At 41.5% G+C, this 60,948-nt stretch overlaps 1 protein-coding gene, 1 non-coding gene and 1 pseudogene across 5 annotated transcripts; 1 reads left to right on the top strand and 2 right to left on the bottom strand.

Annotated features, from left to right (window-relative positions):
- Window positions 1-1,396: 1,396 nt before the first annotated feature.
- On the bottom strand, window positions 1,397-30,765 carry dazap1 (DAZ associated protein 1). Of its 4 annotated transcripts, XM_068016178.1 has the most exons (13): window positions 30,483-30,765; window positions 22,847-22,887; window positions 22,102-22,268; window positions 19,983-20,057; window positions 19,141-19,251; window positions 16,834-16,882; window positions 11,364-11,446; window positions 7,447-7,603; window positions 5,490-5,519; window positions 5,235-5,384; window positions 3,746-3,919; window positions 2,352-2,444; window positions 1,397-2,086 (listed from the first exon to the last, which is right to left on the bottom strand). In XM_068016178.1, exons 1-13 carry the CDS (start codon window positions 30,509-30,511, stop codon window positions 1,905-1,907), a joined length of 1,341 nt encoding a protein of 446 aa, XP_067872279.1. In that variant the 5' UTR covers window positions 30,512-30,765; the 3' UTR covers window positions 1,397-1,904. The 4 variants fall into 4 exon arrangements, with proteins under 4 accessions (XP_067872279.1, XP_067872280.1, XP_067872281.1 ...); XM_068016179.1 differs by lacking the exon at window positions 2,352-2,444 and having other exon boundaries at window positions 30,483-30,764; XM_068016180.1 differs by lacking the exon at window positions 3,746-3,919 and having other exon boundaries at window positions 30,483-30,763.
- LOC137351847 (small nucleolar RNA SNORA13) lies at window positions 5,700-5,833 on the bottom strand. The gene has a single exon (XR_010969588.1). It is a non-coding gene; the product is annotated as a small nucleolar RNA SNORA13 (small nucleolar RNA).
- Window positions 30,766-50,284: 19,519 nt separating the features above from the next.
- LOC137351595 (guanidinoacetate N-methyltransferase-like) overlaps window positions 50,285-60,948 on the top strand; it is a 17,229-nt pseudogene continuing 6,565 nt past the window's right edge.

Genomic DNA, 60,948 nt, shown 5'->3' with positions numbered 1-60,948 from the left:
ACAAACAGGCATCAGACTTACGGGTGCAAGTGGCCACCTTCCATGCTGTGAATAGATCCAGCTGAACTGAAGGCAGCAGTGCATTTAAAACAGTTTCATCCAAAAACCATCTCCACTCTATATCTTGACTTGTGCTGGAGTAAAATTCCAGCAGCCCTCCTACACCTCTTTCATTTAACTATCACCGTTCACAACCTCAAGTCATCTCAAAGCATTTTGCAGCCATTGAAGCGCTTGTTTCTTTTGGAAGAATTGTTGTAATGTAGGAGACATAGCAGCCATTTGCACACAGCTAACTCCCATAAACATGATAACGACCAGATAATGTTTTAGTCATGCTGATTGAAGGACACCAGGGAGAACACTAAACCTGGCGTCTTCAAATGATGTTAGCGTGTAAAATGAGATAGGAAGAGGCCACGGAAAAGTCCTTGGAAACTCCAGCAGTAACAGTGGAACCAGGTGAGGCCAATCCCATTCAGCGAGGCAAGGGAGATCTAACACCATTCTCTTTTGAAATCCACAGATATGTTTTCCAGCAGCTGCCATCCTGTCCAAATTTTCCCCCGTCTTAGCCCTGGGGCATGAAGCATTCAAGTTGTGGCAGTGTTTAATGGGAACAAAGCACAATGATATTACAGTGCATAGGGTCTGCTGTGAATAAGAACTTCAACTGCCTGTTCAGATGGATAAAAGAGATCAAGAAGCTAGAGAGCTCCATGTCCAGCTATTTATCCCTCAAACACCACCACCTAAAAACAGATAATCTGGTTCTCATTCTTATTCATAGGACCTTGCTGCATTGGCTGGCATGCTTACCTGCATAGCAGTGGTTACGCTTGCAAAAGCAATGAATTGACTGTGAAGCATTTTGGGCAGTCGAGGACATGAAAAGTGTTCCATCAGTGCAAGTCTTCATTTTCTTCATTCAGCAGATGTTTATTTTATCGTATGGCACTAAAGGTTCCATGTGGTACCCGTGCACATCAGAGAAATTCCAGTGATACTACAATTGGCAGCATTTGGATTATGCAACAATCCCTGCTGGAGAAGCACACACAAGGACAGGAAAGAACCGAAATGCCTGCCAACAAACTCAGCCAATGTCAATACAGAAATGGCCACTTTGAGGAAGTACCAAGAGCCAAGGAGCTATGCCCAATCTGAAGTCAATGCCTTCAGGTGACAAAGCCATTGGCTCAGAGCAGCTTCAGCAAAGCTTTAATTCTCAGGCTTGGGTGCTCTGTTCAGAATCATATCCTTATTTTTGTAGTGCTTAGATGCTGCAATTTAAATAATGTAAAATCAACCATGTCTGCTGAACTATTGGCAAATGCATATCATATATGTAGAATCATTTTTGCAACAAATACAAATCAGGAATGAGGCCAGATCATTTAAACGAAATGTGCTCTCTTTATTTAAACCAGGGGTTATCTGTCTTTAATTTGCAGTTTATTCTACAGCCATTCTTAAGGGAAATCTACATCTTAAATTAAAAAATAAGTCAGATGTAAATAGTACAAAATTTCTCCTAAAAATTGCAACGTGTGTTCAAATGTTTCATTTTTAAACATAAAAGTATACTAGGGTAAAACAAAGGCTCAGAGTAAGGAACAAAACAAAAAAAGAAATCAAGAGATATATGGTACAGCAGAATATTTCTCCTAAACCCTGCATCACTGAGCGCAAAGAGGTCATTTGTGCTGTTGGGAAGAGAGGAGAATAAATCCAAAAAAATGCAGTCCAAAGCCCACAGCGTATCCTTCAAACTCCTTTTAAATTTTTTTTGTTGTTTTTGTTATTTAATCAAGTGATTGTCACAAAAGAGTCACAAAATTAAGGAATTTCTGGCCAGGTTTACACCAGAAAATACTCCTTTATTTTTTTTCCCTGCCATGGTTTTAACGCCTGTAAGGATGGAACCCCTGAGCATTGTGGTTCTGACCGCGGGCAAATCCACCTGGTGCAGATGGTGGAGCCCCTGGAGGTGCTGGTGCTGAGGGTCCTCCATATGAGGGAGCTGGCTGATTTGGATCCGAGAAACCTGGGGCCTGGCCAAAACCACTCATATCTTGCCCATAACCTATTAAACAAATAGAGCAGAAAAGTTATGACTGTTTAGAGGAAAACTGCAAACAAATGTCAACATTAACTCAACAGAAAACAATGAGAAAAATCAAACTTAATTTTGCATAATTAGATCATCCTTGTACCAGCACAACAAATGCTCAACTGCTTTAGCACTCTTCTCCCATTTAAAAAAAAAACTAAGTGAGCAAGGACTACATCCTACTTAAGCTACTCATCTTTGTTGAAGCAAGGCAGTTCAAAGTCTATGCAACACCTACCTGCTGCACTATATCCCTGCTCAGCCTGACCGTAAGTCTGAGAAGGACGCGTGGGTCCGTAGCCTGAAGGATCCTGAGGATAGTTACCCATGCCTATTAGGGAGATGAGGAAACCAGGATGACTACCCCAGTAAGCCTGTGACTGCTTCAATCCATGGCATAGATGCATCAGGTCACCAGTGGTATATGGATGCACAGAAATGCCAGTGAAATAGAAATACATTTTTTAAAGCAGATGTTTGGTCAATTTGTTATTCTATATAGGTAAATTGTGGCAACAATCTATCAATATATAAAATTAAAACAAACTGTCTAAAGTTATCAATAGGCATTGAGCCTCTTGGGCAAGTACCTTTAGTGAATGTAGTACAGCCTGTAGAAAAAGGTACTGAGCTGCACAGTGTATTTGGGTATAGGGAGATAACAAATACATGCACCCCATAACATTGATTAAATTAGCAGAGAATATTTTAGTGAATTACATGCTTTGGTTCAGCTACTTCCAAATGAGTAAACTAAAAATAATCTGAACGCATCGCCAGATAAAGCAAATATCTCAGCATTCCTTCTTCAAGGACTCCATTAGATTATAATTTGTTTTAAAATCCAAGTTCTTAACTAAAAATCATGATCAGAAATAAATCAGAAGTTGATAATTTAGAATTATGAATGTAATTTTTAATTGCCAATTTAACACGATGACTTTTTCACAGATTGAAGTCCTTGATAAATCACCATTTTCTTTTTAAAATGGCCTAGTTCCAATTTATTCATATGTGGAAAATCTTAGAGTAATTTTCCACCTCAAAATGAAATCTGTCTGAAGCAGTCTTCCTGCTTACTCAGACACGGAGTCAGACTTTACATCTGAAACAAAAAGCAAAAAGCTGCATTTAGCGAGGTAACAAGAGGAAGCAGATGAACCCAGGTTAAGATTCAGATTAAGAACAGTAGAGAGACCAACAGCTGGGTTAGAAACTCCGACATTCAAAGCTACAACATTTTTGAGGGGGTGGTAAAGGGAGGAACAGATAAAAGTAGAAATAAGGAGACATGTCATTGAAAACTATGACACTGCACTGATGTTAAAAAAAGCGATGACTACTTATTATGCAAGCTTGTATTTGCTAATAATTTGCACATTGTAAACTATGTCTCCTGCTCTGTCCCTAATGGCAGATTTTACATCCATGAACAGTTATAAAATGCTAGAAAGGATGATCTAATTCAACCCACCATTCTTTACCTCCTTGTCTTCTGGTGTTCACTTACTCCTGTTGGGAATACAAGCAGGTAGAGGGGCCTTTGACTTCGGGAAGTCATAATGCACTGAATGGGGTTGTGTTCTTTTCTAATCCTACAGCACCTCAAAATCCTACACTACTTGTACCTACCATACTGGTTGTACCCAGGGAATTCGGGCTGTCCAGCAGGTGGCTTGCTCATGTCCTGAGGTGTCTGTGTTGCTGGTGGGTAGCCCATCTGTCCTGCTCCTGGTGTGGCAGGGGGTGCTGGCATTCCAGGTGGGCCAAACTGGTCAGCTGGAGGTGCGCCAAATCCTCCATAGCCTGAATAGCAACAAGAATGAGCTCAGGTCAGACAGGTGATAGATGGTTTTTTTAAAATAGGGGTTGGTGGGGTGGTCACATGGCTTAAATATGTCACAATGGGACAATAGCGTCAACGATTATGAACAAAAATAAAGACACCAGGCATGGCGAGGAACAAAACCTTTTTTTGGGCAACTGCCATACTGAGGTATACAAATGTGTTCTGTATAATGCACGGATCCCACTGTGCTACACTGGACCCAGCTGTTTTACCCTTGACTGCTTGTAAATTGACTAGCAGGAAAGTAGTCAGCCACAAACAAATTCAGCACTGTGCTGACCATTCTGCTTAAAAGAAAAGGGCATGTTCAGAGCCACATGGAATCAGGATAGCTGTTACTTTGATAAAATAGACTGCAAAATTAATATGGTCAAATAAAATAGGCCATCAGTTAAAGTCAACTGGGGACTACTTTTGGTTCAACCTCAGCACAGAACAGATCAGCTGGTATACTGCAAGAACAAAGTGCAATCCAGCTTGGTTCTCAATGGCCCCTTTTAAAGTCAGCAAGAGCAGCAATGCAGAAACCACGCAAGACATTTTGACAGAAGATATAATTTTTTTCTTTTTTACAAAGGAGATTTTTTAAAAATATATATTTTGAAGACATGAAAGCAAGGCTTCTACAGGCTGCACTGTCAGGGCACAAAAAGCCATGACTAAAAAGCAATTAGGTAACAAATTGAGAACTGAAACAATTTCAGGTCTAAACATAACAGACAAGGTGCAAGTATTTTTCAAAAAAAAAGGCCACAATACCTACCTGAAAATCTCAATAGTTTACCGCAGATGAAAAAGGAAGTTGGCAGAGCTGTTCATTTCTTAAACAGTTATTCTGAACATGGTGTGTCACTTGCCTAATTTAACATAATTTCCCACTTCGCACCATTACAAAACACTTCCTGGACTCATTGCTTTATCATGGGAAAAACTGATCACTTCATTGCTGTGTCAACACAGTATAACCATTATCTTTCATACTAAAAAACATTGCACACCCAATTACCTTAAAGCTACAGTTGTAACATGCACTCCCATCTCAATTTATTTTATGCTGCAAAGTAAATACATGTATAATGCACTGTCTAAATTTAATCAAAAACACTGCTTTGACCAGACATCCTAATGTTTTTATTTTTGCAGTGTGACAGGCAACTCCGCCATACTTCCAATTCAAAATCCTACAACAAACAAAGTGCAAAACTTACGGTTATAAAAAATTTAATTGCTTATTTTTCCTTGTTCTGTAGAAATGCAAGGTTAAAAACATACCATATTGTGGAGGTGCGCCAAAACCTTGTCCAAATCCCTGAGGTGGTGCAAATCCTCCTGGAGGCGGCTGTGGAACTACATATGGATTAAAGTGGGGAGGTTGCGGAGGGGCACCCCGCCCTCCTGGAGGAGGCGGCGGCCCATACCCACCTGAAAAAACCCAAAAAGAAACCAATGGTGTAAGTCTGTAGTTTGTTTTTTTCCTCTAGAGGGTGCTATACCAAGCATTATTTATTAGTTTTAAAAAAATCTTACCCATTGGCTGACCAGGTGTCATCCACATACCTGAAAAATATACAACAGTTAAACCAAACCTGCATTCATTTACAATTATCGCTCAAAGGCCTGAAGCAACATCTTTATAAACAGCACAGAACGTAAACTAGATTGAATGTAGATTTTGATAGTTTGTGCGGATTCCTGAACGACTATTCAGACAAAGCACTCATTTATATTCTTAAGCAACTGTGTTTCAGCTGAATCGCAATATCCTGAAGCACAACAGCAACAAAATGCTTGGAACAGCTGAAGTTATTTTATGCCTTTTTTGACACCACACTCATCTATACAAAAGAATTAAGTGGGTAACACAAAAGGCAATGCTCTTCTCAACTCCAATCCTATGAAACAGTGCTTTAACAAATTATGTCCTTTAGCATCTAATATTGAAAAGTACCACAAAGTCAGCCAACTTCCACTGACTGAACAAGTGCAACATCTTTTCTATATTGGGTAGCATACAGACACTGAACGTCTTGGGAGACAGATAAGAAAACATCTCATTTCCAAAAGGAATTGCTCCATAATTATTTAACATCCCAAGCCCTCCAATGTTGTTTACCAAGGCAATCGGCCTCTTTCAGTTAAAATTCAAACTCCACATACAAAAAGGAATTTCTTACATTCATTGGCAAATGTCACCCAGACTAGTCTCCAAGAAATCCGAGCATCATTCAAGCGATAGTTCATTACTTGATGCACATAAGGCCTCATTGTGAGCAAACCTGCAATTCTTTGCCGCAAGGCACTGTTAAGACCCTTAACAAGGGCAGTGTAGCATGCAGGGAAAGAGCATATGAGCCAAAAGTCAGAGTGGAGTAGGAAGGACTATGGCGATGCACTGGATTATACCTAGGTGCATTTTCCAACAGGGTCACAAGATCAGCAATCGAGAGCGATAAACCTAGCTCATTTCAACCTACCCTCCAACCCCAGAAGCAGAGGGGCCAATTATGTCCTCTCCCTAAACTAACTCAGCATATATAAGGGAATCCTCACTGGTCTGTAAGAAGGTAGTTCCATGAACAGCATCTGAAGCATCAAGGTACTAATTGCATCTCAGCTGACTTATAAACCAAGACATTTTTAACAAAGGAGACCTGCTTTAATAAGAATGATCTCGACTCTGCATACAAGCTTTTAAGTCAGAAAATATAACCTGGCAACCACAGTAGAGGCTGCATTGTGCCAGCTAAGAACAAAATATACATTTATGCAACACCTTTCATGTCCTGACAACCAATTAATTCTGAGTCAGTCACATTTTATCGGCAACCACACCAGCCACTAAGCATAGTCCCACTAAAGGACTAGTTTTTATATATTAGGTTGCTGGCTCCTACTTTGTGTACTGCACCAAAGAGTAAATCTAGATTACGTGCTTGAGGTTTTAGTCTAGCACACACAAACTTTCTAACTCGGGTAAAAACACTAAGAAGCAGTTCGTTGCAAGATTGTATACAAAGTGGTTAGTTGGAAAACATGCAAGACTATCAGAGGCAGCTCCAAAAATATCTCTGGGTGGGGGTGGGGGGAAATCTTCCTTATAGGTTTAAAGCTGAATGACTATGAAATAGAAACAGATAAGCAGCAGCATGTAACGTGCATGCACCTGAATGGTCGTTGCCTCGAAAAAGACCCTCCCTCCAGGTGAGCCCCCCACTGAAATTTTTGTCTGTGGCGGTTAAATCAATTGAAAATCCCGAGTTGCTAAAATGTATACTACTGTTAAAAAATGCTAAAGGCAAATATTTCAGTGATGCTTTTGTTTAAAGCTTTCCAAAATTTAAAGTCAACAAACAGTTACTACATATTTTAAATTTAATAATTCTAGAACTTAACAGTACCATTTGAGAAAAGTTTACATCACACATTAAATGAGATTACCTCAATCACATTCTTGGTTATTGCTTTGAATGCTTAACCCATTTACCTTGTGGACTACCATAACTCTGTTGCTGCCAGCCTTGTGAGGGCTGACCTCCCCAGCCATTAGCTGCATTTGGCAAGCTTCTGCCCCACTGTGGCGCTCCTGGCTGGCCAGGACCTGGACCTTTACTGTCACGAGGCTCTGCACGTTTCACTTCAACCTAATTAGGAGAACAGAGGAAAGCATATAAAAGCCACTCCGCCAACTCTTCCACACCCCTCTCCCTTGACACACCCATATCTATTAAACTTAACATTACACTTACATCTTATAACTTACAACTACATTAAATAGCTTAAATAGGCCAATATATAAATAAATATATATGTTTCTCAAGTATAAATTATTGCTTTACACTAGTGTTCATTATAGGACAGGTTAGGTGTACTTCAAATTAAAAAATATCTAATTTTTGTAATTAATTTGAAATTAACAAGATCAAAGTCTAGTGTAACAGAAATCAATCTAACCATCACCATTTTTACAGAACCACATTACCTGAGAAACATAGTCTTTAGATTGCTGTGGCCTTACTTAAAAAATGTTATTTAAACATCTAATGGAAGATAATGACTTACCTTCCCCAGGCTATGCATAAAGAATCTCAATTAATTACTTGAAACAAAATGTCAGAAGGGAATGGATGAGCTAATCGAGTCTTAAATTACATCTTTAACAGAAAAAGGAAATACATGCAGATAAAAATGGACAGTTGAGTAAATTAGAAGCAAATCTTCATACTGTATTTGAATAAATTACGCATCCGCACCACTTAGCAAATAGCACTTGAAGTCAGTCAAAAGTAGGGTGTCACGGAATATACAAACCAACATCATGTGCATGTGTCAAAAACAATTATTTGCTATTTTGTTAACTGTCTCAAAGTTTATTGGTGATATGTTTTAATAATTCCCATTTCTCAGTACAGTACCATCAACTACTTAACCATATTTTTTGGCTGCTTACTTTATTCAGGAAGTTGCATACCTTTAGTTTAAAATTTACTGGAAAAGGAATAAAATATTTTGGATACTACCTTGAACCAGCTAAGTCATTACACTAATGTCAAGCTAAAGGCTCTTTTTATAGACAGAAGAACCAATGACAGCAAATGGACGATATTTTTAAGTCATTAAAAACTAATTTCAGACTTCCATTCAATAGTTTGATAAAAATGGATTAATAGTCTGAATTCCATAAAGTGATGCAAAAGATGCTGAACTGAATGATTGCTATTCATTCTAGCAAGCTAAAGGTCTTGACTGATGTTTAACCCTTTCACTGAATGGGAATTGCATCTGGTTAATGCGACAAATTCTATATACTTTGAAGTATTAGTACAGAAACTTCATTTCACTTAAAAAAAATTATACTTTGTTTCCAAATTTAGCTTCCAAATTTGGAGTAGGTTAATAAAAATGTTCTTTTACATGATGCAGATGTTTGCAGCAGGATTTAACCACCAAAAATAATTCCCATCTGAAATTGACATGGTTATGGTAGACGGTATATACTTTACTCAAATTTTCTGGCCTTGACCTTATTTTTTTTTTAAATGGCTAAAATAGTGCAGTTTTGTTTATTGCAGTACATTGGCATATCACAATAGTTTTGATATTCCTACACTTTATATTTCCAATGCTCCATTATGCAAATAAGATTTGCACTTGTCAGTTTGTACACTAAGCACAATTTTTTTTTTTAGATACAAAGGTTAGTTCTACTGCAAATCTAAAAATAACCTACTCTACTGTCAGTTTAAAAAAAAAATTCTCTTTAAAATAATGCTATAAGCACCATAACCAAAAGGTATATTATTGGACAGTTCTGCGAGTGGGTTGGTAGAAAGGGAGTGAGAGGGAAAGACTCAATAAGGTTTTAAAAATTACAGTATCTTAGCTTTACACACCACAGATGTACTCAAATTTTATACAGCACTCTGGGCAAAAATTGAAACTACAATTAGCTATCTTGATAAAGCGGCATGCAAAGCAACCCTTTAAAAATTGTCACTCCAAAGTTAAAAAGTCTATTCCAAATTCAATTTCCATTTTTACACAAGAATGAACCAAAGAGAATACACTTGTATTATCAAGGCACATCAACGCTAAAGGTTGGGACATAAATTTAACAAACCATTCCCTTCATATCCGAAGCAACTAAAGGCACAGCGGACATGAACTGTTGTGGATTAATCCAGAAATTAAGTTGAACTGACTTGAAGTGTTGTGCTCATTAAGTGGAGGGAAAGAAGCCCTTCCCAAGTGCAAAGTATAGCTTCTTCTACTCTGCGAACATGCCTCAGGCTCAACATTTAACAGCAATCCTTTCTGCAATAATGCAACATTTTTCTATTTCAGACAACCGTACTACAGCCTCAGACTGCAAATTAGTACCAAAATTAGGGACACTTCGGTGTCCACTGGGAACTGGATTGAGTGCCCGAACTCCTAGCAAGGGACTCTTACAGCCAGCAGAATTTCATCCTATGGTCTGGGCTGGCTTCAAACCCAGATCAGAGATAACGAAAGGCTAATATCTAAGCCACTGCATTACACAATCCATAATAAAGTGAATCTCTAACAATGTGTTACTCAGTTATACTGGTGGCCTTACTAATTTATTCAAAGTGGAAATATATAATTTATCAAGTAATTGCTTTCAAAATTGGAAAGTTATACTCAAAATTCAAGCTGTATCGCTTACCAAAACCTAGAACTGCATCCACTTTCTGACAAGTCTTGCAGTGCTATTTATCAAGTTGGGATTTAGGGACTGGCAAGCTAATTTTAAACATGCCAGGAAATGCCTCTGAGGAATACAACAGCAATGAAGAATCAGCAACTGGGTCACTACAGCATTGTTATATGCCACAAGCAGACTCAACACTATGGCACAGCTTCAGCTTCATGGAACAATGAGGGCTAAACAATGGTCAAGCGCCAACAACTTGTTTGGCAGTAGAATCTGCAGTAGAAGTTTTCAACGCTCATTAGTGACTCCCAAGTTAAACATGAAGCAATTTTTATAAACTCTCTTTTGCCCAAAGTACTGAAAGTATGAAAGGATCAATCTCCTTTGGAATTGATTTACAAGAAGCATTTAACCCCACATTTTAAACTCAATTATTTTACATGATCTGCACTACACAGCCCATGTAAAACAAGAGCCAGATATACTAGTTCACAACCCACCGACCTCCCCCCACCCCCATTTCCAGGTTAAACAGCTTAATTTGCTGCTTCCCTAAACATAAAATTAAAACACTAACACATGGTATATTACAACACAGTATGAAGATCAAGCAAATGAGGCCACTTAACTGGGTTTTTACATTAAAGCATGTTATTATCGACTAAAGTATACAGCAAGTGACCTCTCACAAAACAAAATAAAATTGACCACCAGTCCTTCAGCATGCCAACACAGATATGACACTTAATATGAACACTACCAGTTTTCTTACAACTCAAAACTTACTAGTCACAAATTCTGTCCTTAAAAACATATCTGAAGGAGTGGTTTCTTAAACGGAGACTTAAATGATTAATACAGATTTCACCGGTCTTCTGATGAATAGCTAATACAGGTAATTAATACTAACGTGCAAGCAGCTAATAAATTCTGCTTAAAAGCATGCACACTAATTTCTTACATATGGGCATAATTAATTTAACTTAAGTTCCACTCTTTTGAAAAGTGCTTTTGTATTTCTAATTATTAAAAGCATGAAATACAACTGATTTACTGCTTCTTCCACAGTAAATAGGATTAAAAACTAGATCCTTCTAAGAGTTATTAAATTACCTCTTAACAGGATTCTCTTCAATGTAGAGACCACACACTATAACCCCAGTGAAATCTCCAGTCACCTAAGCCTCGGTTCAGTCTAAGGGTAAAATAAAACTACAACTACACACTTTTTTGCCCATGATGTCGTGATAATGCATGTTGACAGCCTGGTCCACTGATTGCTCGTCCTCGAAAGTAATAAATCCAAAACCTATCCAACGACGAAGAGTGAATCAAGGTAGCAGGGTGTAGTGACACAAAACAGGATGATGCACAGTATTAGGGCGGGGTAATTTAAAGGATATCCCAGGGTTTCAGATAATTGGAAGCCCCTTCTTTTCAATCACTGACAGGAGGACAAGTTTCAGCCAGTCAGGATTTCAGCTATATTGAAATACACTAATTTACCACAATGATAACTACTTATGGACCACAAAATTCCATAAACCATTTTACGGTGATCCATAACAGAAGCTGTGTTTCAAAACTCGGAGCTTTATGGTAGGATAGGTCAACACCAAGTTATGAGCACCAGCTGGTTCCATGAACTCCAAAATGATGGGGTTTAAAAAAAAGCTGCATTATGGTCTGACCAGCCATCAAGACTGAAAGAAACTGACAAGGCATTTGAAGATCTGCTCTTGCTTCTAATCGCAATGAAAAATTTAAATGTAAATTATTTGCATATATAGCGTGACATCAAGTGAAAATGATAAATACTGGGAAGAGTTTAAATTAACATTGAAGCCTCAGTCAAGGCAACACATGCATTTATAGGGTATTAACAGGAGCAGGGAAGAAGAATTCATATTAGGACTACTTATGAAAAGCAATAAATGTTGGGCAGTTAGATTCATCTCACTATTATATTCCTAATTTCAGCCTAATTGCTGTGGGGAGGTTCTAAACAAGGCGGCCAGTGCTTCTTCCAGCAGGGAGGGGGAGAAACATCAAAGGGAGAGCTCTCCATGGGCAACTCCTGTGTACCTCCTACCAACATATTAAGGAATAGCCGTAGCAGAAGTCTCAGAGCTGGTCAACCAACCTCAGCTTCAGAACTGTAATGAATTTTATTTTATTTTTTTAAATCAAAATGTGTCAATTTTTGTAGCAAGCTGGATTTATGAAACTCAACTGCTTTAGCTACAGAGCTTCCCTAGGTACATTTGGTTATTACAATGTCCTTAAGAATGCAAGCAGTTGGCCCTCAAATATAAGAAAATGATAAAGGGGTTCCTATGTTTTAAAGGGACTAATTACAGAAGCTGACATTTTAGAACTATACACTGCAATGCAAGTCAGCCAATATACGCAGTTTACCTTTATTAAATAATTGTGGTAATACCAAGCTACTCAATAGTGGAACAAGACTATAAAAACAGTACCTCCAAAAGATGGACCTCGTTTGGCAGAAATGCATGCAGAACTTATTGAAAACACTATACAATTAGCCAACGTTCATCATAAACGCCAAACCTCTATTATTCCGCTTTCTTCACAACAAATGTTAACAGTGTAACTAAGCTGGGAATACCCAAAGGCGGACTACACATTAGGTGGCAGCACAAATTAGCAAGGGAATGGAGGGAAGCACTTGGCTTGAGCAACATGGCTAAAATGTAGTGCCGGACTCATGGTCTGATACACTACCACTTTCTATTTGCCTGTGGATCTCAAATATCTAACCATCTGGACACCATTACAGTTCAGCTGGGCATTGCCAAAAGCTAAAACAAAACAAGGAGGCCAGGGATAACAGTAATAAAGTTTAAAACAAACTAAAATAGTGAGGTTAAAATATGAAAAATTGATTTGCAGTTTTCAATTGATTTCTAGAAAACCACTGGTGAAAGAGCAATGTAATTTTGGGGCCAACCAGTCTTATCTGAAACCCTGCGTTTTTCCTCTTGGTAGGCACATTGCTTTGCAGCTAGTGCTGACAGCAGCAACATAGTGCTATAGCTTTATAAACCAAACTAAAATATATATATTATATATATATATATATATATATACACACTACTGGCAGCACCCTCAAAGCTTATCCAACAGTGTTGGTCAGCCTGAGAAGTTCTATTTAAAAACATCTGATACACAAAGATACAGGCCAAATGGTTTTGCAGCAGGAAATTCTGCTGTCAGCAACAAGAGCAAATGACAAAGGTCTTGCAGTTCCCAGACAGACATATCCCATCCCTCCTGTGTGTGTAGAACTGGCCTGTACCTGTGTGATACAACTTATCACAAACCTAAAGAAAATCTAAAGAGATAAGTTAATTACAACAAAACAAGGCACATACATGTTTCTTAACATTACTGCACTTAGATTTAACTAAATAAACACTTGCATATATAAATTATGATACTTAAATAACAAAGCAAAGAATCTAAGACTGAAGACTAATTAACTTACGTATATATTAGACACAAAAATCTTGAAAATGAGTATCCAAAGTAAATGAATGGATTCAGATGACAAACTAATTACAATAGGTAAATTATCAGTTAAGGCCATGATAACGTCTTCTTGTTGGATTAGATTTTAAAAGTTGACAGTCAGCAAAAAGGTTTCAGATATAATAGCTGACAAAATAGGATTCTATAATAGGTCAATTGACATATCTATATGTGACAAAAATAAACCTGGAAAACCTGAATCTTATTTAGGAAAATACAGCAACTTTGATGAAAAAGTGCATTCAATTTTGTTAGGACATCAACTGACTCAAAAATGGAGCATGATGCTCAAAAACTTGAAACTATTTTAATAAGCATTCTGACTAGTATAGAAAGGTTTTCACATACAGATTCTTCATAAAAGGTTCTCAGAAATGGCAAATGGACTCCATTAGCAATTTACAGTTCAATAAAACTGTGAAAGCGAGTTCACTCTACATAACATTTCAAAGAATTTACAGCTTAAGAGCTTTAAGTTGGCTGCAATTTACCAATCTGATCACACCACATTCAGCCTCTATAGACCTTGGGTGTTTCTACTCAAATTCATATAAAAGTTTTATTTCAGCTGATTGTCCAGTGTACAGGATACACTTACCACATGCTTGGATACAATTTCCTCCCAGTGAGATAAGTTTGGATTTAAATGGTCATGGTCTTGCATTGTAATATATAAAAATATTTACCATAGGAATATACTGGGCAGTCTATCTGACAAGTTCCTGCATCTAGAAAATAGCATATCCCATGACTCAAATTATAATCGCTCCAAATACTTATCTAACTCTTGAATTTACTGATGCAATCAACCTTCATTGCCCATCTCAAAAGCTCATTTCATCCATTTACCACCTCAACAGAACGTACTTAAATATATTGTAGTTAACATTTATTTAATTTCTCTCTTCAGGGTACCATTTATATTTCAGTTCAGGTGTAATTTCTCCCTTCAGTGTCCAAATTTTGATATTGTCAAGGTGGCACTGTATCTGCTATATTTGCATATTTAGACCAATGATACAACATTGGGTTAAAATTCCCAATTTACCACAAGCAAGTTCAGTGCTCAGTCTAGTCACTGGCCACAACACTGAAGTGGAGAGATGGTGCCAGGGTCAAAAGGGAAGGACATCACCAACATTATTATGGCGCCTCAATATTAGGCTGATAGAACTTGGCCAGCAAGGATCACACAACTGTGGAAAAATGACTTGCAGCTTCAGCTCTGTGGTCTTTTGAACACTAGTTATTTTCTTTAGCAGAAACACAACTACTTGGACTGTAGACTTGACAATACAGTTCCTTGGGCTTGCAAACTGCAGGTTAGGACAAAAGCATGTATTTCCTCTTTCGTAACACACATGCACTGCCTCAAAGTATTCTATCCAACAGCATGGCTGAAAACTGGTAATACTTGCATAATGAGATCACATCAAGTGGTGAGTCAGACTTATTTATTTTTCTCTTCATGGGATAAGAGCATCGCCAGTAAGGCCAGCATTTGTTGCCCATCCCTAATTGCCTTGGACAACTGAGTTGTTTGCTAGGCCATTTCAGTAGGCAGCGGAGTCAACCAATTTGCTATAGGTCTGGAGTCACATGCAGGTCAGACCAGGTAAGGACAGCAGATTTTCTTCCCCAAAGGACATTAGTGAATCAGATGGGTTTTTACGACAATCGATGATACTAATGGTGCCATGAAACAGAGACTAGCTTTCAATTTCAGATTTTAATTAAATGAATTAATTAAATTCTACCAGCTGCCATGCTGGGATTTGAACCTGTTTCCCTGGATTACAAGTTCGTAACATTATCACTACGCCACTATCTCCCCTTCAAGCTGAGGCATTCTAAATACCTGCAAACCAGACCACTACCCACCTTTTGTACGATAATGAAATTGCTGTGAACTACCAAAAGACCCTCATTAAACCTACAAAGTCATGTAGTGGAATCTTCTGTGAATGTGATGTGACAGTGCACTGAAAACAGTGGAATAGTCCTGACTGCAAACAACAAACTCAAAAAGGGGCAAAATGTTCGACTGTAAAGTTTCATATACAAGAACTTACATTTATGTAGCAAATTTCACTACTTCAGCAAATAAAGCACTTTTGAAGTGTGGTCACTTGTAAGGAAACATGGCAATCAATTTGCACACAGCAAGGCCTCACAAACAATGAGATAAATAATGAGTTAATTTCTTTTAGTGATATTGGTGGAGGGTAAATATTGGTCCCGACACTGGGGAAACTCCCTTGCTCTTCAAATAAGGCAATGGGAGCTTCTACATCCACCTGAGGGGGCAGATGAGACCTCAGTTTAACACCTTATCTGAAAGATGGCACCTCCCACTGTGACTTCGGTTAAAGATCTCATCTAAAACTGCACTGAAGTGTCAGCCTGAATTGTTTTTAGGTCTCTGGAATGAGGCATGACCCCATTACATGCATAAGAACAAACCAGGGAAAGCTCATATCTGTGGCCCAACATACAAGCACTTTCATACAACTTCAGCATTACTCATTTAGGCATCACCCAAAATAATTGTTTAAAACCTTACAACTATTCACTATGTTTATACTGATCACTTGTCCAAAGTTAAATTGCGTTCTGTTACAGCAATAATTTTACCAAATAAATTTTAATGCTAGTCTCATACAAAAGAGCAGCATTCCACTAAAATAATGCTTTTCATAGAAAGTTTAACAGGGTCCAGGAGTCTTCCAGAGGCACATTAAGTCTTTGATGTGAAGTTTACGTAATTCAGAATTTTACTGCCTCGCAACAAACAGCTACAGGGAATGACAAACTGGTAGCCTACCAGAGAAGTTACTCTAATAGTCATACATTGATATTTCTAATAGTGCTGTATAAAATGCTTGATTTTCCCAAGTAAGCAACCTAGTATGTATAGCCTTCCTCCATTGGTATCAAGTTAAATATTTCTAATTTGTGATTGTCAAAGTTTAGATTAACATTACTTCTCAATGTCTTTTTAAGAAAAAAAAATTGGAAAATTGAGTCACATACACATTCTTTGAGAACCCATAGTGAAAAGTACTGTATGGCTTAAAAGAGACAGTTTGTCATCTGAATATAAGATGGATTAAATCAGCAACAAAGTGGATCAGCCTTTACCTCGGGGCCTCTGCTTCTCGGCATCATAGATCATTACCACTTCAGAGACCTAAAAGAAAGAATCAAAATATCAAAAGCAGCAAGACCAAAGGGAGCATGGGACATGGGGAGAAAGCGGGAACAGGGTATTGAATTAGACGATCGACCATGATCTTTTTTGAATGGCGGAGCAGGCCCGAAGGGCCTACTCCTGCTCCTGCTTTCTATGTTAAGACAAACAAATAAAGCAAACACATGGGCATGGAGGACTGAAAGTCAAGAGAATTCCATTTGGACAAAGCCAGTTTATTCAGTTCTATGCCCCTATATCCCTCTAATCAACATGCATTGAATAGGAACAACTTATCGATTTCCCCCTCAAATCTACAATGGAATCCATTACTGCTTCAATCTGTGGCTCAGAAGAAGTAACTCCAACATATGACAGAAGCATATTGAAAACTAAAAGTACTGGACAGGGAAGAGTTCCTTTTACTTGGCAAGAAACTGTCATTTGGGAGTACCTCCATAGCAGTTAAAACTCATCGTGATTCAGCCCACTTTTGGATAATGAAGTAGAAATTTCAGTGGCCTTTAGGAAATTGCCCTTAACAAGCAGCAGAAACACCTGATGTTTTAACTATCGTGGGGGGACAATTCATACAATGTGCTCACAATACTGTGCAGTTGAAGTAAAGCAAAGTTGCATTATAGATGCATGTTATTCTGCAGTGTAATTGCTAGAAATCAAGACATTTTGCAACTCATAATTCAAGCACAGATCAACAAAATGATGTCTCCCAGCATCAAGAAAATGTTTGTACTATATAGCGCAAGCTTTCAGAGCAGCTTCATTTGGAAGATCTGTTTATTGCTGTTTCAAAGTTTGGCATAGACACCTAACCTAAAGTATGGTTCTACAAGTGCAGGCTGTCCTTCAGCATCTCTGGGGCCATACTTACCATGTGCAAGGATGGATAGTATCCATCAGCAAGCTATCAAACCACACAGAGCATCACACAGTTGAGTGTGGCCCTGTTGTCAGTCCTCATTATATTCCACGGATTGAGGAATAAAGAAGAAATTTTTGGGGTTGGGAGGCTGTAACTAGCAGGGAACTGCAAGGAACAGTATCTGTGCATCAGCTGTTTATAATATATAATTAATGACTTAGATGAGGGGACTGAGTGTAATGTATCCAAGTTTGCTGACGATATAAAGTTAGATTGGAAGTAAGCAGTGAGGAAGACGCTCAGTGAGTGTGCAAGAACATGGCAGATAAAATACAATGTGGCAAATTGAGAAGTTATCCACTTTGGCAGGAAAAAGTGAAAGCAGGATAATTTTTGAATGGCAAGGGACTGGAAAATGTGTGCTGACAGATCTGGGCGTCTTTACACATCACAGAAAGTCAACATACAAATACCGCAAGCAACTAGGAAGGCAAATATTATGTTAGCGTTTGCTGCAAAGGGATTGGCATTTAAGAGTAAAGAAGCCTTACTACAATTGTACAGGGCACTGGTGAGGCCATAAGTGGAGGACCATGTCCAGTTCTGATCTCCTCACCTACGAAAGAACACACTTGTCCTGGAGGGAGTGCAACAAAGATTCATTCGACTGGTTCCTGCAGCGAGGGAAGATTGTCTACTCCAGAGATCTGTGGTGCTCAAGTCATTTGAGTACATTCAAGACAGATGTTGACAGGTTTTTGGGCACTAAGGGAATTAGAGGATATGGAGATAGTGTGGGAAGGTGGAGTTGAGGTAGATCAGCAACAATCTTGCTGAATGGCGGAGCAGGCTTGAAGGACAAAATGGCCTACTCCAGCTCCTATTTCTTATCTTCATCTACATTTTAGCTGGTGTAGATGCAACCAGGTACACTTATCTCCTGCACTTAAACAGTGAACCAACAGATTTCATTTAGCAAAGGAAATGCAATACTACAGATTTTTAAAAATTCTACTGGGAGATATAGAAAAAGCGACAACAGGACAGATCTGCACACATCCAAGCTATTTTCAGAAAGCGAGTTTTTGGATTAATGGGTTGTTCTCACATCACACAATGACTCCCTTCTATACTGTGCACTTTATTAATATGCAGAATATCCATCACATGAAGATGAAGAATTTCACCTGGGCAGATAAAAAAATTCCACATAACAAACACCAAGTGGCCACTTTGTGAAACGCGTTTTTAAAATCTCCACAGTATAGAACTCAAATGACAAATAAGGAAAAAAGGTTCGACACTGGATATAAAGAAACATTCTGAATATTCTGCAAATAATTAAGGACAAGTGCTAACATGACAAATTACTCACCACTCCAAACCTTTTGAAGTAATCCCTGAGCTCTGTCTCACTGCAGTTGTGAGGAATTCCACCAACAAATACCTTCTTTGATTTATTGCTGCTCTGGTTTTGTGAACCCTTCTGCAAAGTCAAAAAAAAAGTATTTACAAAACGACAATAAAACCGTGCATACTGTGATCCAAAAATGACTGACTCAAATACATATTTAAAACATAGAAAATGATATGCCTTACTAGCAATTTGGAAATCAGTAGTGCTCGGGTCATTACTATAGCTGATATTTCATCTTGACGCCATGAATGAGGCTGAAAGTTTTCACTAATTAGACTACTAGGAAAAAAACTATTAAAAGTAAAACTTTCCAATGCAACTTTGTTGAGAACAAAAACTAAATCGAGTTTCTTCCTTTTCCTCAAAGCTAGAGGTCTTCCCTAACCTAATCCCAGGCCTCTGCCAGCACTCCAAGGCCATTTGGCAGTAAAAGCAAATACTCCAGTTATCTTATTCCCAAGTTAAGGATCACTTATCTTCCAAATGACACTTAGCCACGATGGCTAGAGCCGAGGAACTCAGCAGCACACAATAATGTCTCCACTCTGTGGCACAATGCACTGGGACTCAACCAGTAAAAAAAAATTTTTAAACCAGGTTTACACATGAACAAACAAACTGACACCTCTTCTTTCCTTCCCACTCCCCAAATATTAGGGATTATAAATATGAGACAATTTACTGAAAACTGCCCTCTACCACAGAAAAACAACATTTATAAGAAACCATAGGTTTGAATACACTAAGAAAAGGGAGTTTCAGTGTAGTCCACAGCATAGCACTTTCTGCCCAATACTTACTCCCCATCCACCACCTTCTTTTGGTTTTGGCTTTTCTTGCTGCATGGAACGAGGTGTACATGGCTTTGGATCAATCTACAAAAAAAAAAATCTTAAATTAAAATGTAAGTGAAAAAATGTACAGAAAAGGCCACTTAATTCCTTCCCTAAACCTCTTTCCTCCTTGAAACCTATCTCTTTGAGCAAGCCTTTGGCCATCTGTGACTCGGCATCAAATTTTGCTTTATACCTCTCCCGTGAAGCACCTTGGGACTTTCTGTTAAAGGCGCTATATAAATGCAAGTTGCTGTCAGGTTATTTGACCAGATCTTACCAATGTATCTCAACCCATAAACTATTCATCTACTTCATGCTATATTATATCTATTTTAAAAAAATTATTTCATGGGATGTGGATGTCACCAGCAAGGCCAGCATTTGTTGCCCACGCCTAACTGCCATTCAATTGTCAAGGGCAATTAAGAGTCAACCAGATTGGGAAGGGAGCCGGTGGCGTAGTGGTAATGTCACTAGACTAGTAACCCAGAGCCCCGGGCTCTGGGGGACAAGGGTTTGAATCCCACCATGGCAGATGGTGGAATTTGAATACAATTAATAAAAAAAGTTTGGAATTGAAAGCTAGTCTAATGGTGACCATGAAACTCGTGTTGATTGTCGTAAAAACCCATCTGGTCCACTAATGTCCTTTAGGGAAAGAAATCTGCCATCCTTATTTGGTCTGGTCTACATGTGACTCCAGACCCACAGCAATGTGGTTGACTCTTAACTGCCCTCTGAAATGGCCTAGCAAGCCACACAGTTGTTTCAAACCACTACAAAGTGTAATAAAAGGAATGAAACCGGACAGAGCACCTGGCATTGACCTAGGCACCGGAAATGACGATGGCAAACCCAAACCTAGCCCCGTCGACCCTGCAAAGTCCTCCTCACTAACATCTGGGGACTTGTGCCAAAATTGAGAGAGCTGTCCCACAGACACCACTATCCATGGCGATGGCCTGTCCCAACAGATGGACAGATCCACCAGAGGTGGCAGCACAGTGGTCTAAAAATCAGGAGGCAGTTACCCTGGCAGTCCTCAACATTGACTCTGCACCCCATGAAGTCTCATGGCATCAGGTCAAACACGGGCAAGGAAAACGGATTACTACCTACCACCCTCCGACCCCATAGCCAATGGATCAGTGTTTCTCCATGTTGAACACCAATTGGAAGAACACAAAATGTACTCTGGGTGGGGGACTTCAATGTCCATCACCAAGAATGGCACCACTGCTGACCGAGCTGGCCAAGTCCTAAAGGACATAGCTGCTAGACTGGGGCTCCGGCAGGTGGTGAGGGAACCAAGAGGGAAATACTTACTTCACCTCGTCCTCACCAAGTTACCTGTTGCAGATGCATCTCTCCATGACAATATTGGCAGGAGTGACCAAAGCACAGTCCTTGTGGAGACAAAGTCCTGTCTTCAGAGGGTACCCACCATCGTGTTGTGTGGCAGTTCCAGCGTGCTAAATGGGATAGTACTTTCAAGTAACTTGGTTCTTAAATTGAATTTTCCAGCTACAATGTGGTTATATATTTGTACATTGCAATTATTTTATTTACACTTGTAAATGAAACTTTGTAACAAACTGTTCACCTAAAAGCATCCTATAAAAATTGCTATATATAGCCCTATTACTTCAAAATTATCGTCTAACCAGTCAGCAGTCATTGCAGATCATTCCTCATGGCTCTCCCAAAAGCACAGTAGATTCAAGTAGTTCAAAAGACGTTATTTTGAAACTTCAAGACACAGGACTGGGCTCATCAATCGAATATCTATAAGTTTGATGTAGCAAGACTTTTATTTCAAGACAGAATGGATACAGCAGGGCAGAACACGGACAGCTCAACTGTCAAGCTTCTAACTTGCAAATTATATGAATTGTCAGAAATAGGACTGAAGAATTGCCCGAGAAAGGCAACAAGTAAACACCCACCAGAAGATCAGCTGTTTAATGCCTCTTGGGTGGATGGTTCAAGTGTTGGGAAACCTACTCGCAGCTTTATAGTATTTTAAATCCTACTATTTGAGGAATGTTATGTTCAATTAGTACTAGTTTTAAAATCAACTCACCGTTCTTCCATCAAGATTATGAGGTCTGCTGGCTAGTACTGTGCCCACGCAGTTTGGATCCTTGAACTTCACAAATCCAAAACCTCGAGACTGGTTTGTCATTTTATCCTTCATTATGACACAATCAACTACCTCTCCATATTGGGAAAAATAATCACGGAGTGTCTCTGGTAACAATATAAAAATTAAGTCATAAATCAGTTTTTCTTCACTTTCAACAGCTATCACAGCCAATAAAATGCTTTCCAATCTACAAACTGGTGTACAAAACTATCATAGGAAGATATCAAGTAAAAACAATTGGGTAGTTGTGTTCAAGGTTCCTGCTTCAAATCTTTAAGTTCCAAGCGCAGACTGCAAATTTAAGCTTCTGAATAGGCAATGTAACTGACAAACTATTAATTGGGGGAGGGAGGGGAAAACAGAGGTGGGGGGGGGGGGGGGGGGGGGGGAAGGAAAAGAGAGGGAAAAACAAGATGCAGGGACAGAAAACCTAAATTGGAAAAGTTTCACCTAGAGTATCCAGTGTTGAATTATTGCATTATTTTCACTTGCTTACAACATGGAACCTTCATTGAAGAGTGCCTAGGCTCTCTGCACTAGACAGCAAAGGAATCAAATATGCACTGTTTCAAGACCACACTTGGATTAAGTCATCTTTTAACTTCAATCATTTGCAAAACAGATAATACAATTTCACTCCACTTTATCATTAGCACAAGTCATAGAACAGCATATAACCCACCCTGTGTAGTGTTCCAGTCAAGACCACCCACAAACAGCTTCCTGAAATATAAAGACAAATACCAGTATTAGCATTTCCTGAAACAATCTTGCCATGTCTGTTAAGTATTCATAAGAGATGATATGCAATAGTGTTTCAGAACGGGAAACTGTTGAAATTATATAAAACTGGTGTTAAGATACAAGATGAACATTCTCACCTTAATGAGTAATTGTTCTCATTTTCATTTTAATGCAACTCCAATACTGACACAGATACAAGAGGAAATAGGCTGATAAACCCAACCAGTGATGGTTACCCTCGACACGTGTAGCCTTAATCCCATGTGCCCAACAGCCTCAATCTACAGAATGCCAGGTGCAGTTCATACTCGTCTGCAGATTAGATGTTTAATCAAATTTTCTCTCAAAAGTATCAAATTAACCCATAATTTTATTAAAGAAATATTCAATCACAATCCATACAGAAACAGTGAACACTTAAATGTCTCAGCCATTGCTATTTCAGTTTTATGTTCTCAGATTACCCTAGGAAAACACTTGAATTAAAATGACAAACAATAGTTGCCAACATGGAAACAGCCACAAAGACTCATGGATTATCTCTCCCTGGCCTGTAACCTGTTCACCCTTTCTATAAGCATTAGGAAAACTGTGGTTATGGGACAGGGTGTCACATCTCCACTCTCAAATCACATTAAATCCGCTGGAACTGGGTAGCAAATTCTGCTTCTTTGGGTCCGTGGTGACTAACAATCTGACTCTCGGAGGGAAAGCAGCCACCACTTTTAGCCAACTCTCAAAACTTGCATGGAAAAAAAAACAAGCTGAACCATAGGGCTAGGATGCTGGTTTATGAGGCCTCAGTTCTCAGCACTTTACTGTATGGCTGTGAAACATGGACGACTGACAGCTTTCAAGAAAGGAAGAACAATTTTCATCTTCAATATCTGTGGTGCATTATTGGCATCTCATGGAAGCACAAAATTATGAATGTAACAGTGCTCTCAAAGGCAAATCTCAAGTATGCTAGCACTCATCAAGCTTAGGCGACTTCGCTGGCTTGGGCATGTTTGCGGAATGGAAAACTGACACATTCTAAGGATATTCTGTACGAGGAGGTAGCCGGAGACAGAAGATCAGTAGGACCCCCAAAAGCTCCGCTTCAAGGATGCTTTTCACATATGGGAGACACTCGCCAACAAAATGTAAATAGCGCCAGTGTGCACCACCATGAGCTTCAGGGGCTATAGCAGCTTAACAGCAGGCGCCAACACCGAAAACAGCACCCAATGAAGCCTGATAACCACTTCACAGGCGACACTTGTGGCGAATCTGCCTCTCATGGATTTGTCTCTTCAGCAAAAGTGCACCATGTGAAACTAACCACCACCAATTGCTTTGCTGCATGTCCATCATTTCATGTAGATGGAAGATGCAGATAACGATCAATAGACATTAACCAATCTAGTTATTAGAATGCAAATGCATGGTGCTATTTCAATAAGCGATGTCAAAGAATGTCTGCTCCCAAGCTATTAATGACCAGTTTTAAATTACCCATAAAATGTGATAAATGGCAACACAAAAACAAATCAGACTTGGCGAGCGACAAACATTGATTGGTCAGGAGACAGGAACTCTTTCCCTTCTTCAAATAGTGGCACGGGATCTTCTACTTCCGCCTGAACATGCAGGTGTTGAAGCCTTGGTTTAGCGCCCCAACCAAAACACAGCACCCCCAATATAATACTTCCTCACTACAGTGCCAAATGCTAGTTTAGACTACATTTATCTTATACTGCGCCAGGTCCTGCTAAACTATCACCCACAACTTTTTTGATCCACAGGCATTGGGGAAGCCAATTTAAAATTCTCAAACTTGCATATAAATGCTTCGATAGTCTCAACACCTCCTATCTTTAATCTCCACCAGCCCCTGAACTTTTATTTCCTCTGACTCTCGCCTCTTATGTGTCCCTCACTTCACCATTGGCAGCCATTCCAAAGAGGCGGAGCTTGTCAGATGTACACAGGTAAGGGCCATATAGTAAGGTAGATATGAGAATGGTACTGGAAAATAAGTAGGTAGACAAGATTTATTTCTGTTTGTGCGTGAACCCTCAAGATCAACTAGTTAGAACTCCTCTTTTGCAGGATAATTCTGACCTATCTTCCTGCCAAATGAATAGAACTGCATTTGCCATACTCTAGGTTACCCAAGATAAACATGAGTTTCTTTCAACACCAAAGTAAATGTTCGTGAATACTCAGGCAAACTAAGTGGCTGCTCCGCTGCTGGTTTAATCTACCTGTAACCATGGTTTCAATTTTAGAGCACTATTATATACACATTTCAGTCAACTACTTTTGAGTGTTCCCAGAGAACCCCAAAGCAACATGTTTGTAACACTGAAGACAAGCAATGCTCAAGCTTTATTTCAAAAAAAATTTAACATTTTTATACAGGTTTAAATAATGGTGGTTATTTAACCAAGACCCACGTGTAAAATAGCATCTGACCATGTCCACGTGATGTCCTAAAGCACTGTGTGGTCACTGCTATGGGAGCAAACATTGCAGCCAGCATATTCACAGCAGAATCCCATAAACAGCAAATGAGAGGACCGAATTTGGTTTTGGTGATGTTGGTTAAGACAACATGCTTAGCGTTTGTAAACAGTCCAACTGAACAAGATCATGTTGATGTTCTGCCTTTTTGATCAAACAATACAGCACACAGCCCCTCCCTACCAAAAGTAAACCAGATCACACTTCCAAAGTCCTGGAGTAAGTGGGGTTTGAACTCAACCTTCGGACATAAAATTGACTTGGTTGCCATCTGTTATCATCACAATTCAGAAGCACATATACATTTGCACAAATACTATGTTCCGGGTGTACTAACTCAGAAGCAAGATGTTTTGTTCTAGTATCAAAAGTCAGATTATCTTTCCTGTGTCCCTCTAGTCTCTCGAGTAATCATGCGCTGTTGGAAAGGCTACAGCAGGAAAGCATAGGGTTATAGGAAGAAGCCCACCGTTGCATTTTCCCTGCCTTTTCAGGCTGTCACAAACACAATCTATGTGGTTAGATGCACTAGACTTTCCCCATTTGCTGCCAGCAGAAAAAAAGTTACATTAGATTGTGTTTTGCATAGGAGCTCACCTAATCCCCAGAGCCAACTAAGTAAGCTTGGGCCTCAAGGCAATTTACGACAATCCTGAAACTGCCGAGGAGGGTTGAATTCGAGACTTCAAATGCACTATTTAGTTATGTAGCTTTCCCATTATCATCAAATACAATGTGATGTGATATTTAGTTTACTGGGTAGAACACAGGCCATCTGAAAAATCACATGGTAGAATGTACTCACCATCAACTCAGAGGTTAGACTTTAATCAAATGTGAGAATACTTCTATAAAATAACAGCAATTGAGTTTACTCAACATAACTATGGCTCCTCAAATTTAGGAGGGATGGAAACCTTATTAATTTTCACATTAAACGAGATAATGATCCATAACAATAGATTTACATTTAATTCTCTGTCTCTCCCTTAATCTCCAGCTTTTATCCTGATAGACTAAAACAATGAACTTCAATTGAGTGCCAAGATATATCTCCAGTAGTCTTCAAAGTTTGACCAGAAACAAAGGACGTCGAAAGCGTATCTTCAAAAAAAAAGCTGCCAAACATAAAGAACCCAAAGACACAAACGTTTGCATTTCAAGGACCAGCGTCCATTTGGAGTGTTGGAATCAAATCCCTTCAGCTACTTGCAAAATTCATCTGGCTGAAACAGCTATTCATCTGAATAAAGCAGGCAGAGACAAAGTTACAACTGAACATTAACACGTTCCTGACTCACACAATTGTTTTACAATACAAGTGACTACACTTCAAAAGTACTTCATTGGCTGTAAAGCACTTTGAGATGTCTGGGGGGTGGTGATAAGCACTATATAAGTGCAAGTCTTTTTCTTTTAAATGCTGGTTTTCAGAACACAGCCATTTTAAGATAGTAATTTCGAACCAGCACTGGAGACCCCCTCAGTCTTATCGTGGACACCAGTGATTTAATAAAGCATTAAGACAGTTGAGGTGAATACTTGTAACGACCCCAAATGAAACAAAAGACTGAACGTAAGGGAAAGAATAGACTTGCAAAAAATCCAATATAAAATGTAACAGAACAATTAATCATAGGTACTAACAGAAGCCAAAGGCAGCACAACAGCTTGTTGCTGGAGTTAAAATGTTTAGGTGGGAAATTTATATTGGGTCAACTGAAGTCCCTGCAACAAACACTGTTCCATAGCCACTGTCTCCATTCCTCTCCTTGACAGCAGAGGTAGAACCAGACACTTCTCAACCTTGGTGTCATATTTGACCAAGAGATGAGCTTCCAACCCTGTACCTGCACTAAGACTGCTTATTTCCACTTCTACCATCGCCAAATTTTACCCCTGCCTTGATCACCTGCTGCTGAAACTCTCGTTGATGCCTTCATGACCTCTAGACTCTACTCCAAAGCACCCCTGGCCGGCTTCACGCGATCGATACTCCGAAAACTCGCAATCATCCAAAACTCTGCTGCCTGTGTCTTAACTCACACCAATTTCTGATCACCCATGCTTGCTTGCTGACCTAAGCAAGGCTTCAAATTTAAAATTCTCAATCGCGTTATCAAATCCCTCCATTACCTCACCTTTCCCTCTCTAATCTCTTTCAGCTCCACAACATGGAGCTACTCTTCTCTGGCTATTTGAGTATTCCCGATTTTAACTGAATCACCTGGCAGACATGCCTTCAGCTGCCAATACACAGGGGAGACAGAGACATAGTGGCAATGTCACCAGACTAGTAATCCGGAGGCCTGGGCTAATGCCCTGGGGACACAGGTTTAAATCCCACTACGGCAGCTGACGGAATTTAAATTCAATTAATTAAAATCTGGAATTGAAAGCTAGTCTCAGTAATGGTGCCATGAAACTATCATGGATCGTTGAAAAACCTATCTGGATCACGAACGTCCTTTAGGGAAGGAAATCTGCCGTACTTACCTGGTCTTGCCTACATGTGAATCCAGACCCACAGCAACGTGGCTGACTCAACTGAAATGGCCTGGCAATTAGGAATGGGCTACAAATGCTGGCCTTGCCAGCAATGCCCACATCCCCAAAAAAATGCTCTGGAATTTCCTCTCAACTGTGTCTCTACCTCTGTTTCCTCCTTTAACAAGCTCCTTAAGACAGATTCTCTTTGACCAACCTTTTGGCCATCCTTTTCTCCTTACAAGGCTGGGTATTACATTTTCTTTGAAAACAAAGAAGTACCTTGGGATGTTTTACTAAGTTAAAGGCACTGTATAAATGCAATGAGTTGTTATAGAGGATTGAGTAGTTTATATCTGCCTCCAGTTATTGTACTTCTACTGGTCTGTATGTCACCTTCCCCAGTAAAACAGTACAAAGAGCAATGTTAACTGTTCACAGAGTTCTTTGAGAATCCAGTCGTAGAAACCATCCCATAATTGGTGCACAATGTCCACTGCACCGTGAGTTGTAACTGGCATTGCAGAACTGGTTTTGCAATAGAAGTACAATTGGTGCAACTTTGACAGCTACTAGGGTGATGGGGTTTGTGAGATTGCAGAAAATGTATTTTGATAGGCTAACTTTGTTTTGGATATTCACAGTACTGTCTGTCCAGTTCTTTAAGCCAGGTGAACCGTTAAATCAAAATAATCTCAACTTTATAAAAAGTAATGAATTACACCTTGTTCTTAAATATGGAGAACCATTAGGATCTTTTAAAATGTTCACTGCAACTCTAGGAAACAAGAAAAATATTTAATACAAATTTACAAATCTCAGCACCAAATTAGATAAATAAATGCTTTAAAAATACACACTAATTTGCTCAAAGTACAGAAGATTGTTTGGCAAACCAGAAATTATATGAATTACTCACCTCAACCGAAAAACACACTAGTACTTTGGTGTATCTGTGCTACGCACCAAAGATGTAGAACTGCAGGCCAATTTCCCAAAGGTGAGAGATACCATTTCTCATTGTTGCATGACATATCGTTCCCAACAAAGTAAGCACCAAATATTTTCATTCACACCTGCTCTAGACCCAACATTTGTTTCCTTATTTGTCCCATTACCACCCTTTTGCCAAGCACCATTATCCCTTTTGTCACTTAACCGCTCCGGTTTTCCAGCCTATTATACTTTTCTTTCCTCCCCTACCTTTGTACTTGTGTAAAACCTGTTACATCTCTAACTTTATCCAGTTCTATTGAAAGCTTATTGGCTTGAAACATAAACTTTGTTTCTCTCTCCACAGATGTTGTCTGACCTGCTCATAATTCCAGCATTTTCTGTTCAGATTTCCAGTACCCACAGTATTTTGATTTTCTAACTTTCATATATTGCTTGAATCATGTAACTTTCTTCCACTTGCCCATTGAGGGCCAATAAAATTCACTTCCTAGCAAGCGCCAGAAACTAAGCACTAGCACAAAGTTAGAGATAGCCCAGCTCTACATACTATCTTGTATTTTTGCTCCCAAGCACCACTCTTATTCACATATGGTCTCTTGACAGCGTAAAATAATTCCGGAGATCATACTCATTTGTGTAACACCAGGTGTAAATACTCAGTACGAAAATGATAGGCCATTTTGGAACAGTTTAGATTCGGGAAAAAATTGTGGGAGGAGGAGGGCACAGTGGGAATTTATATTTAAAGTTGTCTGAATATTAAGTTGCACAAAGATACATTACCACAGCCCTTAAAAATAATTAACATTAGTAATCTGTTAGCATCTACGCATTTTTAACTGGCGGATTGATCGATTATCAGATGTTCGGTTTAATTGGATCATACGTTTAAAACTACTACTTTTATTGTTCAAAAACATTTCAGCGGACTTTTAGTCCCCCCCCGGAGAAACAGACATGGCAGAGCACGTGGTGGGCAAACATTTAAATATTTCCTAGTCCCACTAATAAAACATTTTGGAAATAACTACCTTTCTGATGCTTGTAAGGGAGGAGGAACGAGAGAAAAGCGAGATTATAAATAAAAAGGCTTATTGTGATGCTGGTTGGGCTACACGTGTGCGACGTTGCCCTTTGCCATGCTTTCCCCTCCCCCCAACATCGTGGTTTAAGGGGGAGGGGAGGGGAGGGAGAAAGAGATCAACTAAACAACTAGAAAGGGGAAAGCCAATTGGAAGGAAACACAGGCCAAGGAACCCTCAAAGAGAGGGCTCCAACGAATTCACCATCATAAACTCCTCGGGTCCCAGAGAGGAGAGGGATGGAAACTCAACCCGCGAGAGCGAAAGGTAATAAAATTCCTCCCTCACTCCCGGTTGGACATTGACCTTTTCAGGCGCCATTACCCCATCCACCTCCTCCCTCCCCGGGTCCCTTTTAATTCTCCGCCCAGTTAATAATGTTACGGGGGAGAAAAACGTGGTAGAAACCTGGGCCGCTAGTCGCCGCCACTCGTAATGGCAGCCGCACACATTAAATAGGAGGAGAGGGGCGAAACTTTGACGATCTCCAAACTCAAGAGAAGGCTTCAGGGCCTAGCTCCTCGCTGCTTCCGCTCTTACCCGATCTCGTCGCCGCCCTGGTTGTTCATGGCGGCGGGTGGGGATGAAACGGGGCTGTCGGCGCGGCTCGACGGTAAGGTGGTTTCTCGGTGTGGGTCAGCCGTTTTCTCTGACTTTTTTTTTCTGCCGGAGCTGTGGGTCCGGTCGCTAAGCTGCTGGAGGTCAGTCGATCTCTCGATCAATTCGCGCTTCTCCCTCGTTCCTGGCGCCTGCGCTTCGCCGACAGCAAGAGAGAGAAAAAAAAAATCCCAACCGACGCCGAAACTGCGCAACAACCGCAGCGCTACGGGGCTTCCCGCCCTCAACGTCAGCGCGTCCCCATAGTAACCCTCCATCCGGGTCCTACCGAGTGGCGGGATCCCGCCTCGGTGCCGACTGGGAGTTGTAGTTTATCTTCGCTTTTGGTCATTCCTCCCAAGACTTCTTTCAAGAAAATGACTGACTTGCAATACCACGCACGCTTTTCATGACCGCAAGACATTCCCCAGAGCTGTTTTTTTTTACTGCCAATGAGGTAACTTTTCTTGAAGTATGGTCACTGTTATAATGCAGGAAAGGCGGCAGCAAGCGCCCACAAGAAACCTATCTACCTAGCAAAGAGCCGGCACAGGCACGATGGACCGAATAATCTCTTTCTGAGCTGTCCAATATAACCTGAAAGGCAAATCCTGAGTCAACTGCAGGCTGAATTATTGAAGGAAGTTTCTATACATTGGCAGATACTTGTAAATCTCTGGCTCCTGCTTCTTGGGTATAGCTATCTTATTAAGGTACAAAACATCAGTGTTCTTCCTGCATTCAATGGAATGAAGAATCAGGTAGGTTTTGGACCTGTTGGCTGACCTGCTGCCCCAGGAACAAACTTAAAATCTACCCAATGGTATTTGGAGCTGATGCTGGATATTAAACTCAGAAGGACATCACATTATCCAGTACCAATATCCCTCACAATGTTGTAGAACATAACCACTGATGAAAAGGGGAAAAAATGCATTTATATATCACCTCAGGATCTCCCAAAACATCTTTAGAGCCAATAAAGTACTCCTGAAGTGTAGCCACTGTTGTAATATAGAAAACACAGCAGCCAATTTGCACACAGCAAACTACCACAAACAGCAATGACCAAATAATCTTTTTTAGTGATGTTGGGTGAGGGATAAATATTGACCCAGGGAGATGCGAGGGCAGATGGGGTCTGGGTTTTATGTCTCCTCTGAAAGACGGCACAGAATTTTACAGCCCACTCTAGGACACCAGCTACAACCTTATGGTTTCCTTTGAATTTTTTCCTTTTCTTTGACTTCTATTTTATTGTTAATGCCCCCTTTTTAAGAAAGGCATTTGTTAATTTGATTCTTTATTGAGAACACATGTCGCCTTAATTGCTAATTAAAAATATTCAGGAGGAGTCTGGCCATTTAGGCGATGGTGCCTCCCATCATTTCCCCATAGTCTGCTTTTCCTCTTTTCAAATTTATATTCAATTCCCTTTTGAAAGTTACTGTTGAATCTGCATCAGGCAGTGCATTCCTGATCATAGTAACTCATTGGGTAGGAAGAACAATCCCATATTTTCTAATCTCTGGAATTCCCTCCCTCCTTTCCTCATTAGTATAGTGGTTAGTATCCCCGCCTGTCACGCGGGAGACCGGGGTTCATTTCCCCGACGGGGAGGTCGTATTTATTTAGGGCGGCGCAGTGGTTAGCACTGCAGCCTCACAGCTCCAGGGACCCGGGTTCGATTCTGGGTACTGCCTGTGTGGAGTTTGCAAGTTCTCCCTGTGTCTGCATGGGTTTTCTCCGGGTGCTCCGGTTTCCTCCCACAAGCCAAAAGACTTGCAGGTTGACAGGTAAATTGGCCATTATAAATTGTCACTAGTATAGGTAGGTGTTAGGGAAATATAGGGACAGGTGGGGATGTTTGGTAGGAATATGGGATTAGTGTAGGATTAGTATAAATGGGTGGTTGATGGTCGGCACAGACTCGGTGGGCCGAAGGGCCTGTTTCAGTGCTGTATCTCTAATCTAATCTAATCTAATCTAAACCTGTCGACCTCTCGCCCCTCCTTTAAAATCTACCTCGTTGACCAAACTTTTGGTCATCTGTTTTAATATCTCCTTATGTGACTTAATGTCAAATTTTGTTTCTTAATGCTGTTGTGAAGCACGTTAGGATGTTTACTACATTAAAGGCACTTTATAAATGCAATTTGTTGTTGTTAATGCCATTTCAGACCCATGATAATGCAGCACTATTTGATTGAAACAAGAGCAAAAGACAAATTTAGGACTACGATCAGGAAGTGTTTCGTGCTGTAGACTTAGACCCATTCAGAGCAATCTCAGTCCATTTATAAACTATAAGAGACAGAAGAGAGATGAGAATCTGAGGCTTAGGAGAAACTGTGTGCTAGTCCTTAGCAAGCATCGTAGACCCAGTGTTAAAACGGACCTTTTTCAATAAAGCAAAACACTGCAGATGCTGGCGATCTGAAATAAAAACAGAAAGTGCTGGAAATACTCAGCAGGTCAGGCAGCCTCTGTGGAGAGAGAAGCAGAGTTAATGTTTCAGGTCTGTGAACTTTCATCAGAACTGGCAAAGGTTGGAAAAGAATTAGCTTTTAAGCAAATGAAAGGGTGAGGGTGGGGTGGTGGTAATGGGGAAGAGAACAAAAGGGAAGGTGTCTGATAAGGCAGAGGGCAGAAGAGATTAAATAACAAAGCTGTCATGGGACAAAGGCAAAGAGTGTGTTAATGCTGGTGGTGAAAGATAAATTAATGGTTTGTCTTTCACCATAAGCATTAACACACACTTTGCCTTTGTCCCAGGACATTTTTTTAATTTAATCTCTTCTGCCCTCTGCCTTATCAGACATCTTCCCTTTTGTTCTCTTCCCCGCTACCACCCGCCCAAACCCCTTCAGTTGTTTAAAACCTAATTATTTTCTAACCTTTGCCAGTTCTGATGAAAGGTCACAGACCTGAAACGTTAACTCTGCTTCTCTCTCCACAGATGCTGCCTGACCTGCTGAGTATTTCCAGCACTTTGTTTTTATTTCAGACCTTTTAAATAATTTGTCATCAGCTTATTTTTATAAAATTAAATTCTGCTGGTGCTTTAAGACACTCTGGTAAGTATTATGGAAGGGTGAGATTATCTGGATTGAAGAACCACCTTCATTCAACAAGACTATTTTGTTAACTAATAAAGTATGCCTTTGGTTTGTAGATTGCATCCACTGTACCAATTCAACAAAACCATGTTAAAGTGTGCAATTTTCATTCATTGTTTTTAGTTGTGTATGTAATACCTTTTGGATGCAAAAAAGGAAGACTTGCATTCATACAGTGACTTTCATGACCACAGGACGTCCCAAAGTGTATTACAGCCAATGAAGTAATACTTTTGAAGTGTAGTCACTGCTGTAGTATAATAAGTTCCCACAAACAGCAATGTGATAATAGCCAAATAATCTGTTTTTGTGATGTTGATTGAGGGATACATATTGGCCAAAATACCAGGGATAACTCCCCTGCTCTACTTCAAAATAGTGCCATGGAATCTTTTATATCCACCTGATGGGGCAGATGGGTTTTAACATGTCATCTGAAAAATGGCACCTCTGAGAGTTTTGCACTGCCTCAGTACTGCACTGGAGTGTCAGCTTTGATTTTTGTGCTGAAGTCATAGAGAGATACAGCACTGAAACAGGCCCTTCGGCCCACCGAGTCTGTCCCGACCATCAACCACCCATTTATACTAATCCTACATTAATCCCATATTCCCTACATCATCCCCACCTTCCCTCAATTCTCCTACCACCTACCTACACTAGTTGCAATTTGCAATGGCCAATTTACCTACCAACCTGCAAGTCTTTGGCTTTGGCAAGTCCTAGAGTGGGACTTGAACTCACACACAACCTTCTGACTGAGAGAAGAGTGCTACCCACTGAGCTGGAGCAGTAGTAAATTTAGCCTCATTAGGAACCTTGATCAGAGAGAAATAACATGCTTTTTTTTAAAAAAAAAATGAAAATGATTACTGTTGCTATGCTATGCTCATCATTAAAGGGAGTATTAACTTCTTCCAACTGACGGAGGCCAGGCAGAATGGGAGATATAATCTTGAGGCCCTTTTCCAACTCCAGTACTGCTAGTGGTGATTTTAAGGCCAAGCGGGTGAGGTATCTGCCTAACACAGAAAGACACCATGTTAACATAAGCGAATCAATGTCCTATCACTCAGATGGTATTTCAAAGCCATTTTAACAGCCTTATAACTAGAGGCAGTTACTATGGCTATGCCAACCAGTGAAACCTGCCAGACATGCAGTGGAGGCCTCAAAAAACATTTCTTTGTGGGACTGGAGGAGCAGGAATGCTTCTCCGGGCCCCAGATGTAGCATTTAGGCATTTGCTTCACACAGCCCATTGCCCCAGCCCCCCAAGCAACTGCCAGACTCTTCCCTACTTCACTTGTGGTATCCGTGTGCTAGTGGGTAACCTCTGTGTTGATTTTCACCTACCAGCAGTTGGCTCGATGCTTGTGTATGCACTTTTGGTTTGGGTTTTGAAAGCCTGCGGATTGCAAGAGGAAAGATAATTGAGGATAATTAAGAAATTGCGTGGTACTAGGGTTCAGATAAAGAATACGATCCAGTAGGAGACCACACATTGAGACTCAATTTCAGTGTATAATGAAGGAGGTATGTGAAGCATGGTGCTTTTACAGCTTCATCTATTGCTCTCATCAGAAACAACAACTTGCATTTGTATAGTGTTACAACCGAGGCTGGAGGAGTGCACTGTCTTTCTCTAGTTCCACTTTTCCACGGGTCACAACATACATTTAAATGTTTTACCCAGTTACCGATACGGCCAATAATAGACTCTCTTTTTATTTCAGAATAAAATCCACCAACCAGGTTTCTTTAAGATAAAATTATTATAATACAAGACTAATTCAATAAAGGTACAAAGCATTAACACGCAGGTTGAAGTATGAAAGTTTCCTTCTAAATTAGCCCAATGCGCGCGCACACCGGTTAAAGAAAAAATAAAGAAGTTTTCCCTGCAGACATGTCTTTACAAAAAGACAAAAAAACAAAAATACTTTGGCCAAATACTTGTTAAATTCTTGAAGAAAATAAGGATAAGATATGGAATGCTCTTTGGTCTGGCATCCCGATAACATAACTGCTGTCACTGGGATCTTTTTGGAGCAATTCTCTTCAGGTGATGTCGAGGATTAGTCTGGCAGGCTTTGCAGGAGAAATGTGGCATCAATTTCTCCAGTCCACACACACTGGATTCTCAGGGTTTCTCAGAAGGGTGGAAAAGGTTGAGCTGGTGGTTTCTGTTAGCAGGCTGACCCCCAACTGAACCAACTCTTGACCACCATAAATCTTGACATGTCACTTCTCTGTAAACAATTCCCCTAGTCACCAAGGTTCCTGCTGTTTACTTAGCTTAAGACGTGATTTACAGTACAGGTTTGTTTTTAGATAAAGTCCCAAGTCCTTCCATTGACCTTTCTTTAAAAAAAAATCAAACTCCAGCATCTATGAAATCTCTTCAGTCTTCCAAATGAATCAATTTCCACAATCTCCACGCGAGCCCTCAAAAAACACTTAAATAAAATGGAAGTACTTTCATAACAATAGCATCTTTAATGCAGAAAACTGTCCTAAGGCACTTTACAGAAATATGATCAAAAATCATTGACACTAAGCCAAAGAAGGGGGTGGGGGTGACTAATAATTTTCATATCTTCTTTCCAAACAGTTTTGGAAACTTTCAGTGCTGCTCATATTAATTATTAATGTGCTTTGAGGGATAGCTCTTTATTTTGTACCACTATTAATTATCATTTTACTTTACAGTTTGGTATTTGAACTTTAACTGAAGGACACCACACGTTAAAAGGAATACAGAAAGCCTTGGTGATTCTCTGGTGCGTTAACTTGGAATTGAAGATTTACTACTCACTGCAAGAACGTAGAAGGAAAGTCGAGGAAAAATTAATGAGCAATGAGAAATGGAGAACACTAATGTTACTGACAAACCAACTGTTTCAGCACAAACATTAATGTTCTTGCATACAACAGTGAAGTGAATGGGAGCCATTTCATGTATCAAATTAAAACAAGGCTGAAGATACAAATAGTGGCTGTGTTAGGAGCAAGGAAGGTGAACTTCTCTTTGAAAAAGTGTAGAGAAACAATGGGTTGAGTACATCAGAGAGCTGATAAAGACAGAAGTGAATTGATACCATCGGAGGGAAGAGAATGACCAGAGATAATAGAGGCAGAAGTCAGTGCTGCAACCAAAAAGGTGAAAGCAAAGAAAGCAACTGGAATCGATGAGATAACAGAATGCCTGAAAGCCCTGAATGATAACATTGGGATACTGACAGACCATTGCAACAAAATTTACAGAACAGGATTCATAGCCGAGGATCTTATGCAGTCGGTGTTTATTAGGATCCCAAAGAAACCAAAAGCCCTCGAGTGTTCAGAGCACAGGACAATAAGCCTCATGAGCCATGTGATGAAAATGATTCTAATAATCATATTGGAAAGAAATGACCAATCTACAGAAGCAGAGATAGATGATGGTAAGTCAGGATTCAGGCCACAGAAAAGACCGAGAGAGCATCTTTAATTTGAGGGTAGTCATTAAAAGATACCTAGTTCATATCTGTGTATGCTTCAGAGATTATGAGAAGGCATTTGATACAGTTTGCCATCAGAAAATAATGGAGTGCTTAAACAAGCTAGAAATTGACAAATGATAAAAGGATAATTCAGAATCTATATTGGAATCAATCAGCGGTGATGAGACTTGATTGCGGCTTGTCAGGCAACTTCCCAATCAAAAGAGGAGAGTGTCAGGGATGTGTTATGTCTCCAAATCTGTATACTGAAGCTATCTTCAGAGACATAGAAGATCTACCAGGTTGCAACATTAGTGGATTGAACATCAACAACTTGAAATACACAGATAACATTCATGGGATGTGGACGTTACTGGCAAGACAGCATTGTTTGCCCTTCCCTAATTGCCCTTGTTACGACCAAGGCGGGAGTAATGCACTGTTAATTCAGTCCCACTACTCCACAGGTCATAGCATATTAGTAAGGTTTCTCACCTACCGGAAAGTAGCCAAATCAAATACTCTATTTGTCCCCCTGAATAAAGCACACCAAACTAGGTTTCTTTAAACAACAACAAAATTAACTATTTATTAATAAACTAAGTCTTAAACAATAATGAGATAACTCCTTTGTGGAAGGATTCTTTTCAAACTTCTTATTCTTCCTAACCCTCATGCACGCACACATACATCTAAAAAAAAATGGTTAACTGGTTTTAAAAGGATGTTTTGCTTTACAGCTGTTTCTTAGGAATAGTAAAATAACTGGGTTGTAACATTCTGGTGAGGTGTCCCAGAGTCGGATAGATGGATGCCACTCAATCTCTCCGGGCGAGGTTGATGAACAGTCTGTGATTGGTAGCTGTTCATGGCACTTTGACTGCAGCAGGCGTCACACAGATCTTTCAGCAAAGGGTGTAGCAACAGGTCTACTTGGGTTTTGAAATAGCAATCTAGCAATAGAAGCTTTCTTGAGATTTCAGGTTATCTCAAAACATAGAAGTCAACAGGAATCACTCCTGAGGCAGAGAACTTTTAGAGACTGGAGGCAATAGGAATCTGCTACCTTTTAAAATGCAAGGCTTGCTCTCAGCAAAGGAGTCTTTCTCCACAGAGTGCAGCAACTCCTCTTCCTGGGTCTTTTCCTCTCTAAGGGTCTTTTTCTCTCTCCAGGCGGACCACAGCCACTACCTCAAAGGTAGAATTTCTTTCTACAAGAGAGGCAAGCCTTCTTTTTCAGGGAGAGATTTTCTTTCCTCTGGTCTGCAAAACACAGGTCCTAGTCAGTTTTTTCTGCCTCCTACCTGTCTAGTACTGGTCTTTCACAAAACACAAATGAAACTGAAACTCTAACAACAAGTCATGTAACCTGTCATTTCCCTTGCTGTTGTTTGGATCAGGTGTCCTTCAGTTCGTCCTACTCAGTTCAACACTAAGTTTCAGCATTCAATGTTCACAGAGAATTCTTTTTCTCAGTCTTTAAAACACACACACAACTGTCAGCTTTCAATGAAAAAGCAAAACTCTTGTGATAGCCCTGACGACTGAGTGGCTTGCTAGGCCATTTCAGAGGGCCATTAAGAGTCAACCACATTGCTGCCGGTCTGGAGTCACATATAGGCCAGACCAGGTAAGGATGGCAGATTTCCTTCCGTAAAGGACATTAGTGAACCGATGGTTTTTATGACAATCGATGATCGTTTCATGGCACTTTTACTGAGACTAGCTTTCAATTCCAGATTTTCTTTTATTAATTTAATTTAAATTCCACCAGCTGTCATATTAGGATTTGGACCCAGGTCCTGAGGGCATTGGTCTAGGCCTCTGGAATACTAGTTTGGTGACATTACCACTACGCCACTGTCTCCCCCTAGTCAGGAGAGGCATTACAGGAAATTGTGAACAAAGTGAAAACAAGGAGTGAGGGACATAGATGTGAAGAAGACCAAGACAATGGTGATAAGCAGAGACCTAACCCCAGAAGTGAAAATTGAAGTAAATGGATAAGTCCTGGAACAAGTGAAAAGGTTCACAGACCTTGGGCAGATTATCACAGACGATGGGCGATGTGATTGTGAGATCTGAAGGAGAATTGAGATAGCCAAGACCAGCTTTGTCAGAATGAAGGACGTGTTTACATTAAAGAAACTGCGCCTTAGGGATCTTAGGAAAAGAAGGCTGAGTGCAACATTTTGTCAAAGAATCATAGAAAAGTTACAGCACAGAAAGAGGCCATTCAGTCCATCTTGTCTGCTCCTGCTGAAAAAACTAACCGCCCATTCGAATCCCACCCTCCAGCACCTGGTCTGTAGCCTTGCAGGTTACAGCACTTCAGATGCACGTCAAGATAACTTTTAAATGAGTTAAGGGCGTCTGCCTCCAGCACCAATCCAGGCAGCGAATTCTAGACACCCACCACCATCTGGGTGAAAAAGTTTTTCCTCATGTCTCCTCTAATTCTTCTACCAATAACCTTAAATCTGTGCCCCCACTAATTGATCTCTCCGCTAGGGGAAACGGGTCCTTCCTGTCTACTCTATCTAGGCCCCTCATAATTTTGTACACCTCAATTAAGTCACCCCACAGTCTCCTCTGTTCTAAGGAAAACAACCCTAGCTGATCCAATCTTTCCTCTTAGCTGCAACTTTCAAGCCCTGGTAACGTTCTTGAAAATCAACTCTGTACTCTCTCCAGAGCAGTCATTGCATTCCTGTAATGTGGCCAGAACTGTATGCAATACTCCAGCTGTGTATATGTTATATGCCTCGGAGACATGGGCAACAAACAAAGACTATTGATAAGCTGACTGCATTTGAGATGTGAGCATATAGGAGGATTTTCCACATATCCTACACAGACAAAGGCTAATGAAGAAGCGCCGAAAATGGCTGGAGAATTGAGGAAATTAGTGCATAACATCAAAGAGAGAAAGAGACAATATCTCAGTCACGTTATTAGAGCAGAAGGTAGACAGACAATTATTGGAAGTAAAGATCAACAGAAAATGTAGGAGAGGTAAGCAGAGGAGAAAATGGATGATGGATATAATGGACGGGATGCAGTTGAAATATGTTGGAATGTGTAAGGGTGACTTCTCTCCACAGCCCATCAAGCAAACCTTCTGTTGCAATCTCTTTCCCCAGCTCCCTGACTATTGGCCAACAACACCCCCATTCTCCCCACAATTTCTCCCTCCTTCCTCACTGCAGCACTTTCAGCCACCTCCCCCACCCTCCCCCCACTGTCCCCGTCCGCTCAGCCCCACCAACCCACGATCTTCTCCAGGGTTCTCAGGAACTGTCCCCAGAGTTTCATGGCTGTGGCCTTCTACCACAGGCTTTCCCACCTGGCAGCTGGTTTAGCCTCTCAATCTGGCCGTCCCCCAGGCAGAAAATGGAGTAAAAATGAGGCCAGCTGTTAAATCCGGCAGGACCTCCACCTTCTTGGTATTTCCATTTTTCTGACTGCTGACAGTAGTCCCGATCCCACCCTGCTAGCCTGTAAATATCAGGGTTCACAGTTTAACCCACCTACATTTAAAGGGAGATGGGGAAGAAGACTCCAATCCTATAAAGTCTCACTCAGATTTCATGTAACAATGTGATTTATTTTGATCTACGCCACTGCAAAAGAAACATATTCCCTGCATTTAACTGGCTTGTGATTTGCCTTGCTTTTCTTGAATGAAAATCTGGCTCTTAACATTTTCCTGATGTTGACAGTCCTACATTTCATTTGCACAGAAATATTTAAATGTTTTTACAACAGTGTTAATTTTTAAACAGTTTAAGTCATTGATCATTTCTTGTATGCTAAGCACATGATACAAAGAGTTTTGCATAAAGATAGTGTTACGATCAGGTGAGAAAGGTGTCCAGGGGTCTTTCTCAGCCTTCACCTGGTCTTATTGTAACAGGGTTTTGTTTTAAACACTGTGTTTTGAGCTCCCCCTTGGTGAATCCTTGTTCACCACTTTCCAAATATAAGACAAAGAAATGAGCACAAACAGGCTTCCTTAGGTTTAAAGAAGAAAAGTGAAATGTATTAAAACTTAAACTCTAATTTGGTTAACGCCTACGGATGCACGCCACGACCCGCTAGCTTGCATACCCGATATGCACGTGCAAATAGAGACAGAAAAAGAGAAGAAAAATAAAGTAGAGCGGTTTGAGGCAATCTCTGATGAGGGTTTTTTGTTAGTGCTTCGAGCTCGCTGTAGTCCTTGCTTGTAGGTAGTCTTGCTTTTCGTTGGGGCTCAGTATTCTTCTTAAACCTTGATCACTGTAGGAGACTTTTCTCTCTTGGGGTTCATATGTCTTCAAGGGTTTCTGAAGCTGGTGAGAGCGAGATGAGAGCAGACAGGAAGTCTTTTCAGTCCAGGAGCCAACAGCTTTCTGAGTTCAAATTCTTTGTGGCAAGTTCAAATTCAAAAAACTCCAACAGCCAGTTAGTCATGTGACTAAACCACGTCTGTTTGTTTATTCGGCCATCTTAGCAGTTAACCTGGAATGCTAGCCTCTTTACCTTCAACATCTGGGAATCAAAAGTCCATTGTGGATTAAATTGGAGCAGGGAGAGGCTCCTTTGTCCTTTCCAAGTACTGTCTGTTACAATGCAAATGTCTTTCCAGTCAAAGGTCTGGTGTTTTTTTTAAACAAGTTTTTTCTTTTCTCCAGTAACAGTTTAAAAATCAATGTTTATGTGGCGAAATATGAGTGCTTCATTCTTGGCAGGTGGGGGCCTGCATGACACCTCCACAACCAGGGGAATGAAATGCAATTTGAAAAGAAATGGCGCATTTCATTAAAAGCTTTGCGAGATACAGAAAGAAAAAGCATGCATTTCTTTCTTTCATCTCCATTCATTCATCAATCTTAAAGCTTCTTAAAATTGTCTTTTCTGGGTGCCAGTGCTGCTTTAAGTTCCTCTTATTTGGCATCCCAGTTGCCATGTGGTTCTCTGGGGAAGCTGTTCTTCAGTTTGCCCATCGCCATGATTGCCTCGGGTTTTGTTCCTGTTGAGGTCATGTTTTTTCCAGGAGAGTTAGTAGTGGGCGGGTCTATCCTGAACTCCCTTTCAGTGCTTTGTTGAGTCATGCAAAGGGTTTTTGCCTTCAGGGGATGGGTGGTTCCCTTATACTCTGACTGTGGGGGAGGATTCTTTGTTAATCTCCCCTTTGTTCTCTGGGACACTCCTACCTGCAGGTATGTGTGCAGATTTGACTGTACACTCCTGTGGCACTTCGACGAGGTGAGGCATCACCCTCACGGTTTCGGTGTCCCCTAGAGGTCTCCCTTTGTCTCTGAAGGTTCCTGTAAATGTAGTTAGCAACTCTGGTGGGGTGCTTCTAGAGGCAGTATTTACATAAGAGAATGTGGAGTCTAACTTTTCAAATTTTTCAGGTTGGCTGACCAGACAGTAGGGTTTTCATCCGGGATTCCTCCTGGACTTCCTTTAACCTGCCCTCTTAGTCACTTTTTCCCCTTCTTTCTAAACTTTTGCCAGCCATGTGCCTGTCTGTCCCCTTTTGTTCTCGGCAGGGGTCCCTTACAGTTCACCAGCCCTCTGCTGGAGGGTGCTCCTAACACTGGAACAGGACTTAGGGATGCAGGTTTCCCCTCAACCTGGCACATTTGGCAACTCCTAAAGTATTCCACCACATCTTTGTGGAGTTTTGGCCAGTCAAACTGCTGTCTTATGTGGGCTTTGGTCTTTCGTATACCGGCATGTATAGCCACTGTAGTCTTGTGGACCCTTCTTAATATTTCTCCCTGGTACCTCTGTGGCACCACTAACTGGTGAACTACTGCCCACTCCTTGCTGTCAGGTTGTGACGGTAACTCCGTTTCCTCATCAGTACATCATTCTTTAAGTAGTAGCAATCAGGGACTCCCTCTGCTTCACTTTCAGACTGGACAGCTTGAGCTAACTCTCACAATACTGGGTCAGCTCACTGAGCCTCAGCAAGGGAAAACCCATTCAATTCATTCCCCGGGTCTGATTTTCCAAAGCAAGTCTCGGACATGCAGACCTCGTGGTCATCTGCCTGCAATGCCAATGCAGTTTCCTCTGGGCGAGCTGGTTTGATCATGTCCTGATCCACTACACATTCAGGAAAACTGCAGGGAACCGTCTCCTACCCTGTCTCTCTGACCTCCTGCGGTCCTTCTTTCACTACTGGGGAAGGGAGGGATGCTACCACCTTCACCCCCACCAGATCATTACCTAGGAGCAGGTCAACCCCGTCCACAGGCAAACTAGGGACAATCCCTACGATCACCGGTCCCAAAACTAGGTCGCACTCCAGGTGTCCAGATGCACCCGGAGTACAGGTACAGGCATACACTTCCCTCCAATATCATTCACACCATTTTGGTGTTCACTGCACTCTCTGGGGGAAAGGTCAGGCCTTTTCCCAGTAAAAGGGATCTAGCAGCCCCTGTGTCCCTAAGAATCACTATGGGCTTGCTTACCCCACTCGAGGGGTATGGGGTTACTTTCCGTTCAGACACAAAACCTTCAGGAATCCTATTAACTTTTCCTGCACTGGCCATAGTAAGCTTCCTGGGTTGCACTCTTACTGCAGTTAAAGCCACAGCTTGATCTGCTGGGCTTTCCATCAGGGTTCCGTATTCACTGAGCAGGTGTGCCCTGATTAACCCTACTGGTTTTCCCTTTAGTATCAGTGGGGGAGCATTTCCGGGATAGTGACCATAACCCTGTAAGATTTAAGGTAGTTATGGAAATGGACATAAACGGGCCAGAAATAAAGGTACTGAATTGGGAGAAGGCCGATTTCAATTTGATAAAACAGGATCTGGCCAAAGTGGACTGGGAGCAGCTACTTGTAGAAAAGTCTACATCAGGCGAGTGGGAGTCATTCAAAGAGGAATTTTGGCTGAAAAGCTGGTGTAGAAGGGAGGGTTTCAGATATCTGGACCATTGGGATCTCTTCAGGGACAGATGGGGCCTGTACAAGAAGGACGGGTTGCATCTAAACTGGAGGGGCACAAATATCCTGGCTGCGAGGTTTGCTAGCGTCACTCGGGAGGGTTTAAACTAGTGTGGCAGGGAGGTGGGAACCAGATTAGCAGGACAGCAAGTGAAATAAATGAAGGGGAACTAGTAAATAAGACCAGTAAGACCAGGAGGAAGAGCAGGCAGGGAGACGTTGCGGAGAACAGTGGGACTGGTGGTCTGAAGTGCATTTGTTTCAATGCAAGAAGTATAACAGATAAGGCAGATGAACTTGGAGCTTGGATTAGTACTCGGAACTATGATGTTGCTATTACAGAGACTTGGTTGAGGGAAGGACAGGATTGGCAGCTAAATGTTCCTGGATTTAGAAGCTTCAGGCGGGATAGAGGGGGATGTAAAAGGGGTGGGGGAGTTGCATTACTGGTGAAGGAGAATATCACAGCTGTACTGCGGGAGGACACCTCGGAGGGGTCATGCAGCGAGGCAATATGGGTAGAGCTCAGGAATAGGAAGGGTGCAGTCACGATGTTGGGGGTTTACTACAGGCCTCCCAACAGCCAGCGGGAGGTAGAGGAGCAGATATGTAGACAGATTTTGGAAAGATGTAAAGGTAACAGGGTTGTAGTGGTGGGTGATTTTAACATCCCCTATATTAACTGGGACTCACTTAGTGCTAGGGGCTTGGATGGGGCAGAATTTGTAAGGAGCATCCATGAGGGCTTCTTGAAACAATACGTAGATAGTCAAACTAGGGATGGGGCCGTACTGGACCTGGTATTGGGGAATGAGCCCGGCCAGGTGGTTGAAGTCTCAGTAGGGGAGCATTTCGGGAACAGTGACCATAATTCCATAAGTTTTAAGGTACTTGTGGATAAGGATAAGAGTAGTCCTCGGGTGAAGGTGCTAAATTGGGGGAAGGCTAATTATAACAATATTAGGCAGGAACTGAAGAATTTAGATTGGGGGCGGCTGTTTGAGGGTAAATCAACATCTGACATGTGGGAGTCTTTCAAATGTCAGTTGATTAGAATCCAGGACCAGCATGTTCCTGTGAGGAAGAAGGATAAGTTTGGCAAGTTTCGGGAACCTTGGATAATGTGGGATATTGTGAGCCTCGTCAAAAAGAAAAAGGAAGCATTCGTAAGGGCTGGAAGGCTAGGAACAGACGAATCCCTTGAGGAATATAAAGACAGTAGGAAGGAACTTAAGCAAGGAGTCAGGAATGCTAAAGGGGGTTATGAGAAGTCATTGGCAAACAGGATTAAGGAAAATCCCAAGGCTTTTTATACGTATATAAAGAGCAAGAGGGTAACCAGGGAAAGGGTTGGCCCACTCAAGGTCAGAGAAGGGAATCTATGTGTGGAGTCAGAGGAAATGGGCGAGGTACTAAATGAGTACTTTGCATCAGTATTCACCAAGGAGAAGGACTTGGTGGATGATGAGCCTCGGGAAGGGAGTGTAGATAGTCTCAGTCATCTCGTTATCAAAAAGGAGGAGGTGTTGGGTGTCTTGCAACGCATTAAGGTAGATAAGTCCCCAGAGCCTGATGGGATCTACCCCAGAATACTGAGGGAGGCAAGGGAAGAAATTGCTGGGGCCTTGACAGAAATCTTTGCATCCTCATTGGCTACAGGTGAGGTCCCAGAGGACTGGAGAATAGCCAATATTGTTCCTTTGTTTAAGAAGGGTAGCAAGGATAATCCAGGAAATTATAGGCCGGTGAGCCTTACGTCAGTGGTAGGGAAATTATTAGAGAGGATTCTTCGGGACAGGATTTACTCCCATTTGGAAACAAATGGACTTATTAGCGAGAGGCAGCATGGTTTTGTGAAGGGGAGGTCGTGTCTCACTAATTTGATTGAGTTTTTTGAGGAAGTGACAAAGATGATTGATGAAGGAAGGGCAGTGGATGTTATCTATATGGACTTCAGTAAAGCCTTTGACAAGGTCCCTCATGGCATACTGATACAAAAGGTGAAGTCACATGGGATCAGAGGCGAGCTGGCAAGATGCATACAGAACTGGCTCGGTCATAGAAGACAGAGGGTAGCAGTGGAAGGGTGCTTTTCTGAATGGAGGGATGTGACTAGTGGTGTTCCGCAGGGATCAGTGCTGGGACCTTTGCTGTTTGTAGTATATATAAATGATTTAGAGGAAAATGTAGCTGGTCTGATTAGTAAATTTGCGGAAGACAAAGGTTGGTGGAGTTGCGGACAGTGATGAGGATTGTCAGAGGATACAGCAGGATATAGATCGGTTGGAGACTTAGACGGACAAATGGCAGATGGAGTTTAATTCGGACAAATGTGAGGTAATGCATTTTGGAAGGTCTAATGCAGGTGGGAAGTATACAGTAAATGGCAGAACCCTTAGGAGTATTGACAGGCAGAGAGATCTGGGCGTATAGGTCCACAGGTCACTGAAAGTGGCAACGCAGGTGGATAAGGCAGTCAAGAAGGCATACGGCATGCTTGCCTTCATCGGTTGGGGCATAGAAAATAGAAATAGGCAAGTCATGCTGCAGCCGTACAGAACTTTGGTTAGGACACACTTAGAATATTGCGTCCAATTCTGGTCGCCACACTACCAGAAGGACGTGTAGGCTTTGGAGAGGGTACAGAAGAGGTTTACCAGGATGTTGCCTGGTCTGGAGGGCATTAGCTATGAGGTGAGGTTGGATAAACTCGGATTGTTTTCACTGGAACGACGGAGGTGGAGGGGCGACATGATAGAGGTTTACAAAGTTATAAGTGGCATGGACAGAGCGGATAGTCAGAAGCTTTTTCCCAGGGTGGAAGAGTCAGTTACTACGGGACATAGGTTTAAGGTGCGAGGGGCAAAGTTTAGAGGGGATGTGCGAGGCAAGTTCTTTACACAGAGGGTGGTGAGTGCCTGGAACTTGTTGCCGGGGGAGGTGGTGGAAGCAGGTACCATAGAGACGTTTAAGAGGCATCTTGACAAATACATGAATAGGATGGGAATAGAGGGATACGGACCCTGGAAGTGCAGAAGGTTTTAGTTTCGGCAGGCATCAAGATCGGCGCAGGCTTGGAGGGCCGAATGGCCTGTTCCTGTGCTGTACTGTTTTTTGTTCTTAGTGAGGGTTCAGAGCCAACATGTCCCCGTTAAGGTGAAGGGTAGGACCATCAAGTCCAGGGAACCCTGGATGTCAAGGGATATAGAGTACTGGATCAGGAAAAAAAAGGAGGCTTATGGCAGATTCGGAGCGCTGAAAACAGCGGAGGCATTAGAGGAGTTTGGAAAGTGTAGGGGGGTACTTAAAAAAAAAGTAATTAGGAGAGCGAAGAGGGTACATGAAAAAACATTGGCTGGCAAGATAAAGGAAAATACTAAGGCGTTTTATAAGTATATTAAGGGCAAGAGGATAACCAGGGAAAGACTAGGGCCCATTAGGGACCAAAGTGACAATCTGTGTGTGGAGCCGGAGGACATAGATGAGGTTTTAAATGATCACTTTTCATCTGTTTTCACTGTAGAGAACAACAATGTAGGTATAGAGATCAGGGAGGGGGACTGTGATATACTTGAACATATTAACATTGAAAGGGAGGAAGTATTAGATGTTTTAGTGGGATTAAAAATGGATAAATCCCCAGGCCCAGATGATATGTATCCCAGGCTGTTATGTGAGGCAAGAGAGGTGATAGTGGGGGCTCTAACACAAATTTTTCAGATCCTCTCTGGCCACGGGAGAGGTGCCAGAGGACTAGAGGACAGTGAATGTGGGACCATTATTCAAGAAGGATAGCAGGGATAAACCAGGTAATTACAGGCCGGTGAGTCTAACATCAGTGCTCGGGAAACTATTGGAAAAAATTCTGAGAGACAGGATTAATCTCCATTTGGAGAGGCATGGATTAAACAGGGATAGTCAGCACGGCTTTGTCAGGGGAGATCGTGTCTAACTAACTTGAATGAATTTTTCGAGGAGGTGTGTAGATGAGGGTAAAGGAGTTGATGTAGTCTACATGGTCTTCAGTAAGGCTTTTGATAAGGTCCCACATGGGAGATTGGTGAAGAAGGTAAGAGCCCATGGGATCCAGGGAAATTTGGCAAATTGGATCCAAAATTGGCTTAGTGGCAGGAAACAGGCTAATGGTCGAGGGTTGTTTTTGCAAGTGGAAGCCTGTGACCAGTGGTGTACTACAGGGATCAGTGCTGGGACCCTTGCTGTTTGTGGTGTACATTAATGATTTAGACGTGACTACAGGAGGTATGGTAAGTAAGTTTGCAGATGACACGAAAATTTGTGGTGTCGTAAATAGTGAGGAGGAAAGCCTTAGTTTACAGGATGATATAGATGGGCTGGTAAGATGGGCGGAGCAGTGGCTAATGGAATTTAATCCTGAGAAGTGTGAGGTGATGCATTTTGGGAGGACTAACAAGGCAAGAGAATATACAATGGATGGTAGGACCCTAGGAAGTACAGAAGGTCAGAGGGACCTTGGTGTACTTGTCCATAGATCACTGAAGGCAGAAGCATAGGTAGATAAGATGGTTAGGAAGGCATATGGAATACTTGCCTTTATTAGCCGAGGCATAGAATATAAGAGCAGGGATGTTATGATGGAGCTGTATAAAACGTTAGTTAGGCCACAGCTGGAGTACTGTGTACAGTTCTGAGCACCACACTATAGGAAGGATGTGATTGCAATGGAGAGGGTGCAGAGGAGATTCACCAGGATGTTGCCTGGGCTGGAGCATTTCAGCTATGAAGAGAAACTGAAAAGACTAGGGTTGTTTTCCTTAGAACTGAGAAGGATGAGAGGGGACATGATTGAGGTATGCAAAATTATGAGGGGCATTGATAGGTTAGATAGGAAGAGACTTTTTCCCTTAGCGGAAAAATAATTTAATTAATAAAAATTATTTAGGAACTTACGGAGATTGTTTGAGCAGACATATTTAGAATTTGACAGGGTGAAGCAAATGAATTTTGACTGTTGGATATGGGCATTAAAGATAGAAACCACATATGAGAACCTTCGACAATTGATTCTCTCAGAAGAGTTTAAAAACTCAGTAGTGAGAACTCAAATAGATAACCTGAAAGTTTTGAAGGCTAGGCAAGCAGCAGGGATTGCTGATGAATAAATAAATAAATGGGGGCATAGATTTAAGGTAACGGGCAGGAGGTTTAGAGGGTATTTGAATAAAAATAATTTCACCCAGAGGGTGGTTGGAATCTGGAACACACTGTCTGAAGAGGTGGTAGAGGCAGGAACCCTCACAACATTTAAGAAGTATTTAGATGAGCACTTGAAACACCATAGCATACAAGGCTACAGGCCAAGTGCTGGAAAATGGGACTAGAATAGTTAGGTGCTTGATGGCCAGCACAGCCATGATGGGCCAAAGGGCCTGTCTCTGTGCTGTATAACTCTATGACTCTTGGGCAAGCAGCAGTAATTCAATGTGAGATGAAGAACATGCCATAAAATCAAGAAAAATCCAAGATTAGATTATACTCTCCAAATGCAGCTATGATTGTTAATATTAAAATTTCTGATGATGCAAACCTATGTGGACAGGTAATGAGCAGAAAGCAGATGTGTTACCTTCAGGGAGACTTGTAACATATTGCATTGATGGACTGACAAATGGCAGATGGATTTTAATGTGTATATAAATGTTGAGTAATTCATAAAGAAGCATGCACCAGTAAGCATGTGCAGGCTGTAAAGGGTTCTATTTTGTGTCTCTACTGCCAGAGGCCAAAAAGTAAAATATTTTGAGACCATCATTAATCATAGCTTAAAAGTATTTGGTTACTGTGAGGCAATTATGAATAAAGCAAATTAGGTACTGGGATACACTGAAACTTGAACTCAGAACAAGATGTAATTATATATCGTAGCAATCAATTATGAGGGCTTACAGGATACGGAGTTACTCTCCCCTTTGACACAAAATCATTATAACTGTCAGGTATTTTATTCTTAACCTCTACACTCCTCTTAGTTTTAATATCTGGTTTCACATTCAGAGCTGCCGTTAAAGCTATAGCTTGGTCTGCTATACTCTCAGTCAGAGTATTTTCCTATGCACTAACTTTGCATACCCCAACAGGTCTGATGGGTTTACCTCGCAATTTCCAGCACTCTGAACGAAGATGACCCGTTTTGTTGCAATGGTAACATTTTGGCTTGCGAACCTCACTTCTACACTCAGCACCTTCCTTTCTGACCTGAGGAGGTGATCCTGGGGCATTCCCAGCTGTTCCTTCTTGTCCCCGGCTACTTGCCTTCCTTTCACACTCCCACTTTCTATCCTTCTTGGGTTTATGGGGGTGACAGACAAAATAGGTTGGCTTATTCACAAGCTCAAAATCATCAGCAATCTCTGCTGTTTGCCTAGGTTTCAAAACTTTCAGGTTATCTATGATTTAGAGGAAAATGTAGCTGGTCCTAAGGAATGGAGTTTTTAAACTCTTCTAAGAGAATCAATTGTGCTGATGCTTTACATCACATACAAGGGAAAAGTACTGGTAATGAGCCTGAGGAGGTGAGAGGATCTTTTACAGAAGGATATATCTGCACAGGACCAATTACTGGGCTTAGAGTAGGTTGCAATGTGTGCAACAGTTTTGGCCAAACACAGATGGCCTCAATGACATCTGCCTAGTGCTTCCAAAAACCTTCATTCCCAGACCTCAATTGATGCATTAATACAAGTTCTTAGAGAAGATAAGGGCAGAATTAGATTTTATGCCATCAACTTTCAGTGTTGCACAATCGATAATACCAATTTCATTTAGTGCAGAAGTTTATTTATCTTCTACATAAATGAAAAACTTATATTAATTCCATAAGCTCATTGAAATACAGTATTAAGAATGTATAAAGAGGGGATGAATACAGATGGATAAATTCATCATTTTGTGAGCTCTCGATACAGTGCTACAGATATTGATTTTAAAACTAGGACATATAAATATAGCAGTTAGTCACCCCAAGTGTCACTTTTGGAAATAAAAATAGAAAATGCTGAGAACACGCAGCAGGTCAGGCAGAAGCAATGGAGAGATAAATAGAGTTAACGTTTTAGGGCAATGACTTCTTTATCAGAACTGGTAGATGTTAGAGACAAAACAGCTTTTAAGCAAGTCCAAGGCCTGGAATAGGATCAAAAAAGGAAGGATCTGTGATGGTGTGGAGGGCAGGAGCGATTAAATGACAAAGGTGATGATGAGACAAGTACAGAAACAGGTCTGGCAAAAGATCATCGACCTGAAACATGGGCAGGATTTTCCCTGCAGGCTTCTGAAACCTGCCGATAGCCTTAAGTGGGTGTGACTTTCTTTACAGTGGCCAATTAATGACCAGAAGGCAGGCTTGCAGTCCATTTAATGACTCCGCCCAGCTGCTTTGAACTCTGATGTTTATGAACATATGAGCTTTACATTGAGGGGGAGGCACAGATGTAACATGCAATGTCAGCAGAACTCTAGAGCTCTTATGGAATAGCTTCAGCTTCATCTGCTATCGACCACTTTCCCACGTGCTGAACAACCAAATTGCAACAGAATGAGCCTGGAAAGCAAGAGCCCCATTTTTGCGCAGGGGGTGGACTGAAAACCAGACTGGAGGGTAGCGACCGCCGAGTACAATGAAAGCGATACTCATTTGCAGATCCTGGGCAAACCGGTCATGGAGCGCTGGGGGACTCCATACATGCATTCCCTCACCACCGTTGCAGCCTCGAAAGGTACCATTTGACCTCCCTTTCATGTTCTGGAAATTGGGTTTGGAATGGCAATTTCAGCCACTAAGATAGAGTCCTTCAATATTCAAGAGCACTGGATCATTGAATGTAATGATGGTGTGTTTAACAGATTGCAGGAGTGGGCTAAGGAGCAACCCCACAAGGTGAGTACCCTATGGTTACCACATTGGATAGTTTCGCAGTTCCAATAATTAAATATTTTAAAAATGTTTCTGGTTTTTTGCTTCAAAGTATTAGGAACACAGTGAAACTGGTCAACCACATTAATTTCACTTGGAATTGTTATCACATTTGATTAGATTCAAACCAAAATTGCAGAGATAAAGGGACAATGTTGTAATATAATTGTAGCATCCAGCCAGCTCAACAAAGAGAAGCTGCATTTTGACAATATATTTCCAAGTCAGGATGCTGTCTGACTTTAATGTGTGAATGTTCCCATGTGCCTGTTGCCCTTGTCCTTCTAGGTGGTAGATGTCAAAGCACATACAGATGCAATGAATTATTGTAGCTATTATGTAGGCAAAAATGGCCAGCACCGATTGAGCGTCATGATCTAGTGAGCCATTTCATCTCAGGGAAGGGAAAACATGTTTAATTCATCTCGTTCTACTCAAAACTCACCTTTTGTTTATTGCCTTGGGCTGTCTTATCTCTCATCAAAGCTTAGTTGGAAAAAAAATAAGCCTAATCATGTACAACATGGATAATTTGCTTGGAAATTGTAGAATTCTACAATAGTGAGCTCACCAATATATCCACACAGTAAAATACATTACAGCCAGCAATTTTTCAAGACCACTAATGTTGGAACCATAGGGTTTGCAGACAGCATCCTCATTTTGAAAGTAGCCTATACTGTTCAGTAAATACTTTTTTTTAAAGATGCACTCTGCATTGTTGTAGTTATGTCGTTTGGATGAGCTGCAAAACAGGCTTGAGGGACTGACTGGCGTACTCCTGTTCCTTCTTTGGCCTCCTTATCTCAAGAGACAATGGATAAGCGCCTGGAGGTGGTCAGTGGTTTGTGAAGCAGTGCCTGGAGTGGCTATAAAGGCCAATTCGAGAGTGACAGGCTCTTCCACAGGTGCTGCAGAGAAATTTGTTTGTTGGGGCTGTTACACAGTTGGCTCTCCCCTTGCGCCCCTGTCTTTTTTCCTGCCAACTACTAAGTCTCTTCGACTCGTTCCTGTTCCTACGAGACATTAAACTGAGGCCATGTCTGCCTGTTCTGTTGGCTTAGGTGAATGTTCAAGATTCCTCTGGATTCAAAGTAGAGCAGGGAATTCTCCTGGAATCATGGCCAACATTCCTCAAATACCATCAGAACAGAATTCCTGGTCATTCATTTAATTGCAGGTTGGCCCTTGCTGTATATATGAAAAACAGTCGGACACTATATAAATGCAAGTCTTTTTTTCCTATATACAGCATAGGTAATAGAATGTTACAGAACAGAAACAGGCCATTTGGCCCGTAGAGTTTGTGACAGTGTTTTTCTTCATTACAGCCAGTAATTACATCCCATTTTTCAGCTAATGTCCAAATAATTAGGAAAGGGCTGTAATAATCTACCCATAATTGAAATCAATCTTATACGTTTTCCAATGCAGATTGTTCCTCTCAAGGGGCTCTGGGAGGATGTAGTCTCAACATTACCAGATTCACATTTTGATGGTAAGTTTGGCATTCGTATTTTACATTTGAAGTACGTTAGTACTAAATCTTTGAATATGTAAACAAATTTTTTTAAATTGCTCTTTAAAATGCCAGAAATTTTGTTTAGACGTATGATTGTGAAGCCAGGAGTCCATTTAACTCATCGGGCCTAATTTTCAGTAGTGTAATAACAACAACTTATATTTATATAGGACCGTTAATGTAATAAAATGAGCCACCTTCAAATGGCTTGGAACACATACTGTCCATCCGACTGCTCACCGCCTATGGCCCAGTACACCTACTCAGCATCTATGCTCCAACATTCTGCTCCCCACCTGAAGTTAAAGACCAGTTCTACGAGGAACTCCATAATGTCATTAGTGGCATTGCTAATACCGAACATTTGTTTCTGCTGGGGGACTTTAATGCCAGGGTTGGGGCCGATCATGACTTATGGCCCTCCTACCTTGGGCGCTATGGCATTGGAAGGATGAATGAGAATGGCCAGAGACTGCTGGAGTTGTGTACCTATCACAACCTCTGCATCACCAACTTGTTCTTTCATACTAAACCCTGTCACCAGGTTTCATGGAGACACCCAAGATCATGCCATTGGCACCATCTGGACCTCATCGTCACAAGGCGTGCCTCTATAAACACTGTCCAAATCACACACAGCTTCCACAGTGCGAACTGCAACACCGACCACTCCCTGGTGTGCAGCAAAGTTAGACTCAAACCAAAGAAGCGGCATCACTCCAAGCAGAAGGGCCGCCCGTGCATCAACACTAACAGAATTTCTTATCCACAGCTGTTACATAAGTTTCTAAATTCACTTGAAAAAGCCCTTCAAAACACTCCTGCAGGGGCTGCAGAGACGAAGTGGGCCCACATAAGAGACGCCATCTATGACTCAGCAATGACCACCTTTGGCAAACATGAGAAGCAGAATGCAGACAGGTTCCAGCTCTTCAAAGTGAGATTGAAACCAGTCATAGCCGCTAAGCGCACTGCACTGTTGAACTACAAGAAAGCCCCCAGCGAGCTAACATCCGTAGCACTTGAAGCGCGGCACAAAGGACAGTCAGACGTTGTGCAAATGACTACTGGCAACACCTATGCAGTCGTTTTCAGCTGGCCTCCAACCCGGAAACATCAGAGGAATATATGACTGCATTAAGAGAGCTTTTGGGCCAATCTCAAGAGGATCGCCACCCCCCGCACCCCCCCCGCCCTCAAGTCTAAATCAGGGGAAACGATCACTGACCAATGCAAGCAAATGGACCGCTGGGTGGAGCACTACCTAGAACTGTACTCCAGGGAAAATGTTGTCACTGATACTGGCCTCAATGCAGCTCAGTCTCTGCCAGTCATGGGCGAACAGCCAACAAAATTGGAACTCAGTGATGCCATTGATTCTCTAGCCAGTGGAAAAGCGCCTGGAAAGGACGGCATTACCCCTGAAATAATCAAGAGTGCCAAGCCTGCTATACTCTCAGCACTCCATGAACTGCTTTGCCTGTGCTGGGATGAGGGAGCAGTACCACAGGACATGCGCGATGCCAATATCATCACCCTCTATAAGAACAAGGGTGATGGCGGTGACTGCAACAACTACCGTGGAATCTCCCTGCTCAGCATAGTGGGGAAAGTCTTCGCTCAAATCGTTTTAAACAGACTCCAGAAGCTGGCTGAGCCTGACTACCCTGAGGCACAGTGTGGCTTTCGAGCAGAGAGATCCACCATTGACATGCTGTTCTCCCCTTGTCAGCTACAGGAGAAATGCCGCAAACAACAGATGCCCCCCTACGTTGCTTTCATAGATCTCACCAAAGCCTTTGACCTCGTCAGCAGACGTGGTCTCTTCAGACTACGCACCAAGGCTCCTTAGACAGCACCTTCCAAACCTGCGACCTCTACCAACTCGAAGGACAAGAGCAGCAGATGCATGGAAACATCACCACCTGCAAGTTCCCATTCAAGTCACACACCATCCTGACTTGGAACTATATCGCCGTTCCTTCACTGTCGCTGGGTCAAGATTCTGGAACTCCCTTCCTAACAGCACTGTGGGTGTACCTACCTCACATGGACTGCAGCGGTTCAAGAAGGCAGCTCAGCACCACCTTCTCTAGGACAATTAGGGAAGTGCAATAAATGCTGGCATAGCCAGTGACGCCCACATCCCATGAATGAATTTTTAAAAACTAGCAAAGATCGGATGTCCACCAAAGCTATAAGTATCATCACTTCATTCCATGACACTATGAAAGGCACAATTCAGCATAGCGGTGCCTCATCAGACCCCTTTCCTATCCTGAGCGACGTGAAACAGGGCTGTGTTCTCGCACCTGCACTGTTTGGGATCTTCTCACTGCTGCTCTCACATGCGTTCAAGTCTTCAGAAGAAGGAATTTTCCTCCACACAAGTTCAGATGGCAGGTTGTTCAACCTTGCCCACCTTAAAGCGAAGACCAAAGTATGGAATGTCCTCATCAGGAAACTCCCCTTTGCTGACGATGCTGCATTAACATCCCACACAGAAGATTGTCTGCAGAGACTCATCGACAGGATTGCGGCTGCCTGCAACGAATTTGGCCTAACCATCAGCCGCAAGAAAACAAAAATCATGGGACAGGACGTTAGAAAGGCTCCGTCCATCAATATTGGCGACCACGCTCTGGAAATAGTTCAAGAGTTCACCTACCTGGGCTCAACTATCACCAGTAACCTGTCTCTCGATGCAGAAATCAACAAGCGCATGGGAAAGGCATCCGCTGCTATGTCCAGACTGGCCAAAAGGGTGTGGGAAAATGGCGCACTGACAGAACACAAAATCTGAGTGTTTCAAAACTGTGTCCTCAGTACCTTGCTCTACAGCAATGAGGCCTGGGCAACATATGTCAGCCAAGAGTGACGTCTCAACTCATTCCATCTTCGTTGCCTCCGGAGAACCCTTGGCGTCAGGTGGCAGGACCGTGTATCCAACGCAGAAGTCCTCGAGGCGGCCAGCATCCCCATCTTTTACACCCTACTGAGCCAGCGGCACTTGAGATGGCTTGGCCACGTGAGCCTCATGGAAGATGGCAGGATCCCCAAGGATGCATTGTACAGCGAGCTCGTCACTGGTATCAGACCCACCGGCCGTCCATGTCTCCGCTTAAAGGAAGAAAGTGAGGTGGAGAGGTGTTGGAAGGATATTCCAGAGCTTAGGACCTAAGCGGCTGAAGGCGTGGTCACCAGTGGTGGAGCAATTAAAATTGGGGATGTTCCAGAGGCCAGAATTAGAGAAATGCAGATATCTCGGAGGCTTGTGGGGCTTGAGGAGATTACAGAGATAAGGAGGGGAAGGGCCATAGAGGGATTTGAAAATAAAGCAGAGAATTTTAAGATCAAGACATTGCTTGACTAGGTGCCAATGTAGGTCAGCGAGCACAGGGACTTGGAACGCATTAAGACGCAGGCAGCAGAGATTTGGATGACATCCAGGTTTACGGAGGGTAGAGTGTGGGAGACCAGCCAACAGTGTGTTGGAATAGTCAAGTCTAGAGATAACAAAGGCATGAATGAGGATTTCAGCAGCAGATGAGCTGAGACAGGGACGAAGTTGGGTGATGTTAGGTTGGTGAAAATTGGCGGTCTTACTGATGGTGTAAATATGAGGTTGGAAGCTCATCCAATACTGGATGTTCAATCAACAACAACAACTTGCATTCATGTGACATCTTTAATGTCGCGGGGCCCTTCACAGGAGCATTATCAAAGAAAATTTGGCACCAAGCCACATAAGGAGATATAACACATGACAAAAAGTTTGGTCAAAGAGGTAGGTTTTAAGGAGTACCTTAGGAGAAGGGAGAGGTAGTGAGGTGGAGAGGTTTAGGGTGGGAATTCCACAGCTTTGGCCTGGGCAGCTGAAGGAAAATTGCAAGGAGTCCCCACTCCTGATTCCTGTCCTGAGACCATGCAGAAATTGTACTCATTTGGGATATTGCATGAGAACAGCATTGAATTTGGCTATGATACTAGCTGCAGCTGAATGCCCTCGAAATCACCATCAATAATAATCACAGAATTATTACAGTGCAGAAGGAGGCCATTCAGCCCATCATATCTGGACCCACTCTCCAAATGAGCAATTCACTTAATGCCATTGGCCCGCCAGTAAAGAAACAAAAATCCCAGCAGTTTGATTGTAATGTAGGAACATGCAAAAGGAGGAAACAAGAAATTTAAAATACTAAGTAAGCAGTTTGGTTTTGGGCTTAAATGGAATATTTTCCAGCTCTACCCTCCATCCGCATATTTTTTGCTTTCATTTTCAGTCGCAGTCTATCGTTAGTAATTTCTGCCACAGTATTGCTAAAGGAAACCTCTTGACAAGCTCTCAATAAGTTGCCCTACAACACTAGCAGTGCTGTTTGTTTTTTGTGCCCTTTTGCCCTCTAGTCTCTCTGTATACAGTACAACCCCTTGTCTTCTCAATAATACCATAACAGTAATCGACACAAGTAGTAAACATGCCCATATGGTTTAGATCAAGGAAGTCAATCATTACACGTGATAAACAATAGTAACAAAATGATAGGTAAAGAAAAATTCAGAACTTTGTGTGTGATTCAAACAGCATTGACCGGTTGAATTTTTTAAAACGCTATTTAATTGCTACCTATGCTGCAGTTAGACAAGAAGTGCTGTTTAACACTTATACCTTCGTGTAGTGGTGGAACTGAATTGCTCCCCTCCCTTCACTGTTACTATAATATTTAGAACACGGAGGTTATGTGTTGGAAGATTAAAGAACAGGTGTCAATTGTTACTGGCTAAGTGAACGGACTTTGAGTGAGTTAAGATTTCACCCTAAATGTCAACTGTAAATCTAAGATATAACTGCAGATCAGCCATCTGAGACAATCTGCCAAGAGATGCCTTTAGTGGCACTGTCACAGAGTAGAAAGCTTAGTCATCGGGAGAGCAGAGATCACTCATAGTTAATACACCTGCAGAGCTAAGCTTTCCAGCATCTGACTGCCAGTGAAATTCCTGTTGGAAAAAGAGCTGCCAAGAGAGTTGGCTGCCTCTCCAACATTAGAAACTTAAGGCAGTTCTTGGCTGTTTTAATAACTAAATTCAAGTCTAAAAAGTTGGCTTTGCAATTGGAATCTATTTGTGCCGACAGGTGGCTTATCACCTATTGCTAAATATAGAACTGGGATTTTGTTTGGCTATATAAATATTTGCAATTTTATATAAGGTATGCAGCTTTCTTTATCGTTCCTACCCACAATCCCACCAATTTTTCCTCCTTACAAAGCATTAACTCTTCTTGCCCACCTATAGGAACTCAGCGTGTTTGTTCCTGCAAGCTATTTGGCCACGGAGTCAAAGCTATTTCTGTTTTCAGCACTGAAATTCACACATTCGTTTTCCAACAGGGATCACTGGCCAGTCATCAGGAGCTGGAAACTCAACTCATTTTTCTAGTCTCTAGACAAGTGGCACTGAGACTAATTGTAGTATTCTTCTGCTGAGATCAGCAAACCTGGCATGGACTAGCAGTCAAAACTAGGACCTTGTAAGCCACTGTGGCTCAGCAGTGCACAGGGTAGTCTCCATTAAGCTACTGGGGAGTTGTATATGTTTTATCACAAATTTAAAATTCTTATCCGTTTGCTCAAACCCTTCCATGGTCTCGCCTTTCCCTATCTCTGTAACCTCCTCCAGCCCAACAACACTCAGATTTCTGTGTTGCTCCAATTCTGGCTTCATACATCCCCTAGTTACTTAGCTCCACCATCAGTAGCCATGCCTTCAACTGTCTAGGTCGTATGGTCTGGAATTCCTTCCCAAAACACCACCGCCTCTCTCTTCCTTTACATTGCTCCTTAAAACCTAGCTCTTTGATGAAGCTTTATCTTAATGTCTCCTTCTTTGACTGCGTTTCATTTTTTGTCTGGTTATGCTCCTGTGAAGCACTTAGGGGAGCTTTACTACGTTAAAGGTGCTATATAAATGCAGATTGATGTTATCATAATTAATCTCCGGATGTGAAAATAAACAAGAATTCTTTCCTTTTTTCAATTTGTTTTCCAGGAATTCTTTATGATACCTACCCATTGTCAGAAGACACCTGGCACACATCAGTTTGCTTTTATAAAGGTAAGTGCAGATGGTAGCCCAGATTTTGCAGTTAGCTCAAGTGAACGCCACTTGTACTTCCTCACAGTCTTTCTATGGGCTTTTGCACTGGAACTTGCAGTGATCAGAAATCCAAAGCAGCTGATTCACACGGGCTATAGGAACATACACTATTCAACAACTCAGTCTTGTTCTGCCATTCAGTTAGATCAAAGCTGATTTGTACCTCAACTCCATTTACTCAGCTTTGATCTATATTCCCTTGATACTCTTACCTAACAAAAATCAATCTCAGTCTTAAAAATTTTAATTGACCCAGCAACAACAGCCTTTTGAGGGAGAAAGTTGCAAATTTTCACTACCCTTTGTGTGGCAAAATGCTTCTGCTTTCACTCCTGAATGACCTGGCTCTAATTTTAAGATTGTGCCCTATTGTTCTGAATTCTCCCATTGGGGGAAATAGTTTCTCTCTATCATTCCTCTCGAATCCTTTTATCTTTACATATGGTTCCTTGGGTGCTGGCCGCCCTCCGGGTACTTTCCCCAAGTGGCTATTCTTCATTTGTCCATTCAGACAGTGTTGGCAGGTTGTTGTATCATGAGGAGCATCACAGTCAAGTCTTGTGTCTTTTGAACTGGAGGCTCTGGACGGTGATTACGAATGAGAACCATCTCTAACGTTTCCATGGTTTATCATAAGAGGGGCATTATACCCTGAAACACAGGCATATTCAAAATGTAGCCTGTGGGCCACATCCAGCCTGTGGAAACTTTTAATTTGGTTTGATCAGTTTTCATTCCTTTCTTGTTTGCTCAGGTAAAAAACTGACTTCAACATCAACGCCTTAAACTTGTCTTTTGGCCTGGAGAAGTGACAAAACTGTCTGGTTGGTCAAACTTCACCAACCAGGGAATAATCAATATTCAGCCTTATCACTTCCCCAGGCCTGCAAAGCTAGGGAGCTGAGTTTTCAAGCTTGAGGGGTCTGGGAAAGGGGAAGGTGGGTAAGGAGAGGAGCGGGTTGGGGGTGGTGGGGGGAGCTTGACATTTTTTGTGTATTGGGGTTTGGAATTTTTGTTTATGGGATTCTTGCATTTTTCTGTGAATGGTGCTCTTGCTTTTTGTGTGTATGTGTGGGTCTCATTTATTGAATATATAGGGTAGGGAGGGGGATCCTGGCATTTTGTACATATAGATTTGCAGTTCTGTTCAACCAAATGTAGTCGCCTGTTCAGCAGCCGCCCCAACTTCAATTCAATGTAACCGTACAATACACTCAA

Source organism: Heterodontus francisci, chromosome 36 (genome assembly GCF_036365525.1).
Source record: "Heterodontus francisci isolate sHetFra1 chromosome 36, sHetFra1.hap1, whole genome shotgun sequence".
Classification (NCBI taxonomy): Eukaryota; Metazoa; Chordata; class Chondrichthyes; order Heterodontiformes; family Heterodontidae; genus Heterodontus; species Heterodontus francisci.
The sequence above is the reverse complement of the archived record's forward strand: the minus strand, read 5'-3'. Positions and strand labels throughout refer to the sequence as shown.

Coding starts and splice junctions, on each gene's coding strand:
- dazap1 (XM_068016178.1), bottom strand. CDS start 30,511: ATGAACAACCAGGGCGGCGACGAGATCGG. Junction 22,888..30,482: donor CAGGGCGGCGACGAGATCGG/GTAAGAGCGGAA, acceptor TTTATATTTCAG/GAAGCTGTTTGTGGGTGGTC. Junction 19,252..19,982: donor AAGAAGGTGGTGGATGGGGA/GTAAGTATTGGG, acceptor TTGACTTTGCAG/AAGGGTTCACAAAACCAGAG.